The sequence below is a fragment of the Anas platyrhynchos genome, chromosome 23, assembly GCF_047663525.1.
Source record: "Anas platyrhynchos isolate ZD024472 breed Pekin duck chromosome 23, IASCAAS_PekinDuck_T2T, whole genome shotgun sequence".
In the NCBI taxonomy this organism is placed as follows: Eukaryota; Metazoa; Chordata; class Aves; order Anseriformes; family Anatidae; genus Anas; species Anas platyrhynchos.
In genome coordinates this window covers 7,591,635-7,660,216 of record NC_092609.1, presented here as the reverse complement: position 1 = coordinate 7,660,216, position 68,582 = coordinate 7,591,635, and the positions used below count along the sequence as shown (strand labels likewise).

Genomic DNA, 68,582 nt, shown 5'->3' with positions numbered 1-68,582 from the left:
CTTCACTTGTAAGAAAATCTAAATCTTAACCCTTTGTTTGAAAACACGGCTTTATGGAAATGCTTATGGGTGTGCTCCTTCACCTTGTGTGGAACCTGCTTCACCTCGCTTCAGCTATAGGACACCTATGCTCCAATTTATGCTTCCCATGATAAAGCGGTGTTCTTTCGGTGTTCTTTTCTGTGATGCTTGCAGGCGAGGTTGAAAAGAGTTGTCAGTAGGATTCTTCGTTTCCTTTGCAGTATCCAAAGCTCCGTATTACCGTGGATCTTCTCCTCTGATCTGGAAAGCTTCACAGGCCAAAAGAGAATTGAGATGAAGAAGGAAATAGAGAATGCTGACCAATATTGCCAAGTACCACCCGTAAGTTTTGTGAAAGAATCCGGTGCATTTCTGTAGTGGTAGAAAGTTCATAAAATCATCGTCGTGCACTTGAAGGCAAGCAATGCTGTAAAAATGAAGAATGCAAGGCCCTGCTTAAGGACAATCTTCAGGCTGCTTCTAGATCAACAGCTTATTTGCTTCTTCCACAACCTCATCTCCGCTTGCTTAGAAGTTGTGAAGGTCGGAAGCACACTCCGTCTTTTTCATCCCCTCTGTGTATCTTTTCCCTGACAGCAACTTCTGTCTTGGCTCTTCACATCCAGCCAGAGCAGTTGCTTTGCCTCCGCAACCTGCAGGCTGACCTCTCATGTGTACCTGTGCTGGACTGAGGGTAATGCTTGTAACGCACACAGATGCTGCATTCACTGTGACTTTTAGAAAAGAAAGCAAGAAGCTAACCTGCACAGCAGACTCTTAGGTTTCTGTATCTCTCTCTCTCTCTCTCTCTCTCTCTCTCTCTCTCTATCTGCATATATATTTCAGTACTTATTTACTTCTTTAAAGATACCTTAAATAGAATAGATACTTTAAGAAAGCTTACTTGTTCTTCCCCTTTCCTTGTTTTGAACGTTTGCTTTTCTAACCAATCCTTAATGTTACAACATTGGATTGATGCAGTACTCAGTCCTTAGAAGTTCTCAAAGCACATCAGTGATTTCTCTATTTCTCAACCTTTCCATCTTCATTGAGATCTCTCATCTGAATTTAGGTAGGAGGTGAAGAAGAACACTGCAAGCAGCTGAAGGCGTATCAGACACATGCTTCTGCTAGGAAGTCATTCCGAGTGATTCCACGGTGTACTTTAGACAGGTTTGCTCTGGTCCTCTGGACTCAGCATCCCCAAGGGATATTTCAAAGCTCTCGGAAGGACCCGTCATTATCTCTGACACTGCAGCCTCCAGTAGGAAGGGGTAGATATTCCTTGCCCTTGTGCAAAGGAACTACTCAGTTAGCTGTTTCTAACCCAAATCTCGTTGTTGTCTTCTATTGACAGACACCACCCGGCTAGCCAAGCTAAACCACTGAAAATGGAAGGAGTGGGACATCTTGCAAAGCCTGCTGCTGCTTCTAAGCAGAAGTGCGCTGTAGGTGGGGACACAGCAAGAGGAAACGTCCAGGCCACGGTGGAACTGCAAGGCACCTGTCTGAGCCACACAACGAAGTCAGCGATTCCCAGTTGGAGACTGTTGCTCGACCAGTGACACAGCAGCTGGAGCGCTTCTGGTTGCTGCTGATGGGTTCCCGTGAATCAGCCAGGGATAGGAGCTATGAGAACGACTGAAGCGATTTGAAGTTACCCGAAAGAAAGAAGAGAGGAGAGAAGAAGACAAGAGGGGAGGGAAGGGGAGGGAATAAAAGGAAGGGAGGGGAGGGGAGGGGAGGGGAGGGGAGGGGAGGGGAGGGGAGGGTAGGATAGGATAGGATAGGATAGGATAGGATAGGATAGGATAGGATAGGATAGGATAGGATAGGATAGGATAGGATAGGGTAGGATAGGATAGGATAGGGTAGGATAGGATAGGATAGGATAGGATAGGATAGGATAGGATAGGATAGGATAGGATAGGGTAGGGTAGGGTAGGGTAGGGTAGGGTAGGGTAGGGTAGGGTAGGGTAGGGTAGGGTAGGGTAGGGTAGCATAGCATAGCATAGCATAGCATAGCATAGCATAGCATAGCATAGCATAGCATAGCATAGTGTAGCATGTTAGAGGGGAGGGGAGCATAGGAGAGTATAGGGTAGTGTAGGGGATCGGAGTTTAGGGGAGTGTAGGGTAGGATATGGGAGGGGAGTGTAGGAGAGTGTAGGGGAGGGGGGCATAGGGTAATGTAGGGTAGTGTAGCGAACGGGAGTTTAGGGTAGGATAGGGGAGGGGAGTGTAGGAGTGTGTAGGGTAGTATAGGGGAGGGGAGTGTAGCAGAGTATAGGGACAGGGAGCATAGGAGAGGGGGTGTAGGGGAGGGGAGGAGACGGGAGGGGAGGGGAGGGGATGGGGGGGAGGGTAGGATAGGATAGGATAGGATAGGATAGGATAGGATAGGATAGGATAGGATAGGATAGGATAGGATAGGGTAGGGTAGGGTAGGGTAGGGTAGGGTAGGGTAGGGTAGGGTAGGGTAGGGTAGGGTAGGGTAGGGTAGGGTAGGGTAGGTTAGGGTAGGGTAGGGTAGGGTAGGGTAGGGTAGTGTAGCGTGTTAGAGGGGAGGGGAGCATAGGAGAGTATAGGGTAGTGTAGGGGATCGGAGTTTAGGGGAGTGTAGGGTAGGATACGGGAGGGGAGTGTAGGAGAGTGTAGGGGAGGGGGCCATAGGGTAATGTAGGGTAGTGTAGCGAACGGGAGTTTTCGGTAGGATAGGGGAGGGGAGTGTAGGAGTGTGTAGGGTAGTATAGGGGAGGGGAGTGTAGCAGAGTATAGGGACAGGGAGCATAGGGGAGGGGGTGTAGGGTAGGGGAGGAGACGGGAGGGGAGGGGAGGGGATGGGGGGGAGGGGAGGCAAAAGTGGGGAGAGGAGGCAAAAGAGGGGAGGGGAGGGGAGGGGAGGGGAGGGGAGGGGAGGGGAGGGGAGGGGAGGGGAGGGGAGGGGAGGGGAGGGGAGGGGAGGGGAGGGGAGGGGAGGGGAGGGGAGGGGAGGGGAGGGGAGGGGAGGGGAGGGGAGTGCTACCATAAATAAAATTGCTATATACATGTCATTTTGGATCTGGAGCCAAATCTTTGTGTACATGTCCTCTCCGTAGCCCCACGTGCTGACCACCCACCCGAATCTATCATACTGTTGGTCAGAAAGAACAGGGAGCATAGGGGAGGGCAGGGGAGTGGAGGGAAGGGAAAAGAGGGGATGGGAGGGGTGGGGAGCGCTACCATCAATAAAATTGCCAAATACGATGAAGGAGCAGCAGAGCCTGCAACCTCCAGTCCCCAACATCCTCCAACCACCCCCCACTGCTCCGTGGGAAATAGATAGAAGAATCAAGACTGAGGTTTAGCCTGGGATGGAGGTAGTGTGGCGAGGTGGTTTTCTGTTTGGTTGGTTGGTTGGTTGGTTGGTTTTAAAGTTTTTAAATTCTCACTGTCCTACTTTGTGATCAGTTGGCAATAAATTCAATTACTCTTCCCCAAGCCAAGTCTGTTTTGTCCATGAAGCCATCTTCCAGTCCTGAAATAAGAAAGGAAACAGACCTGCAAGCAACTGTTACACAAGTGCAGGAAGAGTGACAAAGGAGGGTTTTGAGGCATGAAGTTCCTGCAAGGATGCTCTGCTCTTTCCTCACTTCAGTATGAAAAGCACGGCACTAGTGGGTGGTCTGTGGTGGTAGTTGTTTTTTTGTTGTTTGTTTGTTTGTTTGTTGTTTTGTCAGCTCCACCCCACAGTATTTTGCTTGTTCTACTTGTTTTGGTGTGCCCCCATTCCCTCCCTCAAGGTAAAACATCCCTAGGGGCCATAACTTGCTGTTAGCAAACAAGATCTTGCAAAAGAGTGAAGTTAACATGGCACCACCTGCACTGGTGTATAAATAGTTCAAATATTTTCCCTCACTTTCCTGTAACTTTCCTGTAAATTGCTGGTCAGGAGATAACAAGTGGAGAAATTTAGGATAAGAGAGAGAAAGTTGTGTTTCCTATTGCCCTGGAGTTTCTGTTGGTCTGGCCACGGAAATGGAGTACTCAAAATCCTCAGGACACTCAGTTTATACCAGATTTATCCTAAAACTGCAGTATTTCTAGGCCCTTGGGATTCTTATCAATTAAAACATACTTTTTCACGCACAGAAGATGCAAAAAAGTGCGCCTACTGCAGTATGCAGACAGAGCCAGTCCTGTCTCTTGATTCCTTCTGCCTTCTGCCTGAAGAGCAGCAGACAATCGAGTTCTTGTCTTCAGTAGCTACGGCCTTAACCAACTGTGCAGTCTGTCCATTCATACACAGAGGAGGAAAAATAGCGTGGAATAACTCCTCTCCTTTGTGCTAACAGAGGAGGGTACAGCTTCCTCACTCCAACCCCACCGAGGCAAACCAGTCAGCAGTGCACGCCAGAGCCTCTGTCTCTTCCCCGTCTCATGATGTGCAGCTGGATCACTCTCCCTTCTATCCCCAGGATCGCTTTCAGCACAGTCACAGAAGGGTCAGACTCACAGCTTTAGGAGCCATCAGAAGAGGCTTTCCCTCTTCTGCCACCACACCCCCTATACACATGCAATTTCACACATGCAAAGAGACACCATGGATTGGGGAGTTGCACAGAGAGGAGACCACACCCGTTTGCCTGCCTGCAGTTTGACACCAGTAGGGAGGTAATTCCCGTCAGGAGTTTCCATAGAGATGACAGAATATGGCCCTAGGGTCCTGCTGCTTCTTTCAGCCCTAATTCTTCAAATCCATAGGAACGGAAGAAACCTTCCCAGCCAAGTGCTGCATATCTTGAAGGTTGGAGAACCCACAGCCTTCTGCTTCATTTCATTTTAAAGATCAATCCCAATGTCACTCCCATAGAAGTAGTGGAAGCCATCTGGCTGGCTTGGCTTTCTCTCCAAAGAAGACCAAATGAGAGTTGGTCCCGGGTGAGGATGAGCCCTGACAGTTCCTGCATTTTGGTTCTCCTGCAGCCCACAAAGCTCTCACTGCCTTGCCTGAATTTGAACCCCTTTGGAACCAAATCTACAGATTATCTCTGTAAATCCAAAACAGCACTTATTCACCATGTGAACAACAAATGCCTGGGATGGTTAACAGCACTTAGGTGCAAAAAAGAGCCCCCGCAGGAGCAGGCCCCGGGCCGCAGCTGCAGCCATGGAGAGGAGCCCACGGGGAGCAGGGGCAGAGAGGGACCTTGGAGGAGGGAACTCTATCCTCTTTTTTCATCGGTGCTGAGATTGAGGATCAGGATTTCGTGGTAGGAATTTGTTTAGATGAACCAATTTACCTCCATATGGGTTTTGTATGTTTGTTTCACCTTGTCTTGCAGGACCATCTTGGCTGGGTCTGCAGTGTTGTGCAAAAGTGAAGTTTTTCACAATAAAGAGCAGCTTTTTTTTCGGGGAAAAGGCTGAGGTGGCCTTCATCAGAGTCTTGTGACCTGAAAATGCAGAAAATGGGTGCATGGCTGGCTGGATGGGTGGGTGGGAGTTGGGAATTCAGCCTTGGGATCAGAACTGGGACGTTGTTGGGATAGGAAATGATCAGTGGGATGGGAAGTGATGATGGGGATAGGAACTCATTGGGATGGGAAAAATGGGTTTTATTTTTATTGCATTAAATCCACTTTATTGACTGTGTTGTACAGTATGGCGTTGTTTTATTACTATAAAATTATGATGATTATTATTTACTCTTATTAATTAAACAATTTTTATACGTTATTATATTATAAATTATAAATATTAATATTTATTATATTGTTTTTATTCCTTTTCTACCCTATTAAACTCTCTTTATCCCAGTGCACTGCTTTGGACTTTAGTTTTCCTTCCGAGTCGTTGTGGATTCACTCCGGATGGGGGGACATTAGTGAATGCCTGTGTGCTTCAGATCCAAGGTAACCTTTGCCCTCAACTCAAGATACATGTTTGCATCTATTGTCGTGAAACAATGTTAACAACATCAACAAAAAAGTTCCCTACTTGCTAGCAGCATCCCTACGTTTGCTGGGGTCTGCTCTGTGCATTTTGAAGACCGTTCCATGCTATTCAGCCCCTTCAGGAGGAAATGGATGGTTCTAGGAAAATGCGTCTTGACCTGATGCAAAGCTGTGACTCAGCACCCTGCAGCCCCCGCAACCCCTGGCATTTTAGCTGCAGCCCCTCCAACAACTCTGATGTTCCCTGCATCGACTTCAACCACTGCGCTGGGACCTGAGGCCCCTCAAACCCGTGTCACTCGCCCTGCAGCCCCTCCAGCCCCTGGCATGTTCCCTGCAGCACCTCGAGCCCCTGGCATGTTCCCTGCAGCCACTCCAAGCCTGGCACAGGCCCTACAGCTGGCTGCGGGGACTATCCAGAAATCTGCTCCAGAAATACAGTGATGGCAAGGAGCCCTCCACTTCATTCTTCCTTTTTTTTCTAGCTGGAAGCATTCAGAGTTGTCAACGGAATTGCTTTGGAGGAGTAGGAAAGACAGAATTGCTGGGTTTCTGCTTTCTCCCAGAAACTATCAGACCACAACATGACAGTTGTCTTTCTTTTACGTTCTTTTACACCTGGATCTTTCTCACTTTTATGAGTGTGGGGTATTCCTTCTTTCTCCCTTTACCTTCCTCCCTCCCTCCCTCCCTCCCTTTACCTTCCTTCCTTCCTCCCTCCCACCCTCCCTCCCTCCCTCCCTTCCTTCCTTCCTTCCTTCCTTCCTTCCTTCCTTCCTTCCTTCCTTCCTTCCTTCCTTCCTTCCTTCCTTCCTTCCTTCCTTCCTTCCTTCCTTCCTTCCTTCCTTCCTTCCTTCCTTCCTTCCCTCCTTTCGTTCTGTCTGTCTGTCTCTCTGTCTCTCTTTCTCTCTTTCTGTCCAGCACTGATTTTATGGCTACGTGTGCACATCCACAGTGTAGAGTTTTCTCCGTTCCGTTTCTTCCCTGAGTCTTGCCCCTCTTCCCTGCAACTGAACAGCATTGCCTTGATCAAGGAAGTGGCAACATGCGGCTTACACAGTAACCTGCTGAAATTACAGCTATAACCATGGAGCACAGCTGCCGATCAACACAAGACCACCAATCGCTCACATTTCTAAACTGCTCGTCACAATTCTTCCGTATGTAGGCTGTGATGCTGCTCATTTCTTAAGCACCCATCCGTTTCTTCTCTTCCCAGACCCTCAAGGTGTCCTGGTCAAACCACCTCCCTTCCTCTTGCCCCATCTGGCTCTCCCACCTTCCTTTTCCCTCAAGGCTCAACTTTTTTTTTTTTTTTTTCCAGCATAGGTGCTCCATAGAAGCTGCTGCTGCCCACCTCCGAGTTGACTAGGGCTGAACTACTGAAAAAGAAAAGAAAATCTATAAATAAAAGTGAGAGATGGTGAATACCCAACCATCTCTTAAAAGCAGGATTTTAAGAGAATAAGTAATTGATAAATGGAGTTAAGATCGGAGGGAAAAAAAATCCACTGTTGCAATCAATAGAGTTAAGAAGTTTTTCAAGTACATTAGGAACAAAAATTAGAGTAATGACACAGATCTGATACGGGATGGGTATTGCTTCAGTGAGAAATGATGGAAAAAAACACAACACAACACATGTGTATGTGTTGTTGGGTATTTGTAAAAAAAAAAAAAGAAACAAAAAACAGGTTAATGAAAACTGCATGCTCAATTAGATGATGTTTTTTTGTCATTGGTATGGAATTGTGGGCTTTACAACAAAATATGTGTTATATATATATATTATATATGTTTTATATATGTTTTATATATGTTTTAATAAAATAAGGAAATGATATTTTTTTTCTACGTTTGTGGTTTCCAAACTGTAGTTAATAAACATTAAACAAGATGCAATAGGATCTCGTTAACTCTTTTGTTTGAAAAAACAGTGGCCCTGATCGAGAGGTGCAAGTGAGAGGAGACAATATTCAGTATTTCTCTATGTTGTCATTTATTGGTGAAGATGAAAGTCTGCAGTTCATGTTCACTACACTAGCATGACAACATGACCACAAGGGGGACTGTCTGGTAGTGAAAAGGAACTTCAGCATGGATTAAAAATCTTTGCCTTTCTTTATTCTGAACTGTTTTTCTTATGGCTGCTAGAGAGAGATTCTCTGCCTTAGAAATAAAACTGCCCAGGCTGTTCTGATAAACCTGCAGGGTTAAGGCACTTCTACCAAAACAGATTTCAAAAGGCAAGAAGTCAAAAAGCAACAATTCAGTAATCTGTGTACGCTTCTATATTAAGTTTTAAGATCACCTGGTTTATATTTAGTTCACACAAATTAACCTAACATAGCAGCATACAACCTAAGAAAAGCTTAAGAAATTTATTAGATGCACAGATAAAGTGCTGTAACAGAGAAACTTGTGTAAATCTATTCTAAAATAAATAAGGTACAGTTAAACCACCTTTGACTCGTTTTAACTCGGAAAGAAATAACCTAAGTTTTAATCATTTGAATTTTAAGGTCAAGGTGAAATATACCATAACTATAACAGTGGTTGTGATCTGTATCAACTATTTGAGGCTCCTGTTCCTCTTGAGGTCTCCCAGAAACAGGAAGGCTATTGCAAAATGTGTCCATTAGACATAGTTCCTTTTACAGAAACATTTTTGTAATAAAGTCTGGTTGCTCAAATACATGTTAAAATATTTAACAAGGAAACAATTTTCTCCTGATCCAGTCGATCTTTTAAACAAGACAATGTATTTTTCCTATGACGCAGCCCACAGGAGGGAACAGAAGTAAACATCCTCCTGAACTGAAGACTGTTTTGCTTGAAGAACTAAACTATTGCATTATTATATGAGAGCAAGAAATATCCATTTGGGTTATCCCTTTCTCCAAACATGGTGCCCAGTGATACATGTATTTTTGCCTTAATCTCAAAGGCCCGTTTGTCTCCAGGTAAGGTACGTTAAAAAGAGATTCCCTTTAAGCATCTTATCACAAGATCTCTTACTGCCTTTCCATCCGGGGAAGCTTGTGTGTTAAACTGCCCTTGGAGTTTTGGATGCTACTAGATTTCTGTGCTCTGTTATCCATAATTTCAGGCACTTCGGGGCTAACATGGCTGTTTAAGTCAATGCAATAATATTACCAATATATTCAACACTCAGAAGAGTCACCACAGTTTCCTTCACACACTCAGGATTTCAAATTCTTCTTCCAATTCAAATAGCTTGTCAGTAGATTCAATGAGTTCTGTAAAAAAAGATAAAGAAAAAAATGCTTCTAAAGACATGCCTGATTTTGTTCACTTAAAGAAAAAAAAACTTTGAAAGACGCATTCCAGAAAAGTACTTTGTAAGAGTGAAAAAAAAAAATCTGTGCTAGCAATTGTATGGCTTGTTTGGATACATGCCTGCTATATATTGCTTGACACTCACAAAGGATAGTTATTCTACCTGTGATTATTCTTTTATTTGCTAACGAGGAACATAACATTGCACAATTAGGCTTTTAATCGGTGCCTTACCTGCTCCTGTGGTTGTCACTTCTGGTTTTGTTGGAGGTATGAAAGGAGGCCAGTGTGGCGGGTGCTTCTGGACCAGATCAAACATCCGTAGACTCTGCTGCTTTAGAATCTCCTGAGGACAGAATGCTTTCATTTTAAAAGCTGGCTCGGGGGACGCTTCAAACACAAAACGTGTCTGCTTAATTGAAAGTGTTTTTTAATTACGCATGTCCATCAGGAAAAAAAAGTCTTTATACAGACATACTGTGAAATCCAAGCACCATGGTCTCTGTAATACATCCCTAGTTAAAACACATCTGGAAGACAGATCTCTTGAACTGTACTACAAATTATCAGTCTTATCATCTTTTGATATCAGCTTTGATATCTGCAAACCTGTAATTTTGTTTACAGGTAGCAAGCACACTAGGAATGTACAATATTTTCTGCTTTTTAAAAGAAAGTTGCTTGCATAGAACTCTCCTCAAGTTTTCTGTTGATCAATAGCACAAAAGACAGATCTATCAGCTCCTCCAAAGGGGAAAAAAAAAAAAAAAACGCATCAGATTTTGAAGGACAGGTTTTGGTCAGGAAAAAAGGTGTTCCTGAAGCCAAACGCTATTCCTCTTCAAAGAGAAGTTACCTTCTGTCCTGTATTTCAGTTATTTACAAACTGTTTTCCTTAGATGATTTTTTTTTTTTTAAATAAATGCCCTTAGAGGTTGATGGTACTTTACATTCAGACGTCTGGTGCTTAGCTTAACAGCTGCATGCAGAAACATCCTCAAGTCTGTTTCCTGTGGCAGCCAGCACCTTCTGTTCTCCCTAGATCAGCAGGAGCTAGAGGCCTGCAGCACTTACAGAATCAGATCTTTAAGATAGCAGGGACTAACAGTCATAATTAGAACACGCAATCTATTATGTCAAACAATAAAAAAGGATCAGGAAGCAAATCATTGATACATCACTACAATATGGCAGTTAAACCTTAGTCATTTAGTGAGAATTAGAAGTTAAAAGCAAGTGTCACCCAGTAACACCTTCAAGTGTGGATGTTTACACCCATTTTCCAACTGGCAGGGTTTGTGGCTGGTAAAGTGCTGAACAATTTCCAATTAGCAATTCAGTAGTATTGCCTTACCCTGATGCTTTAATGCATTCTTCTCCATGGCTCATACAATTTGTATACAAAGGAAAATGCAAAGGAAAATTTTACAAAAAACAGACAATAAAAACCAGACTTTATAAAGAACAAATCAAGATGCTAAGTTCCCACTCTTACCTTTTGTACAAGACTACACCGGTTATCAAAATCACATTCTTCTTTGCAAAAGAAGCCCTTAGGGGAAAAAACAAACACACAGAGTTTTACCTTTGCAGATGGTAGGTATGTGGTACCAGCAGGTAAGGCGGTTTGACCTCTGATACAGTAATGCCCTGTACGATCAGTAGATATAAGACTCCAAATATGTGGCAGCTCTAGGGAGAGAACCCACGGGGAGAACAAGGCCCTGCAAACCCCTAACGAAATAGTCAAGCAAAAAATAGCAGCAGCTCCTGTGTGCTCCTCCATGGAGCGCCACCCAGTTCCTACAGTCCAGGTATCAGCAGAAGCTGAAAACTTGTAGATGATGGACCACCTAAGGAACATTTCCATTCTGGTATCTATACTGAAAATATTTGCTCTTCATTATGATTTTGTCTGTCTCGTTGCATCATGCCACATTTTGCACAGTTACGTAGTTAAGTATTAAAACAAAACAAAACAAAAAAACTTTCTAAAAAGCAGCAGTATTAAAAAACAGGTATGTGAATGAATGACAGATACCGGTATCTTTACAGATTGTTTAAAGCTTTAGAAACACATCCCACTGGTGACAACTGCCAATCACCCAATCACAGGATACTGGCATGGGATCAGATCCAATTTTTTCAAATACCACACTACCCCCATGACATTTTGGGTGAATTACAAATAATACATTTGTATTTGTAATTTGGGGTGAAATACAATAATTCCACTTAAACATTTTCAACTTATGATAGAAAGTAAGTTTAAGTAACTTGTCTAGAGGTGACCAAACATAAAGTAGTGATAGAATAAAACACGTAAACCTGTTTCAGTTCCTTGCTCTGACCATTATAATGCCTCTTGAAAGAAGTAAAAGCTGCTCAGTAAAGAAAACAAAGCGAGCTCCCTACAGTACAGACAGCTCCCCACTTGCCCTAAGATTCTCCATGTAGTTATGTACAAACTACTATGTGTTGATCACAGAAGACAGCTTTGTGATCTTGGTTCTGTTCAAGGAGATGCATTGCTGCCCTTACCAATGTAGAGAGACATTACTTTGAGATAAAGTACATGCATTCAAGATTTCCTGACACTTACTAAAGCTACTGAAGGGTCCAAATTCATGATCTTCATTCTATGTGGGGCTTCCTGGCAGTGGAAACTCTCATCGTCAACCGTGCCATTTTCTTCTGAATCTACAAAGCTTTGAGTGGTGTGAGGGTCCAGATAGATCAGCTCATTGCCTGGATGGGTAAAAGCCGTATGTTAAAAATAAGCAAGTGACATTAATAAGCACTTGGTCCAGAACTGTAAAATAGAAATTAGATTGCCATTGCAGTCAGTATAATCTAGACTTTCCAGCTAGGGATTCTTTAAGAGAATCGGAAGGTTTAGACACAGCGTTTCCCACAGGGTATTTAGTATAACTTCCTATTGTCACCTATTACTGTAATTTTTTGGGTGGTTATGTTCTATCTTTGTCACATACTTTTATTTTTCCATGTGAGATCCAGTACTTTTGTTTTTTTAAATCTCAAGTGTTGTAAACACTAACATTTGACAGATTAAAAGGTACAGGATGTTCACAGATGCAATCTGTAATCCCATTAGGCATTCATTCAGAAATTGGAACAAAAAAGCCTAACTAAAACAGGTTAGGTTTTACAAAAGGACAAAATAGGGTTGCAAAATTTTGGCCCAAAGTGGGGTGAAATCTGAAGGAATGCATTTTAAATTAATTAGAGCAATACTTAATAACAGAAGGTATGCAAAAGGTGAAAAAGATACTGCTATCAGAAACAGTTTTGAAATACAAGAAAATAAAAGTGACATTTGACCAATACACTTGTCAAATGCTATCAGCTATTCTCAGTATGTTGCTCTTGTTGATGTCATCACTTATTTTTACACCTAGCTTTGCTGTTAACTTTCTGCTCCTGTTAAGGATCATCTCATACTGTTTCTAAACTCTTTTAGATATGCTTCTTCATTTATTTTATTCTATTCTCATCTTTCTTTACTTCTAGAGGTTCACGCTTAGACCCCTTACTATTTCCCCTTCAAAAAATGTTCTCTTTTGATCATCTGCACATTTGGAATAAGTTTCTTTTTTCCTTACCTAAAAATCCTATGAAACAATAGGCATTATTTGGTTTCCCTCCTAATGCTCCCAAAGACTGTGGCATCTTAAAGCATTCCTAGGAGTTCAAAAGGAATAAAGGAAATTGTAATTCATTTCTTTACTGACATCACAGATACCCAAACTTATTTGACAGTAACAAGCAATGAAATGAAAGAAAACCTTACTTTAAATGCATCAATATATACGGGATTTATGTGATTTATCCCTAGTCGTAGAGGTATAATAAGCAAGAGGGCTTTCCAGCCTGTGCAGAGTCCTCCTGCCTTCTTGCTTCGGCCAAGAGCACTTCTGTGCAAATGTGCACTGCTGTGGGACGCGCTGCTGCTCTGAGGAGGGCACCAGCACATTTTTTCTGCGGGAATAAAACTAGAAATCAGTCAACGCACAGAGGAACACAAAGCAGATCTTCCTCTCAGTAGTGAATTAAGCTAGTTTGCCAGGGATCTTTATAGGGCACCCAAGACAAAACGAGCCGGGCATGGCAATTACAGCTATTTAGTAGAAGTAATTCTAGCAGACAGTATGTGCTGGCACGTCCAAGTGAGACGTTAGATCAATGATTGGGGGATGACAATTTAAGACTGCAGTGACATGTCCTATTAATGTTATTAATAGTGTCAAGCTTTGCCTATAAAACGCCAGAGAAATGAAATGGCAGCAATGATGACAGTAGAAATTCTTCAAGGAGCTCTTCACATCCAGTGATGTGAGCACGAAGTTGGCATCAGGGATCAAAAAACCACAACTGAGTTTGTATGTCCTTCTTCCCTCTTCTTACCCTTGCAAGACAAACCCATGGCCCCCCAAGTATTTGTTCATGTTTAGATACATGCTGGCAAATGGAGTCAAATCAGAAACTGTTACCAGAAAACTGATGAGGTGTCACTTCCTGATGTCTTCAATGACCACCGTATTGCCCATAGATACATAAACTGCTAATGAATTCCATTCATCAAATAAAGCAAGCTTCCTAGAAAACATTAAGGTACTAATTAATATAAACTAGTTGGATCAAAAGGGTAGCTTTACACTCAGAACCATTTATTTATTTTTTTTTCTTAAGAAAAAACATCCTTTCTGCATTTTTTAAAGTCTCCATGTAAGAAAAAGAAAACTTTAAACATTAAATGTTTAATATCTTTAGAAAAATAGGTACTGAGTGGTACCAGGAAAAACATATGCGCTGCACCATGTGCAAACTGTTTTGTCTTACTGCTAAGTGCAGTGACAGTAACAGTTCAACTACATCAAGTTTATTACTTTTTATTGCACTCGACAGTCTCTGCACTGGGTTCTTGCCCAATTGTGTCTTTTCTCATCTGGAAAAGAAAAAAATTCCTATGCCAGTTTTGCAGATTACTTTTTGCTTAAGAAATTCCACTGAATTCAGTGGAATTACTTCTGCCTGAGCCTGCGTGCACAGCAGAAATGGGGCGTTAAAAGCTAAATCAGCTAAGGGTTTGGGGCACCAAAACTTCAGTGGGAGACAGCAGCACACAGTTTTATGTCCACTTCTGCAAAATCCAAACCTTTGGGGAAGGGAGCTACACTCTTAAGCTGCACTGGCAGAATTAGCTGTTTCAAATAAGCCAGAAAGAAATGGGGGTGAGCGTTTCACCATGAAAAACTTGGCCATGAAAGATCTGGAGTCCAGGGCATGCTTCAGCTCCCCTCCCTCTTCAGATCATGTGCCTGTTCCAGGGTGTCAAAGACTTGCTGCTGAGCTCGCAGGACCTGTAGCCTAGCCCCTGCCTGAGGTAAGACACCTCCACGTACCCCTGGAGAACTGAGCAGCCTCAGTTCCTTTCAGTGTGGCTCCCAGACTATGAGGAGCTGCCCATCTTTATCCAGTAGCCTTGCTGGCAGAACTGCTGCTCAGAAAGGGAGGAATTGCAGCTCAGTTCCCTCCTCAGCCGAGATGGCTTCTCTCTGATGTTTCACACCACCACTCCGACCTACACGGTGGCACTCTCGACCTGCCAGAGCTGTGCCACTGTGCAGAAAGGAATATACATCTGTGGTGTGACTGGTGAGGGCATGCAGACGGCATAGCAGGAGACTTTCCTGCAGTTTCTTCTCCTCAGGCTCTTCCTTTATTAAAATTTAGAGGTCACCCATTCCCAACTCAGTACCTGCACACCGAGCTGTGGCATGACATTCCATGCTGCACTTGTAAATAGATGGCAAGTACATTCCTGACTGTGGGACAGGGGGAGATGCAGCCTTCAAAACTCTGCCTGGGCCTTCTCTTGGCTGCCCCAGGGGAGTACGTTCTGAATGAGACTGGTATGATCTCACTTACTTTAGTACTTGAGCAACTGTATTTGGTCCAAACCATTCTCCAATTGACTTCCCCTCTCCAACACCCACCTGTGCTGTTTTCATAGTGAAAAAAAGGCACACGTACACAAAATCAAAGAAAAATGAGACCATAAAGAATGTGGGAACAATATACAGTAAATACCGTGACTGTCAAACATTCTAGAGTAACTGCAATCTGTACTTAGCAATAACAATTATTTTCTCAATCTATGCTCTTTTCAAAACTTAGGGAGTGCCAGTTTCTTTAATAAACAAAAGGCTTCTAAACTATAACGAGAATTACAAGTTAACAAATGTTAGTGCCCTTTATTACAAATTACAGCAATAAGCTACAAGACTGTCTATTCTAACATTACTGACTCTGGTACCCAAGGCTTACAGAGTTTATCAAGAGCTACATTCTAGTACATGGCTTTATTTAGGTCTCAGGGAATGTTTCTGTACTACTAGTCTTTGCGCCCATCTGCATACCTTTTTATTTTTGTATAAGCATACACATTGTCTTCACATCCACTTTTTAAAATTATGAATTAACATACTGCAAATTAGTGATTCAACACAGTAGAAATTTCAGTGGAAAAAACCTGAAAGTTTATGTTTGTTCTTACCCATCTGGTGGATTGAATAACAGCAAGCCTTCCTGTCGAGAAAGCATCGTAGGATTCTGTGATATTCTTCTGGTTGTTTTTTGTGTTTTTCCCATTGCCAATCTGAAAGGAAAAATTGATAGAGAATAAAAAATGGTGACGTTTTCATTACACTGATCAAATGTCTAGACAGCAGAAAGCTTTATAATGAGATGTTAAAAGACATTTCAATTCATCTCGAATATTTACATTTTGTGTAGAGCTCCTAGAATTCCAAGCTTGTTATTTATCATCAAGCTGCCCTTTATCATCATAGGCTAGATTGTAAAAACAGGGAAAATAAAACAAAACAAAAACATCAACTGCAAACATATTCTGACGGATCATGCTGCGTGTTGATAGCCATTCCAGTATCTCTGAGCTTCCAAGATTATTTAAAAGTACAGGCTGTGTTTAGACCTTGTTGGATTTCTAAGCACCCATTAAATAACAACATAAGATCCATACAGAAAGTCCAAACACTCCACTGGCAGCATCCTGGGATGTGACATGCATGCTTAAGAGCTTGCACCAGGGGGGTTTGGACCTCGTGCTGCTGACAAGTGAGTAGTGAAGAGAAGGGTAAGAGCACTGTCCCACGGTGGCAGGTTTTCCCTTGGCCTCAACTTGGGTGTTACACTAAAAGGTTTATAAAATAATGGCGACAGGATTCCCCATTTGTTCTCCTTCTATGCCTATTTCTCTGCTTCAGGCTGGGATGATTTCACCCAGCTGAATATGAATTGATTCATTAGGAACTGTTACCAGGGCATCAAAGAAAGTCTCACTAATAAATTCAGGGTTTGTGCTTTTAATGGAGTACTTACGAAGAAGCGTCTGCAGACAATACCGAAGTTCCCTCAGGACCAGCACTCACCTCTCCCTAAGTGTCTGCAGATCAGTGCTTGGGCCAGCATCATCTGCCCGCATCACAGCATACATCCCCAGCCAGCGTCCGACGAAGGACCCGTGCCTCCTGTTAGGAAAGTTCATCACAATCAGTGCAGGCTTTCAACTGGGTGCAGCACCACAGAGGACATTTCAGAGTGCTAGAAAACAGATAGGGCTGCTGAAGCCTCCATGAACTGTCCTACAGATAAAAGGCACACAGCAAGACTTTGGTTCCATGCTGTTGGTCTAATTCTAATCTCTGCATTGCACAAATAAACAAAATTCATTTATTCCTTGTGGAGCTGACTTACTCTTTTCATTCTTCAAGCAGCATTCACAAACCATTTACTGCATGCTATACAACATGATCACCTGTTTACATACAGACATAAATAAACACTGATTTTAATAATCTTCATGTTTGCATAAACAGTTAAAATGATGCTCAAAATGCGCTGATACTCTAGAAATATTTTCCCAGCCTACGATGCCATCACTTATCTTGCTATTTAATTTAGAACAATGCAGCAAATCTGCAGTATACTCACCAATAGGCAAAAACTTTCTTCTATACGTAAACCACGTTAAACCACAGTAAACCACACGTGAACACACCTTGGCTTATTGTCTGACGTTGGCTTATGGTGCGTCTGTTGCTGTGTCCAGCACAGTGCAGCCCCTAAATTGCTACCAAAACTTTGCCACAAACCTCAATCCCCCTGTTAAAAGAGACCCTCTTGTTTGTTGCCCTTCTTTCGACACTCTCTAACAGGTTTATGTCTTTTTCTTATACTGTGGAGCCCAAAACTGCACTCAGTACTCAGTACATGGAATACCAACAGAGACTGCCTGGCATTTTCTCTTCTCTGCAGAAGCTCTGTTGCTAACACTGTCCAGAAATCACCACTGTCACAGACAGTAGTAGCATTCCCTCCTCCCACAGTTTGTTCTTCCCCCCAAGACTTAGACACCACCCAGAAAAAGAAGAAGAATAATACTAATAAAATAAAATAAAATAAAATAAAATAAAATAAAATAAAATAAAATAAAATAAAATAATAAAATAAAATAAAATAAAATAAAATAAAATAGTCAAAAGCCATCAGGAAGGCAGTGGTGCAGACTGTGGAGAGCCTGGGTTCAAATCCTTCTTCTGTGAGGCTCTGAACCTATATCCCACCACAATCTCTCTGCTAATGTATGGCAGGGAAAGGAGGAAGAAAGAACATATCTCCTGCACTTTCCATTTATTGTTGACTGACAATTCTGTAGAGTTATAAAGCCTCAATCACTGAGATACAGGGTTCTTCTCACACTGTCTCACTGTGCCCTAAGCGGAACAGCTCTCATTTAATAGATGCTTCACCACAAAATCATGAGTCATCTGCAGTTTTGAACTTTTCTGGGATCAAGTCCCTTCAGATGGTTGAGGAATCTGCTCCAGCACCTATGTAAACTGGTGCTCTACTAAGCTAGTGAGTGAACAAGAGAGAAATCCTCTGCTAGATGACTTGACAAATTGGGTCTGAAAATAGTGTTGAGGCAGAGTAGTCCACGATTTTTGCCTTGGGTGCACAGAGGGATTGGGTGTTGTAGACTTCTTTTATTCTTCATTAAGATAAACATTTTCAAAAATGTGCTTGTTCAACCTTGCTCCCACTGTGTGCATGGGAGGGAGATAACTGAAAGTGGGGAGCGTTGCTTGGATCCTGCAAGTGGCTGAGGTCCAGTGGGGTTGGAGGCTTTCTTCCTCCTTTTGGAAATGCAAAGCAACCCTGCACCTCCCCTGCACTTGCAGAAGGATCGTGACAGCCCAAAGCACAGCGGCTTTGTAATTGCTGCATACACTTCGATCGGATTTACGTGGCAAGGGTTTGGTAGCAGGGGCCTGCAGGGATGGCGTCTGTGAGAACAGTCCAGACAACAGCCAGCTCCAGATAGCTCCAAAAGGGCCCCGGCGCTTGCCAGAGCTGAGCCAATAAGCGATGTTGTTTGCACCTCTGGGAGAGCAGATGTAAGCAGGGGGAAATACTGCTGCACAACAGAAGCTGGAAGAGCAAGGAGTGAGAAGCAGCCCTGCAGCCCCCAAGGTGAGTGCAGCAGGAGGCAGGAGGTGCTCCAGGCTCACAGCAGCAGTTCCCCTGCGGGCTGTGCAGGGAGAGGCCCCTGGTGGAGCAGGCTGTCCCCCTGCACCCATGGGTCCCCCATGGAGCAGATCTCCACGCTGCTGCCCCCCTGTGGGTGGAGGAGCCCCCGGTGGAGCAGGTGGCTGTGGCCTGGAGGAGGCTGCGGCCTGTGGAGAGCCCCCGCAGGAGCAGGCCCCGGGCCGCAGCTGCAGCCATGGAGAGGAGCCCCCGCAGGAGCAGGGGGGCTGGGGGGAGCTGCCGCCCAGCCGTGGGGGACCCGTGCTGGAGCAGTTTGCTCCTGGGGGATGGATGGATGGATGGAGCCCGTGGGACGGAGCCGTGTGGGAGCAGTGCTTGAGGAGCTGCTGCCTGTGGGCAGCCCGTGTGGGATCAGCTGGGGAAGGGCGGCATCCCATGGGAGGGACCCCACGGGGAGCAGGGGCAGGGAGGGACCCTGAGGGTCACTCTGCTGAGTCTGCTTTGCCCGTCACGATACTTGTTGAGCCATCGCCCTGTCCTTATCTCAGCCCTGGAGCCCTTTGCATCGTATTTTCTCCCCCTTTCCCTTTGAGGAGGGGGAGTGAGAGAGCGGCCGTGGTGGAACTCGGCTGCCCACCCGCTTTGAACCACCGCAGTTGCAAAGTCCTGGGAAAGATTTCTTTCAAGAAATTAAACAAGGTGTTTAACAAAGAAATGCAGAGTTTCCTTTTGAAGGCTTCCTGGAGAATTGGGCTTCTTTCCTATTCCCAGCTCAGAGGAAGGGAATTGTTGATTTCACCTTCTTTTTTCTGACATGGAAATCAAAGGTGAACTGCTCTACAAGGACGGGCAACGTCTCAGAATCAAGCTCTTTTGCTCTGTAGTCCTTTCTCAAGGAAAAGATTGATCACCCACCTTCCACAGATGTAGGGGAGCAGAGAATAATTTGGGAACTACTCTAATTCAAGTCAGTTTGGGCATAGTGGTACTTCCCTAGCTGTTTCTGAGACAGACGCATTAGCAACAGAGAGTGTTGTGCCGTCACTGGGAGGCGCCTGCGGTGATGACTTCAGAAACAGAACTGAATTGTGTCACCACAGCACTTTGGCAACAGCTGCCTCTGTGCACGTTTAGCTGGGAGGCACAGAGAAGGGTGCTGGATGCGATGAAACCACGTGAGGATTTGTGGATCTCCCCTTGAGGTGCACAGAGAGGGACCATGCCCTTCTGTAAGTGTTTTGATGCTTGGCTGAGGAAAAAAATGTGGTTTTGTTGTGAATGCTTCATTGTAGTATTCTGTAGTTTGTGTCAAGTCCTTACAGAAGCCTCAAGGTTGGTACTTTGCTCAATGATGGAGCTGCACAGAGTGAGAACAGACCCAATGTACGGGTGAGGGCCTCTGCACGTTCTCTTCTTCCTACAGACGATCAACAAATAAGGGGAGACAGAGAAGAGTGTGCTGTGGTCCTCCCATAGACCGCAAGTACTAAAGCATAAACAAGAGGCTTAAGAGTCCCCCTGTCATGTTAAAATTCAGGCAGCAATGGACTTCCTCACACGGGCTGGCCTGTCGACTAGTGTCTCAGGCTGTGGCGTATGAAGATGCACTCCATCTGCTTTCAGGGTAGCAATGGCAGTGGGCAAGCTGCCTGAACTTAACATTTGTCATTTCATTTCTCACCTGAGTTTTGGATCAAAATAAAAGGATAAAAGGATTTCCTTTCCATTAATTACATGTTCTTACCTTTGTAACAGATTTGGTTATTGACTTAGAAGGCAAATATCTGGCCAGACTGCAAGACTTGTGCTCGCAGCGTGGGACAGCTCTCGTAAAGGTGATTCAGGGCAGTTTCTGGAAAACAAGACATCAGATCTCCCAAACAGCTTTCTTTGTGCTAATGTAGGAAGGGTGAGTAAGTGTAAAGGTAAGAGCCCAGATACCGTAAGAAGCAGAAAGTGTGAAGGAAACTTCCTTCTGGCTGATACAGCTCCATATCTAGTTGTCAAGTATGAAGAGAGCAGTGCTAAGTTTCTTGGGGAGAGGAAAACAAAGAGGCTGGGAGAGTGTACAAAGAAAAAAATGGGATTCCCTATTTCAGGAAATCCTAGGAACTGGAAATAGAGATTGGAAGAGTGCTTTAAGCCAAGACAGACATGTTTTAAAACTAAAACCTAGGAGTTGAATGAACCAAGAAATGAATCCCTTTTGATTATGCAGTTGTGTCCAGTGTTATCTTGGGAAATATGGTTTCCACATAAAACGTATCTGGGGCTTGAAGTTCTCCTAAGGCCCTTCTCTGTGTATTCCCTACTGTTTGGTAAGCGCTGAGGTCACACTGCAGACAGCAGCACGTCCTCTCCCCACTACTTAGCTGTCTGTTCTCACAACACGTCTAGGAACAGAATGGCTTGGACACAACTGCGCCTAGGACCGAGTTCATTCAAGCTGCTGGACGAGGTAAAAGCTCTGGACAAGCGAAGGGGAGGGAGGGATGGGTGGACATACAATATGATCACTTTAATCTCATTTCTCTAAGAATCCTGGCTGAGAAAACAAAACAAAACAGAATCAAAAAGAACAGAAGAGAACAGAACAGAACAAATGAAGCAAGCAGCTAGCTTGCTGGAGACATTGTCTGGGAAGCAGTGAAAACACTTGCAAACAAAAACACGTCAAAGGACTAACTCTTTGAGCTTAATTCTAATCCAACAGCATAACCTCAAAGTCCTGTTTCTGTTCGTAACAGGCTGGTCCAGTAACATGTCCCATTGGATGACTTTGCAGCATAGATGTCAGGAATGCAGCTTGGGATCCCCTCCTTCTACTCAGAGTTCACTTTGAAGGGATGAGCAAGTAATTCTTCCTGGGTTGACGGAAATCTAAAGTCTGTTTTCTAACACTCTTGCAGACGCTTCTCTGTCCATCGGCCTGTCCTGCCAACTCTGGTGTGAGTGTGAAGTTGTGGCAAGAGGGATTTCCCATTCCTATTTGACCTGATGGACACCAGCTTTCCTCGGAAATGGCTGATGTTGCTGAGGAGGCAGCAGTATCAAAGGCCTTGCTGATGAAGGTACAACCAGCTGGGGAGGCTTTGGCATTTCTGCACAACGCTGCTCCCTGACTGTCACTCCAGACTCAGATTCGGAAAGAAGCAAAGCAAGCTAGAGGAAAACTGGATGTCCTGGTAATTTTCTTTTTCTTTTATTTCTTCATTCTTCACTTGTAAGAAAATCTAAATCTTAACCCTTTGTTTGAAAACACGGCTTTATGGAAATGCTTATGGGTGTGCTCCTTCACCTTGTGTGGAACCTGCTTCACCTCGCTTCAGCTATAGGACACCTATGCTCCAATTTATGCTTCCCATGATAAAGCGGTGTTCTTTCGGTGTTCTTTTCTGTGATGCTTGCAGGCGAGGTTGAAAAGAGTTGTCAGTAGGATTCTTCGTTTCCTTTGCAGTATCCAAAGCTCCGTATTACCGTGGATCTTCTCCTCTGATCTGGAAAGCTTCACAGGCCAAAAGAGAATTGAGATGAAGAAGGAAATAGAGAATGCTGACCAATATTGCCAAGTACCACCCGTAAGTTTTGTGAAAGAATCCGGTGCATTTCTGTAGTGGTAGAAAGTTCATAAAATCATCGTCGTGCACTTGAAGGCAAGCAATGCTGTAAAAATGAAGAATGCAAGGCCCTGCTTAAGGACAATCTTCAGGCTGCTTCTAGATCAACAGCTTATTTGCTTCTTCCACAACCTCATCTCCGCTTGCTTAGAAGTTGTGAAGGTCGGAAGCACACTCCGTCTTTTTCATCCCCTCTGTGTATCTTTTCCCTGACAGCAACTTCTGTCTTGGCTCTTCACATCCAGCCAGAGCAGTTGCTTTGCCTCCGCAACCTGCAGGCTGACCTCTCGTGTGTACCTGTGCTGGACTGAGGGTAATGCTTGTAACGCACACAGATGCTGCATTCACTGTGACTTTTAGAAAAGAGAGCAAGAAGCTAACCTGCACAGCAGACTCTTAGGTTTCTGTATCTCTCTCTCTCTCTCTCTCTCTCTCTCTCTATCTGCATATATATTTCAGTACTTATTTACTTCTTTAAAGATACCTTAAATAGAATAGATACTTTAAGAAAGCTTACTTGTTCTTCCCCTTTCCTTGTTTTGAACGTTTGCTTTTCTAACCAATCCTTAATGTTACAACATGGGATTGATGCAGTACTCAGTCCTTAGAAGTTCTCAAAGCACATCAGTGATTTCTCTATTTCTCAACCTTTCCATCTTCATTGAGATCTCTCATCTGAATTTAGGTAGGAGGTGAAGAAGAACACTGCAAGCAGCTGAAGGCGTATCAGACACATGCTTCTGCTAGGAAGTCATTCCGAGTGATTCCACGGTGTACTTTAGACAGGTTTGCTCTGGTCCTCTGGACTCAGCATCCCCAAGGGATATTTCAAAGCTCTCGGAAGGACCCGTCATTATCTCTGACACTGCAGCCTCCAGTAGGAAGGGGTAGATATTCCTTGCCCTTGTGCAAAGGAACTACTCAGTTAGCTGTTTCTAACCCAAATCTCGTTGTTGTCTTCTATTGACAGACACCACCCGGCTAGCCAAGCTAAACCACTGAAAATGGAAGGAGTGGGACATCTTGCAAAGCCTGCTGCTGCTTCTAAGCAGAAGTGCGCTGTAGGTGGGGACACAGCAAGAGGAAACGTCCAGGCCACGGTGGAACTGCAAGGCACCTGTCTGAGCCACACAACGAAGTCAGCGATTCCCAGTTGGAGACTGTTGCTCGACCAGTGACACAGCAGCTGGAGCGCTTCTGGTTGCTGCTGATGGGTTCCCGTGAATCAGCCAGGGATAGGAGCTATGAGAACGACTGAAGCGATTTGAAGTTACCCGAAAGAAAGAAGAGAGGAGAGAAGAAGACAAGAGGGGAGGGAAGGGGAGGGAATAAAAGGAAGGGAGGGGAGGGGAGGGGAGGGCAGGGGGAGGGTAGGATAGGATAGGATAGGATAGGATAGGATAGGATAGGATAGGATAGGATAGGATAGGATAGGGTAGGATAGGATAGGATAGGGTAGGATAGGATAGGATAGGATAGGATAGGGTGGGGTAGGGTAGGGTAGGGTAGGGTAGGGTAGGGTAGGGTAGGGTAGGGTAGGGTAGGGTAGGGTAGGGTAGGGTAGGGTAGGGTAGGGTAGGGTAGGGTAGGGTAGGGTAGGGTAGTGTAGCGTGTTAGAGGGGAGGGGAGCATAGGAGAGTATAGGGTAGTGTAGGGGATCGGAGTTTAGGGGAGTGTAGGGTAGGATACGGGAGGGGAGTGTAGGAGAGTGTAGGGGAGGGGGGCATAGGGTAATGTAGGGTAGTGTAGCGAACGGGAGTTTAGGGTAGGATAGGGGAGGGGAGTGTAGGAGTGTGTAGGGTAGTATAGGGGAGGGGAGTGTAGCAGAGTATAGGGACAGGGAGAATAGGGGAGGGGGTGTAGGGGAGGGGAGGAGACGGGAGGGGAGGGGAGGGGATGGGGGGGAGTGGAGGGGAGGCAAAATTGGGGAGAGGATCAAAAGAGGGTAGGGGAGGGGAGGAGAGGGGAGGGGAGGGGAGGGGAGGGGAGGGGAGTGCAACCATAATTAAAATTGCCAAATACATGACACCTCCGTGTTGACTAGGGCTGAACTACTGAAAAAGAAAAGAAAATCTATAAATAAGAGTGAGAGATGGTGAATACCTAACCATCTCTTAAAAGCAGAATTTTAAGAGAATAAGTAATTGATAAATGGAGTTAAGATCGGAGGGAAAAAAGTCCACTGTTGCAATCAATAGAGTTAAGAAGTTTTTCAAGTACATTAGGAACAAAAATTAGAGTAATGACACAGATCTGATACGGGATGGATATTGCTTCAGTGAGAAATGATGGAAAAAAACACAACACAACACATGTGTATGTGTTGTTGGGTATTTGTAAAAAAAAAAAGAAAAAAAAAACAGGTTAATGAAAACTGCATGCTCAATTAGATGATGTTTTTGTTGTCATTGGTAGGGAATTGTGTGCTTTACAACACAATATGTGTTATATATATATATTATATATGTTTTATATATGTTTTAATAAAATAAGGAAATGATATTTTTTTTCTACGTTTGTGGTTTCCAAACTGTAGTTAATAAACATTAAACAAGATGCAATAGGATCTCGTTAACTCTTTTGTTTGAAAAAACAGTGGCCCTGATCGAGAGGTGCAAGTGAGAGGAGACAATATTCAGTATTTCTCTATGTTGTCATTTATTGGTGAAGATGAAAGTCTGCAATTCATGTTCATTACACTAGCATGACAACATGACCACAAGGGGGACTGTCTGGTAGTGAAAAGGAACTTCAGCATGGATTAAAAATCTTTGCCTTTCTTTATTCTGAACTGTTTTTCTTATGGCTGCTAGAGAGAGATTCTCTGCCTTAGAAATAAAACTGCCCAGGCTGTTCTGATAAACCTGCAGGGTTAAGGCACTTCTACCAAAACAGATTTCAAAAGGCAAGAAGTCAAAAAGCAACAATTCAGTAATCTGTGTACGCTTCTATATTAAGTTTTAAGATCACCTGGTTTATATTTAGTTCACACAAATTAACCAAACATAGCAGCATACAACCTAAGAAAAGCTTAAGAAATTTATTAGATGCACAGATAAAGTGCTGTAACAGAGAAACTTGTGTAAATCTATTCTAAAATAAATAAGGTACAGTTAAACCACCTTTGACTCGTTTTAACTCGGAAAGAAATAACCTAAGTTTTAATCATTTGAATTTTAAGGTCAAGGTGAAATATACCATAACTATAACAGTGGTTGTGATCTGTATCAACTATTTGAGGCTCCTGTTCCTCTTGAGGTCTCCCAGGAACAGGAAGGCTATTGCAAAATGTGTCCATTAGACATAGTTCCTTTTAAAGAAACATTTTTGTAATAAAGTCTGGTTGCTCAAATACATGTTAAAATATTTAACAAGGAAACAATTTTCTCCTGATCCAGTCAATCTTTTAAACAAGACAATGTATTTTTCCTATGACGCAGCCCACAGGAGGGAACAGAAGTAAACATCCTCCTGAACTGAAGACTGTTTTGCTTGAAGAACTAAACTATTGCATTATTATATGAGAGCAAGAAATATCCATTTGGGTTATCCCTTTCTCCAAACATGGTGCCCAGTGATACATGTATTTTTGCCTTAATCTCAAAGGCCCATTTGTCTCCAGGTAAGGTACGTTAAAAAGAGATTCCCTTTAAGCATCTTATCACAAGATCTCTTACTGCCTTTCCACCCGGGGAAGCTTGTGTGTTAGACTGCCCTTGGAGTTTTGGATGCTACTAGATTTCTGTGCTCTGTTATCCATAATTTCAGGCACTTCGGGGCTAACATGGCTGTTTAAGTCAATGCAATAATATTACCAATATATTCAACACTCAGAAGAGTCACCACAGTTTCCTTCACACACTCAGGATTTCAAATTCTTCTTCCAATTCAAATAGCTTGTCAGTAGATTCAATGAGTTCTGTAAAAAAAGATAAAGAAAAAAATGCTTCTAAAGACATGCCTGATTTTGTTCTCTAAAAAAAAAACTTTGAAAGACGCATTCCAGAAAAGTACTTTGTAAGAGTGAAAAAAAAAAATCTGTGCTAGCAATTGTATGGCTTGTTTGGATACATGCCTGCTATATATTGCTTGACACTCACAAAGGATAGTTATTCTACCTGTGATTATTCTTTTATTTGCTAACGAGGAACATAACATTGCACAATTAGGCTTTTAATCAGTGCCTTACCTGCTCCTGTGGTTGTCACTTCTGGTTTTGTTGGAGGTATGAAAGGAGGCCAGTGTGGCGGGTGCTTCTGGACCAGCTCAAACATCCGTAGACTCTGCTGCTTTAGAATCTCCTGAGGACAGAATGCTTTCATTTTAAAAGCTGGCTCGGGGGACGCTTCAAACACAAAACGTGTCTGCTTAATTGAAAGTGTTTTTTAATTACGCATGTCCATCAGGAAAAAAAAGTCTTTATACAGACATACTGTGAAATCCAAGCACCATGGTCTCTGTAATACATCCCTAGTTAAAACACATCTGGAAGACAGATCTCTTGAACTGTACTACAAATTATCAGTCTTATCATCTTTTGATATCAGCTTTGATATCTGCAAACCTGTAATTTTGTTTACACGTAGCAAGCACACTAGGAATGTACAATATTTTCTGCTTTTTAAAAGAAAGTTGCTTGCATAGAACTCTCCTCAAGTTTTCTGTTGATCAATAGCACAAAAGACAGATCTATCAGCTCCTCCAAAGGGGAAAAAAAAAAAAAAAACGCATCAGATTTTGAAGGACAGGTTTTGGTCAGGAAAAAAGGTGTTCCTGAAGCCAAACGCTATTCCTCTTCAAAGAGAAGTTACCTTCTGTCCTGTATTTCAGTTATTTACAAACTGTTTTCCTTAGATGATTTTTTTTTTTTTAAATAAATGCCCTTAGAGGTTGATGGTACTTTACATTCAGACGTCTGGTGCTTAGCTTAACAGCTGCATGCAGAAACATCCTCAAGTCTGTTTCCTGTGGCAGCCAGCACCTTCTGTTCTCCCTAGATCAGCAGGAGCTAGAGGCCTGCAGCACTTACAGAATCAGATCTTTAAGATAGCAGGGACTAACAGTCATAATTAGAACACGCAATCTATTATGTCAAACAATAAAAAAGGATCAGGAAGCAAATCATTGATACATCACTACAATATGGCAGTTAAACCTTAGTCATTTAGTGAGAATTAGAAGTTAAAAGCAAGTGTCACCCAGTAACACCTTCAAGTGTGGATGTTTACACCCATTTTCCAACTGGCAGGGTTTGTGGCTGGTAAAGTGCTGAACAATTTCCAATTAGCAATTCAGTAGTATTGCCTTACCCTGATGCTTTAATGCATTCTTCTCTATGGCTCATACAATTTGTATACAAAGGAAAATGCAAAGGAAAATTTTACAAAAAACAGACAATAAAAACCAGACTTTATAAAGAACAAATCAAGATGCTAAGTTCCCACTCTTACCTTTTGTACAAGACTACACCGGTTATCAAAATCACATTCTTCTTTGCAAAAGAAGCCCTTAGGGGAAAAAACAAACACACAGAGTTTTACCTTTGCAGATGGTAGGTATGTGGTACCAGCAGGTAAGGCGGTTTGACCTCTGATACAGTAATGCCCTGTACGATCAGTAGATATAAGACTCCAAATATGTGGCAGCTCTAGGGAGAGAACCCACGGGGAGAACAAGGCCCTGCAAACCCCTAACGAAATAGTCAAGCAAAAAATAGCAGCAGCTCCTGTGTGCTCCTCCATGGAGCGCCACCCAGTTCCTACAGTCCAGGTATCAGCAGAAGCTGAAAACTTGTAGATGATGGACCACCTAAGGAACATTTCCATTCTGGTATCTATACTGAAAATATTTGCTCTTCATTATGATTTTGTCTGTCTCGTTGCATCATGCCACATTTTGCACAGTTACGTAGTTAAGTATTAAAACAAAACAAAACAAAAAAACTTTCTAAAAAGCAGCAGTATTAAAAAACAGGTATGTGAATGAATGACAGATACCGGTATCTTTACAGATTGTTTAAAGCTTTAGAAACACATCCCACTGGTGACAACTGCCAATCACCCAATCACAGGATACTGGCATGGGATCAGATCCAATTTTTTCAAATACCACACTACCCCCATGACATTTTGGGTGAATTACAAATAATACATTTGTATTTGTAATTTGGGGTGAAATACAATAATTCCACTTAAACATTTTCAACTTATGATAGAAAGTAAGTTTAAGTAACTTGTCTAGAGGTGACCAAACATAAAGTAGTGATAGAATAAAACACGTAAACCTGTTTCAGTTCCTTGCTCTGACCATTATAATGCCTCTTGAAAGAAGTAAAAGCTGCTCAGTAAAGAAAACAAAGCGAGCTCCCTACAGTACAGACAGCTCCCCACTTGCCCTAAGATTCTCCATGTAGTTATGTACAAACTACTATGTGTTGATCACAGAAGACAGCTTTGTGATCTTGGTTCTGTTCAAGGAGATGCATTGCTGCCCTTACCAATGTAGAGAGACATTACTTTGAGATAAAGTACATGCATTCAAGATTTCCTGACACTTACTAAAGCTACTGAAGGGTCCAAATTCATGATCTTCATTCTATGTGGGGCTTCCTGGCAGTGGAAACTCTCATCGTCAACCGTGCCATTTTCTTCTGAATCTACAAAGCTTTGAGTGGTGTGAGGGTCCAGATAGATCAGCTCATTGCCTGGATGGGTAAAAGCCGTATGTTAAAAATAAGCAAGTGACATTAATAAGCACTTGGTCCAGAACTGTAAAATAGAAATTAGATTGCCATTGCAGTCAGTATAATCTAGACTTTCCAGCTAGGGATTCTTTAAGAGAATCGGAAGGTTTAGACACAGCGTTTCCCACAGGGTATTTAGTATAACTTCCTATTGTCACCTATTACTGTAATTTTTTGGGTGGTTATGTTCTATCTTTGTCACATACTTTTATTTTTCCATGTGAGATCCAGTACTTTTTTTTTCTTAAATCTCAAGTGTTGTAAACACTAACATTTGACAGATTAAAAGGTACAGGATGTTCACAGATGCAATCTGTAATCCCATTAGGCATTCATTCAGAAATTGGAACAAAAAAGCCTAACTAAAACAGGTTAGGTTTTACAAAAGGACAAAATAGGGTTGCAAAATTTTGGCCCAAAGTGGGGTGAAATCTGAAGGAATGCATTTTAAATTAATTAGAGCAATACTTAATAACAGAAGGTATGCAAAAGGTGAAAAAGATACTGCTATCAGAAACAGTTTTGAAATACAAGAAAATAAAAGTGACATTTGACCAATACACTTGTCAAATGCTATCAGCTATTCTCAGTATGTTGCTCTTGTTGATGTCATCACTTATTTTTACACCTAGCTTTGCTGTTAACTTTCTGCTCCTGTTAAGGATCATCTCATACTGTTTCTAAACTCTTTTAGATATGCTTCTTCATTTATTTTATTCTATTCTCATCTTTCTTTACTTCTAGAGGTTCACGCTTAGACCCCTTACTATTTCCCCTTCAAAAAATGTTCTCTTTTGATCATCTGCACATTTGGAATAAGTTTCTTTTTTCCTTACCTAAAAATCCTATGAAATAATAGGCATTATTTGGTTTCCCTCCTAATGCTCCCAAAGACTGTGGCATCTTAAAGCATTCCTAGGAGTTCAAAAGGAATAAAGGAAATTGTAATTCATTTCTTTACTGACATCACACATACCCAAACTTATTTGACAGTAACGAGCAATGAATTGAAAGAAAACCTTACTTTAAATGCATCAATATATACGGGATTTATGTGATTTATCCCTAGTCGTAGAGGTATAATAAGCAAGAGGGCTTTCCAGCCTGTGCAGAGTCCTCCTGCCTTCTTGCTTCGGCCAAGAGCACTTCTGTGCAAATGTGCACTGCTGTGGGACGCGCTGCTGCTCTGAGGAGGGCACCAGCACATTTTTTCTGCGGGAATAAAACTAGAAATCAGTCAACGCACAGAGGAACACAAAGCAGATCTTCCTCTCAGTAGTGAATTAAGCTAGTTTGCCAGGGATCTTTATAGGGCACCCAAGACAAAACGAGCCGGGCATGGCAATTACAGCTATTTAGTAGAAGTAATTCTAGCAGACAGTATGTGCTGGCACGTCCAAGTGAGACGTTAGATCAATGATTGGGGGATGACAATTTAAGACTGCAGTGACATGTCCTATTAATGTTATTAATAGTGTCAAGCTTTGCCTATAAAACGCCAGAGAAATGAAATGGCAGCAATGATGACAGTAGAAATTCTTCAAGGAGCTCTTCACATCCAGTGATGTGAGCACGAAGTTGGCATCAGGGATCAAAAAACCACAACTGAGTTTGTATGTCCTTCTTCCCTCTTCTTACCCTTGCAAGACAAACCCATGGCCCCCCAAGTATTTGTTCATGTTTAGATACATGCTGGCAAATGGAGTCAAATCAGAAACTGTTACCAGAAAACTGATGAGGTGTCACTTCCTGATGTCTTCAATGACCACCGTATTGCCCATAGATACATAAACTGCTAATGAATTCCATTCATCAAATAAAGCAAGCTTCCTAGAAAACATTAAGGTACTAATTAATATAAACTAGTTGGATCAAAAGGGTAGCTTTACACTCAGAACCATTTGATTTATTTATTTTTTTTTCTTAAGAAAAAACATCCTTTCTGCATTTTTTAAAGTCTCCATGTAAGAAAAAGAAAACTTTAAACATTAAATGTTTAATATCTTTAGAAAAATAGGTACTGAGTGGTACCAGGAAAAACATATGCGCTGCACCATGTGCAAACTGTTTTGTCTTACTGCTAAGTGCAGTGACAGTAACAGTTCAACTACATCAAGTTTATTACTTTTTATTGCACTCGACAGTCTCTGCACTGGGTTCTTGCCCAATTGTGTCTTTTCTCATCTGGAAAAGAAAAAAATTCCTATGCCAGTTTTGCAGATTACTTTTTGCTTAAGAAATTCCACTGAATTCAGTGGAATTACTTCTGCCTGAGCCTGCGTGCACAGCAGAAATGGGGCGTTAAAAGCTAAATCAGCTAAGGGTTTGGGGCACCAAAACTTCAGTGGGAGACAGCAGCACACAGTTTTATGTCCACTTCTGCAAAATCCAAACCTTTGGGGAAGGGAGCTACACTCTTAAGCTGCACTGGCAGAATTAGCTGTTTCAAATAAGCCAGAAAGAAATGGGGGTGAGCGTTTCACCATGAAAAACTTGGCCATGAAAGATCTGGAGTCCAGGGCATGCTTCAGCTCCCCTCCCTCTTCAGATCATGTGCCTGTTCCAGGGTGTCAAAGACTTGCTGCTGAGCTCGCAGGACCTGTAGCCTAGCCCCTGCCTGAGGTAAGACACCTCCACGTACCCCTGGAGAACTGAGCAGCCTCAGTTCCTTTCAGTGTGGCTCCCAGACTATGAGGAGCTGCCCATCTTTATCCAGTAGCCTTGCTGGCAGAACTGCTGCTCAGAAAGGGAGGAATTGCAGCTCAGTTCCCTCCTCAGCCGAGATGGCTTCTCTCTGATGTTTCACACCACCACTCCGACCTACACGGTGGCACTCTCGACCTGCCAGAGCTGTGCCACTGTGCAGAAAGGAATATACATCTGTGGTGTGACTGGTGAGGGCATGCAGACGGCATAGCAGGAGACTTTCCTGCAGTTTCTTCTCCTCAGGCTCTTCCTTTATTAAAATTTGGAGGTCACCCATTCCCAACTCAGTACCTGCACACCGAGCTGTGGCATGACATTCCATGCTGCACTTGTAAATAGATGGCAAGTACATTCCTGACTGTGGGACAGGGGGAGATGCAGCCTTCAAAACTCTGCCTGGGCCTTCTCTTGGCTGCCCCAGGGGAGTACGTTCTGAATGAGACTGGTATGATCTCACTTACTTTAGTACTTGAGCAACTGTATTTGGTCCAAACCATTCTCCAATTGACTTCCCCTCTCCAACACCCACCTGTGCTGTTTTCATAGTGAAAAAAAGGCACACGTACACAAAATCAAAGAAAAATGAGACCATAAAGAATGTGGGAACAATATACAGTAAATACCGTGACTGTCAAACATTCTAGAGTAACTGCAATCTGTACTTAGCAATAACAATTATTTTCTCAATCTATGCTCTTTTCAAAACTTAGGGAGTGCCAGTTTCTTTAATAAACAAAAGGCTTCTAAACTATAACGAGAATTACAAGTTAACAAATGTTAGTGCCCTTTATTACAAATTACAGCAATAAGCTACAAGACTGTCTATTCTAACATTACTGACTCTGGTACCCAAGGCTTACAGAGTTTATCAAGAGCTACATTCTAGTACATGGCTTTATTTAGGTCTCAGGGAATGTTTCTGTACTACTAGTCTTTGCGCCCATCTGCATACCTTTTTATTTTTATATAAGCATACACATTGTCTTCACATCCACTTTTTAAAATTATGAATTAACATACTGCAAATTAGTGATTCAACACAGTAGAAATTTCAGTGGAAAAAACCTGAAAGTTTATGTTTGTTCTTACCCATCTGGTGGATTGAATAAGAGCAAGCCTTCCTGTCGAGAAAGCATCGTAGGATTCTGTGATATTCTTCTGGTTGTTTTTTGTGTTTTTCCCATTGCCAATCTGAAAGGAAAAATTGATAGAGAATAAAAAATGGTGACGTTTTCATTACACTGATCAAATGTCTAGACAGCAGAAAGCTTTATAATGAGATGTTAAAAGACATTTCAATTCATCTCGAATATTTACATTTTGTGTAGAGCTCCTAGAATTCCAAGCTTGTTATTTATCATCAAGCTGCCCTTTATCATCATAGGCTAGATTGTAAAAACAGGGAAAATAAAACAAAACAAAAACATCAACTGCAAACATATTCTGACGGATCATGCTGCGTGTTGATAGCCATTCCAGTATCTCTGAGCTTCCAAGATTATTTAAAAGTACAGGCTGTGTTTAGACCTTGTTGGATTTCTAAGCACCCATTAAATAACAACATAAGATCCATACAGAAAGTCCAAACACTCCACTGGCAGCATCCTGGGATGTGACATGCACGCTTAAGAGCTTGCACCAGGGGGGTTTGGACCTCGTGCTGCTGACAAGTGAGTAGTGAAGAGAAGGGTAAGAGCACTGTCCCACGGTGGCAGGTTTTCCCTTGGCCTCAACTTGGGTGTTACACTAAAAGGTTTATAAAATAATGGCGACAGGATTCCCCATTTGTTCTCCTTCTATGCCTATTTCTCTGCTTCAGGCTGGGATGATTTCACCCAGCTGAATATGAATTGATTCATTAGGAACTGTTACCAGGGCATCAAAGAAAGTCTCACTAATAAATTCAGGGTTTGTGCTTTTAATGGAGTACTTACGAAGAAGCGTCTGCAGACAATACCGAAGTTCCCTCAGGACCAGCACTCACCTCTCCCTAAGTGTCTGCAGATCAGTGCTTGGGCCAGCATCATCTGCCCGCATCGCAGCATACATCCCCAGCCAGCGTCCGACGAAGGACCCGTGCCTCCTGTTAGGAAAGTTCAGCACAATCAGTGCAGGCTTTCAACTGGGTGCAGCACCACAGAGGACATTTCAGACTGCTAGAAAACAGATAGGGCTGCTGAAGCCTCCATGAACTGTCCTACAGATAAAAGGCACACAGCAAGACTTTGGTTCCATGCTGTTGGTCTAATTCTAATCTCTGCATTGCACAAATAAACAAAATTCATTTATTCCTTGTGGAGCTGACTTACTCTTTTCATTCTTCAAGCAGCATTCACAAACCATTTACTGCATGCTATACAACATGATCACCTGTTTACATACAGACATAAATAAACACTGATTTTAATAATCTTCATGTTTGCATAAACAGTTAAAATGATGCTCAAAATGCGCTGATACTCTAGAAATATTTTCCCAGCCTACGATGCCATCACTTATCTTGCTATTTAATTTAGAACAATGCAGCAAATCTGCAGTATACTCACCACTAGGCGAAAACTTTCTTCTATACGTAAACCACGTTAAACCACAGTAAACCACACGTAAACACACCTTGGCTTATTGTCTGACTTTGGCTTATGGTGCGTCTGTTGCTGTGTCCAGCACAGTGCAGCCCCTAAATTGCTACCAAAACTTTGCCACAAACCTCAATCCCCCTGTTAAAAGAGACCCTCTTGTTTGTTGCCCTTCTTTCGACACTCTCTAACAGGTTTATGTCTTTTTCTTATACTGTGGAGCCCAAAACTGCACTCAGTACTCAGTACATGGAATACCAACAGAGACTGCCTGGCATTTTCTCTTCTCTGCAGAAGCTCTGTTGCTAACACTGTCCAGAAATCACCACTGTCACAGACAGTAGTAGCATTCCCTCCTCCCACAGTTTGTTCTTCCCCCCAAGACTTAGACACCACCCAGAAAAAGAAGAAGAATAATACTAATAAAATAAAATAAAATAAAATAAAATAAAATAAAATAAAATAAAATAAAATAAAATAAAATAAAATAAAATAAAATAAAATAAAATAAAATAGTCAAAAGCCATCAGGAAGGCAGTGGTGCAGACTGTGGAGAGCCTGGGTTCAAATCCTTCTTCTGTGAGGCTCTGAACCTATATCCCACCACAATCTCTCTGCTAATGTATGGCAGGGAAAGGAGGAAGAAAGAACATATCTCCTGCACTTTCCATTTATTGTTGACTGACAATTCTGTAGAGTTATAAAGCCTCAATCAGTGAGATACAGGGTTCTTCTCACATTGTCTCACTGTGCCCTAAGCGGAACAGCTCTAATCTAATAGATGCTTCTCCACAAAATCATGAGTCATCTGCAGTTTTGAACTTTTCTGGGATCAAGTCCCTTCAGATGGTTGAGGAATCTGCTCCAGCACCTATGTAAACTGGTGCTCTACTAAGCTAGTGAGTGAACAAGAGAGAAATCCTCTGCTAGATGACTTGACAAATTGGGTCTGAAAATAGTGTTGAGGCAGAATAGTCCACGATTTTTGCCTTGGGTGCACAGAGGGATTGGGTGTTGTAGACTTCTTTTATTCTTCATTAAGATAAACATTTTCAAAAATGTGCTTGTTCAACCTTGCTCCCACTGTGTGCATGGGAGGGAGATAACTGAAAGTGGGGAGCGTTGCTTGGATCCTGCAAGTGGCTGAGGTCCAGTGGGGTTGGAGGCTTTCTTCCTCCTTTTGGAAATGCAAAGCAACCCTGCACCTCCCCTGCACTTGCAGAAGGATCATGACAGCCCAAAGCACAGCGGCTTTGTAATTGCTGCATACACTTCGATCGGATTTACGTGGCAAGGGTTTGGTAGCAGGGGCCTGCAGGGATGGCGTCTGTGAGAACAGTCCAGACAACAGCCAGCTCCAGATAGCTCCAAAAGGGCCCCGGCGCTTGCCAGAGCTGAGCCAATAAGCGATGTTGTTTGCACCTCTGGGAGAGCAGATGTAAGCAGGGGGAAATACTGCTGCACAACAGAAGCTGGAAGAGCAAGGAGTGAGAAGCAGCCCTGCAGCCCCCAAGGTGAGTGCAGCAGGAGGCAGGAGGTGCTCCAGGCTCACAGCAGCACTTCCCCTGCGGGCTGTGCAGGGAGAGGCCCCTGGTGGAGCAGGCTGTCCCCCTGCACCCATGGGTCCCCCATGGAGCAGATCTCCACGCTGCTGCCCCCCTGTGGGTGGAGGAGCCCCCGGTGGAGCAGGTGGCTGTGGCCTGGAGGAGGCTGCGGCCTGTGGAGAGCCCCCGCAGGAGCAGGCCCCGGGCCGCAGCTGCAGCCATGGAGAGGAGCCCCCGCAGGAGCAGGGGGGCTGGGGGGAGCTGCCGCCCAGCCGTGGGGGACCCGTGCTGGAGCAGTTTGCTCCTGGGGGATGGATGGATGGATGGAGCCCGTGGGACGGAGCCGTGTGGGAGCAGTGCTTGAGGAGCTGCTGCCTGTGGGCAGCCCGTGTGGGATCAGCTGGGGAAGGGCGGCATCCCATGGGAGGGACCCCACGGGGAGCAGGGGCAGGGAGGGACCCTGAGGGTCACTCTGCTGAGTCTGCTTTGCCCGTCACGATACTTGTTGAGCCATCGCCCTGTCCTTATCTCAGCCCTGGAGCCCTTTGCATCGTATTTTCTCCCCCTTTCCCTTTGAGGAGGGGGAGTGAGAGAGCGGCCGTGGTGGAACTCGGCTGCCCACCCGCTTCGAACCACCGCAGTTGCAAAGTCCTGGGAAAGATTTCTTTCAAGAAATTAAACAAGGTGTTTAACAAAGAAATGCAGAGTTTCCTTTTGAAGGCTTCCTGGAGAATTGGGCTTCTTTCCTATTCCCAGCTCAGAGGAAGGGAATTGTTGATTTCACCTTCTTTTTTCTGACATGGAAATCAAAGGTGAACTGCTCTACAAGGACGGGCAACGTCTCAGAATCAAGCTCTTTTGCTCTGTAGTCCTTTCTCAAGGAAAAGATTGATCACCCACCTTCCACAGATGTAGGGGAGCAGAGAATAATTTGGGAACTACTCTAATTCAAGTCAGTTTGGGCATAGTGGTACTTCCCTAGCTGTTTCTGAGACAGACGCATTAGCAACAGAGAGTGTTGTGCCGTCACTGGGAGGCGCCTGCGGTGATGACTTCAGAAACAGAACTGAATTGTGTCAGCACAGCACTTTGGCAACAGCTGCCTCTGTGCACGTTTAGCTGGGAGGCACAGAGAAGGGTGCTGGATGCGATGAAACCACGTGAGGATTTGTGGATCTCCCCTTGAGGTGCACAGAGAGGGACCATGCCCTTCTGTAAGTGTTTTGATGCTTGGCTGAGGAAAAAAATGTGGTTTTGTTGTGAATGCTTCATTGTAGTATTCTGTAGTTTGTGTCAAGTCCTTACAGAAGCCTCAAGGTTGGTACTTTGCTCAATGATGGAGCTGCACAGAGTGAGAACAGACCCAATGTACCCAATGTACGGGTGAGGGCCTCTGCACGTTCTCTTCTTCCTACAGACGATCAACAAATAAGGGGAGACAGAGAAGAGTGTGCTGTGGTCCTCCCATAGACCGCAAGTGTGGTGTAAATGCCTGAAGTAACTAGGAAAATAAAACTAACATTCACGTTTTTAAGGAAAAGGTACAGCTTTGAAGAGGCTTTCAGGGTAGGGCATAACTGCATTATCTGAGCGTTCCCTCGGCTCCCAACCTTAGATGCTATCGCGCTGGGGAAACTTGGTGTGCTAGCTCTAAGGAACACCACGGAGCGTGGAGTGGAGTGGAGACACCACGGCTAGGCTCTGTGATCAGGTGGGACCTCGATTGTTCTTGTGCACAAAGCTGCACTTTTTGCCACCCTAAGCCAAAGACCTGTCATGTTTTGACAAATGCTGTACCCTAGTGTTCTTTTTGCTCATTATAATATCATTATAATACCAAAACACATTTCCATCCCAAAAGCTACCCGCCTCCAAGGTGCGACCACCCCTCACTGAGCATGCGCTCTGAATTTCTCGGAGCCTATTACTTTAAACGGAGACGGGAAAACTTTACACCAATCATAACTAAGATATGCTTGACTAGAGCCACTCAAGCTCCACCTAAAAGATAGAAAATAATATAAATTGGCCCAAGAGAGAGGGGATGTTAGGGAAGATACCATCATCAGGGGAGATACCATCCCGAGGACATACAGCATCCTTAGGACCTCCTGACTCCTGGGATCAGTCGACGGGCTGAGCCTCTCTTCCCCCCCCATTGGGACGCCTTTGGGTGAGATCTGAATATTTGCTTATAAATCTCTATATAGAGTCTTTGATCCTTTCAACGCGTTTATTTCTAGGCTGTGCACCCATAACATCTATAACACCTATAACATCTGTAACACCTATAGCATCTATAACATCTGTAACACCTATAACACCCGTGTATTTCATACATACTAACTTGCTTTTGCAGACAGTCACTATCGCCGGCAATTCAAAAGAACCTGATTATCTGTTGCTGTAATAAACCATACTTGATTGCATTGTGATAGCTCTCATTAATGCAACTAGGGTGAGGGTGGTTATCCGTGATAGTTCAGTGTTCTGAATCTAACCAGACCCCCAGACGGTTAATGCATTGTTGGTGAATGTCTGAACGGACCCCCAGGTGGTTAATACGTTTTTGGTGAATGTCTGAGCGGACCCCCAGGCGGTTATTACGTTTTTGGTGAATGTCCAAACGGACCCCCAGTTTTGGTGAATGTCCGACTGGTTCAGTACTCTGAATCCAACCGGGCCCGTAACGGTTAATCAGCTACACCCCTTTAACGCGACAGTAAAATTGGCGTAGTCGGCAGGATTGCTATGGATAAACTACTGCAAAAATATAAATGTGCCCCTTCCCAGGCGGTGAAGGAGTTTTCCCAAAAGTTTTGGAAAGATGAGGAGAAAGTGGTAGAGCACATTGAACAGTGTCAGGCTTCACGAAAGATTGGTCAAAGAAAGGGTAAAGGTGCGGTTTGTGCTGTGTTAGGAGCTTGTTTGTCTTGTGCTCGGCAAAAAGCTAAGGAAACTCCTGCTCCCAAACTGATCTCTGATGCGGAACATACAGCTTTGAAATCAGAGGTTGATGTGTTGAAGTCATCATTGGCCTTTGAAAGGGAGACGGGAAAAACATTAGGAATCAGAGTGGATAAACTTTTGGATGAAAATAATAAACTTTCCATTGAGAATGACAAACTTGTGACTGAAAATGATAAACTTGTGAGTGAGAATAATCATCTTAAACAAATGCTGGAGAGGGTTAGTCATCTGTTAAATAAAGTACAGCCTTGTGCTCCAGTCAAGCAGATTCGTGGAGTGCTGCATAGTGCAGAACCTGAAAGCTGGGACAGTGATTTCTGGTCTGACAGTGATGACGGTGTTGAAGAGATTTCTGATTCTGAACCCCAATCCATTTCCTTGAGACCTTTGGTTAAGACTGAGACTACTGTTGATGATAATGATGAAATTCGCACTACTGTGCGAACGATTCCGTTGCCACCAGCAGAGTTGGTTAAAATACAGGAGAAGTTCTCAAGGCGGTCAGGGGAATCAGAAGTTGAGTATGTGTGTCGAGTTTCTCTTAAAGGAGGAGATCGAATGATGTTGAGTGAGGAAGAGGTAGGAGGCTTTTGGAGACCTGGAGTATTTTTAACCACCACACCAGGAGCTGACCTGGCTGTAGCAGTACAGAAAGCAGCCTGCATTCAGGCGATATATGAAAGAGATGAATTTAGGAAATCCCCGATGTTAGCTCCTATTGATCCAATTCGGTTAACCCCTCTCATCCGTGGACTCCCTGATTGTCTTAAGATGTTTGTAGCAAACACCCAAGATCACATACTAGCTGCTTGTAGGGATGATGATAGTGGTTGTAGGCAAAATCCTAACTCCCCTATTCCCACCTGGAGTGAATTGGTACAAGACATAGATAAGTACGGACACCGAATGGGCTGGATTAATTCATCCAGTATTAAATCCCAAGACCACTCTCGGCGAGTCCGCCAAATCCACACTAAAAATCCCAGATATCCCAAATTCAAAGAGAGATTGAAACCTAATAGGGAACGAGGCGAGTTGTGGTGTCAGCAAAAAAACTCTTATCCCCGGGGAGGGCAATGAGCCACCCTGCTCGGCAGGTATTAACAATTCAATGGCTCTCTAATGAACACTCTGACCCTATCATTGCCATTCCTTTTGAACCCCCAAAAATATTGGTAAATTTTCTTATTGACACTGGGACCCAAATGTCAGTAATTACACATGAGACAGCACAAACCCTGAGCATAACACTTGGTCAACGCAGGGTTAAATTCACGGTAATCAATGGTGTGGAAAAACAATGCCCCACTGCAAAAATTTCACTCTGGTTGCCAGAGGAACAAAAATTAACCAGGGTAGAAGTATTAGTTGGTGCTGCATATACTAATATTCTAGGATTTGACATACTGCATGGTTGTATGTGGAAACTCCCTGATGGAACTGCGTGGAGTTTCGCGACACATCAAAGGGATTCAGGCACCGTGAGACTGAGCCTGTTACAAACATCCATATCCTTATCCCCTGCTAAAATCATTAATGATTGGCAATATCTGTTGTCAGCAGCAGCACTTATGGGGATTGACGGGGTGGTAACAGAATTGGAAAAAAGAGACATTATTAAAAGGACCAATTCACCTTACAATTCACCAGTGTGGCCGGTAAAGAAACCAACCAGGCAATGGCATTTTACAGTGGATTACAGACAGCTGAACGCTAACACTACACCTTTGACTGCCGCAGTTCCAAACATGGCAGAGATAGTGAAAGCCCTCTGTGTTTCTAACAGTAGCAATAGTGATAACTACTCCCAAATATTTCTACGCATGGGAAATCAAAGATTGCTATTTCACCCTCTTTCTAACCCTGCCGGTTGAATACAACCGAGCATATTTTATTTTCTTTTGTGTTCACAGGAACCCTGAGCGAACTGTATATGGACAGCTGGAAGATGACGAATCAACAGTTTGGATTAATGATGCTATGCTTTACCCTGACCTTGATGCAATTACAGACCTTAAAGGAAACTTAGCTACTGTGGCTGTGCATGGAGCTGAGGTGTTTCACCATGGCATTTAACCATGTATTGTCACAATATAGCACAGTCACTGGAACATCTCAAAACAGAAAGGACCTAAATCTCTCTACTTTAGTTCTACATGGAAAACAAAATATTTTCAAAAGATGAATGGAGTTGGAATGATTCTCTAAGAATGGCTGAACTTCAAGCCATGTCTGGACAGACAATACAAATTGGTTGCCAAATAACTAAAATAACTGAACCAAATTTTGATTGCTGGTACAATTTTACTTTCACCAAACCTGTAATTGTGTACTGTCTCTGAGGCTACAGAGGCACAGAATTACTATTTGAATTCATGGTCAAAGGATATGAAGCCTCTGCCCCTGCAGATATTTGAAAACGAACCGACCCAGCCTCCCATTGGTCTAACTCCTTCCATCTTCAACACAGGTCCTTACATAATTAAAATTGTGGGACAACAACAAATTCTCTTTAACCCTAGTTGGTCCCTAAAAAAGGGCCACAGGATGCAACTAGGTTATTGGGAACAGGATTAGGTATATTAAAAAACATTGATGCTGAGGTCTTAATGAGTAGAATAACTGCTACTACAGATGACCTAAGGAAATTGGAACAACCAATAAAATTATCCTTATTGGCTTTAGGAGCAAATCAATGGCTTCTATCAGATGTTTTGCCCCATTGGGAACAAATTGAGGAAAATGATCATCAATTAATTGTAAATGCCCTTGGAAAAACCCAAGGCAATACCTCCCTTGCCTTGAGCTGTATCCAAGCACAGTTATGGATACAATCTGTAGCAGCAGCTATTATTAGAGAGGGAGAAGGAAAAACTTTGCCCACTGAAATTCGAAAACTGATTTGGGATAATGCTTCAGAATTTGAAAAAGAATTTCAAGCTTGGTGGCAATTAGTCAACTTTACCCATTATGCAGAAAATGATAAAATTGTTGCCTTTATACTTACTATAAGTAATGCCACCGTATACAATGTATCAATCGTAATGGAACTATACTTTATCCTAAAGAGCATAAAGTATGGGCCCATCAAGAGGGAGGAAAGTGGCAAACAATTGATGTAAATGCATGCATTGTGCGTGAACAAAAAGGTTTCATCTGTGAAAGTAACACGCTGGAATCTCAAGACATTTGTCTTGACACTGAGCAAAACATTTGCCACTTTGAGATACATCCTAATGAAACCCTTAAAACTGTACTTATATATATTGGGAAAGGTTGTGTTTGTATGAGAACTCATTCTGATTCTATAGTTGTAGATGATACAGTGGTAGATACCAGTAATCACTCTAATGTTTGTGTTTGCAATTTTACCAAAATTCTAGGATGTGATTTTAAACACTCAGTTCCTGTCACTTCTTATCAACTTATTGCATCTAATTATATTCTGCTTCATGAACTGCTGCCTACTCCTATTGGAATGAACCTCACCTTGGTGAAGAAATTCCTGGTACATGAGGACCTGAAGCAGCTGATGACACAAGTCCGAGAAAATGGACAAAAGACTCTGATTACTGTCCATCATGATGCACAAGAAATACATCAAGTGATGGAAAGAGTGAAGAGAGATGAGAGACACCGTTGGTAGGACACTTTGTTTGGATGGTCGCCAGCTGCCAAGGGAATCTTCAACAAGATGCTTCACCCTGTTATTGTTCTGCTAATACTCACTGTGTTATGTTTTATACTGACAATTAGTTTGTATGTTAAACTCTGGTTTATGATGAAACGTTTAGCATCCCTACACAATGTACATACACTCGATAAACCTCAATCCGAGAATGTATGTGACATCCCCGACATATTTCAACTGTCGTGAAGCTTGAGTGACTATAGTCACGGGGTGGATTATGTGGTGTAAATGCCTGAAGTAACTAGGAAAATAAAACTAACATTCACGTTTTTAAGGAAAAGGTACAGCTTTGAAGAGGCTTTCAGGGTAGGGCATAACTGCATTATCTGAGCGTTCCCTCGGCTCCCAACCTTAGATGCTATCGCGCTGGGGAAACTTGGTGCGCTAGCTCTAAGGAACACCACGGAGCGTGGAGTGGAGTGGAGACACCACGGCTAGGCTCTGTGATCAGGTGGGACCTCGATTGTTCTTGTGCACAAAGCTGCACTTTTTGCCACCCTAAGCCAAAGACCTGTCATGTTTTGACAAATGCTGTACCCTAGTGTTCTTTTTGCTCATTATAATATCATTATAATACCAAAACACACCTCCATCCCAAAAGCTACCCGCCTCCAAGGTGCGACCACCCCTCACTGAGCATGCGCTCTGAATTTCTCGGAGCCTATTACTTTAAACGGAGACGGGAAAACTTTACACCAATCATAACTAAGATATGCTTGACTAGAGCCACTCAAGCTCCACCTAAAAGATAGAAAATAATATAAATTGGCCCAAGAGAGAGGGGATGTTAGGGAAGATACCATCATCAGGGGAGATACCATCCCGAGGACATACAGCATCCTTAGGACCTCCTGACTCCTGGGATCAGTCGACGGGCTGAGCCTCTCTTCCCCCCCCATTGGGACGCCTTTGGGTGAGATCTGAATATTTGCTTATAAATCTCTATATAGAGTCTTTGATCCTTTCAACGCGTTTATTTCTAGGCTGTGCACCCATAACATCTATAACACCTATAACATCTGTAACACCTATAGCATCTATAACATCTGTAACACCTATAACACCCGTGTATTTCATACATACTAACTTGCTTTTGCAGACAGTCACTATCGCCGGCAATTCAAAAGAACCTGATTATCTGTTGCTGTAATAAACCATACTTGATTGCATTGTGATAGCTCTCATTAATGCAACTAGGGTGAGGGTGGTTATCCGTGATAGTTCAGTGTTCTGAATCTAACCAGACCCCCAGACGGTTAATGCATTGTTGGTGAATGTCTGAACGGACCCCCAGGTGGTTAATACGTTTTTGGTGAATGTCTGAGCGGACCCCCAGGCGGTTATTACGTTTTTGGTGAATGTCCAAACGGACCCCCAGTTTTGGTGAATGTCCGACTGGTTCAGTACTCTGAATCCAACCGGGCCCGTAACGGTTAATCAGCTACACCCCTTTAACGCGACAGCAAGTACTAAAGCATAAACAAGAGGCTTAAGAGTCCCCCTGTCATGTTAAAATTCAGGACAGCAATGGACTTCCTCACACGGGCTGGCCTGTCGACTAGTGTCTCAGGCTGTGGCGTATGAAGATGCACTCCATCTGCTTTCAGGGTAGCAATGGCAGTGGGCAAGCTGCCTGACCTTAACATTTGTCATTTCATTTCTCACCTGAGTTTTGGTGGTTCTCCACGGTTCATTCTTGGACTAGAAAAAAAAAAAAAAAAAGTGAATTTGGATCAAAATAAAAGGATAAAAGGATTTCCTTTCCATTAATTACATGTTCTTACCTTTGTAACAGATTTGGTTATTGACTTAGAAGGCAAATATCTGGCCAGACTGCAAGACTTGTGCTCGCAGCGTGGGACAGCTCTCGTAAAGGTGATTCAGAGCAGTTTCTGGAAAACAAGACATCAGATCTCCCAAACAGCTTTCTTTGTGCTAATGTAGGAAGGGTAAGTAAGTGTAAAGGTAAGAGCCCAGATACCGTAAGAAGCAGAAAGTGTGAAGGAAACTTCCTTCTGGCTGATACAGCTCCATATCTAGTTGTCAAGTATGAAGAGAGCAGTGCTAAGTTTCTTGGGGAGAGGTAAAAAAGAAGAGACTGGGAGATTGTAAAAGGAAAAAGTGGGATTCCCTATTTCAGGAAATCCTAGGAACTGGAAATAGAGATTGGAAGAGTGCTTTAAGCCAAGACAGACATGTTTTAAAACTAAAACCTAGGAGTTGAATGAACCAAGAAATGAATCCCTTTTGATTATGCAGTTGCGTCCAGTGTTATCTTGGGAAATATGGTTTCCACATAAAACGTATCTGGGGCTTGAAGTTCTCCTAAGGCCCTTCTCTGTGTATTCCCTACTGTTTGGTAAGCGCTGAGGTCACACTGCAGACAGCAGCACGTCCTCTCCCCACTACTTAGCTGTCTGTTCTCACAACACGTCTAGGAACAGAATGGCTTGGACACAACTGCGCCTAGGACCGAGTTCATTCAAGCTGCTGGACGAGGTAAAAGCTCTGGACAAGCGAAGGGGAGGGAGGGATGGGTGGACATACAATATGATCACTTTAATCTCATTTCTCTAAGAATCCTGGCTGAGAAAACAAAACAAAACAGAATCAAAAAGAACAGAACAGAACAAATGAAGCAAGCAGCTAGCTTGCTGGAGACATTGTCTGGGAAGCAGTGAAAACACTTGCAAACAAAAACACGTCAAAGGACTAACTCTTTGAGCTTAATTCTAATCCAACAGCATAACCTCAAAGTCCTGTTTCTGTTCGTAACAGGCTGGTCCAGTAACATGTCCCATTGGATGACTTTGCAGCATAGATGTCAGGAATGCAGCTTGGGATCCCCTCCTTCTACTCAGAGTTCACTTTGAAGGGATGAGCAAGTAATTCTTCCTGGGTTGACGGAAATCTAAAGTCTGTTTTCTAACACTCTTGCAGACGCTTCTCTGTCCATCGGCCTGTCCTGCCAACTCTGGTGTGAGTGTGAAGTTGTGGCAAGAGGGATTTCCCATTCCTATTTGACCTGATGGACACCAGCTTTCCTCGGAAATGGCTGATGTTGCTGAGGAGGCAGCAGTATCAAAGGCCTTGCTGATGAAGGTACAACCAGCTGGGGAGGCTTTGGCATTTCTGCACAACGCTGCTCCCTGACTGTCACTCCAGACTCAGATTCGGAAAGAAGCAAAGCAAGCTAGAGGAAAACTGGATGTCCTGGTAATTTTCTTTTTCTTTTATTTCTTCATTCTTCACTTGTAAGAAAATCTAAATCTTAACCCTTTGTTTGAAAACACGGCTTTATGGAAATGCTTATGGGTGTGCTCCTTCACCTTGTGTGGAACCTGCTTCACCTCGCTTCAGCTATAGGACACCTATGCTCCAATTTATGCTTCCCATGATAAAGCGGTGTTCTTTCGGTGTTCTTTTCTGTGATGCTTGCAGGCGAGGTTGAAAAGAGTTGTCAGTAGGATTCTTCGTTTCCTTTGCAGTATCCAAAGCTCCGTATTACCGTGGATCTTCTCCTCTGATCTGGAAAGCTTCACAGGCCAAAAGAGAATTGAGATGAAGAAGGAAATAGAGAATGCTGACCAATATTGCCAAGTACCACCCGTAAGTTTTGTGAAAGAATCCGGTGCATTTCTGTAGTGGTAGAAAGTTCATAAAATCATCGTCGTGCACTTGAAGGCAAGCAATGCTGTAAAAATGAAGAATGCAAGGCCCTGCTTAAGGACAATCTTCAGGCTGCTTCTAGATCAACAGCTTATTTGCTTCTTCCACAACCTCATCTCCGCTTGCTTAGAAGTTGTGAAGGTCGGAAGCACACTCCGTCTTTTTCATCCCCTCTGTGTATCTTTTCCCTGACAGCAACTTCTGTCTTGGCTCTTCACATCCAGCCAGAGCAGTTGCTTTGCCTCCGCAACCTGCAGGCTGACCTCTCGTGTGTACCTGTGCTGGACTGAGGGTAATGCTTGTAACGCACACAGATGCTGCATTCACTGTGACTTTTAGAAAAGAGAGCAAGAAGCTAACCTGCACAGCAGACTCTTAGGTTTCTGTATCTCTCTCTCTCTCTCTCTCTCTCTCTCTCTATCTGCATATATATTTCAGTACTTATTTACTTCTTTAAAGATACCTTAAATAGAATAGATACTTTAAGAAAGCTTACTTGTTCTTCCCCTTTCCTTGTTTTTAACGTTTGCTTTTCTAACCAATCCTTAATGTTACAACATGGGATTGATGCAGTACTCAGTCCTTAGAAGTTCTCAAAGCACATCAGTGATTTCTCTATTTCTCAACCTTTCCATCTTCATTGAGATCTCTCATCTGAATTTAGGTAGGAGGTGAAGAAGAACACTGCAAGCAGCTGAAGGCGTATCAGACACATGCTTCTGCTAGGAAGTCATTCCGAGTGATTCCACGGTGTACTTTAGACAGGTTTGCTCTGGTCCTCTGGACTCAGCATCCCCAAGGGATATTTCAAAGCTCTCGGAAGGACCCGTCATTATCTCTGACACTGCAGCCTCCAGTAGGAAGGGGTAGATATTCCTTGCCCTTGTGCAAAGGAACTACTCAGTTAGCTGTTTCTAACCCAAATCTCGTTGTTGTCTTCTATTGACAGACACCACCCGGCTAGCCAAGCTAAACCACTGAAAATGGAAGGAGTGGGACATCTTGCAAAGCCTGCTGCTGCTTCTAAGCAGAAGTGCGCTGTAGGTGGGGACACAGCAAGAGGAAACGTCCAGGCCACGGTGGAACTGCAAGGCACCTGTCTGAGCCACACAACGAAGTCAGCGATTCCCAGTTGGAGACTGTTGCTCGACCAGTGACACAGCAGCTGGAGCGCTTCTGGTTGCTGCTGATGGGTTCCCGTGAATCAGCCAGGGATAGGAGCTATGAGAACGACTGAAGCGATTTGAAGTTACCCGAAAGAAAGAAGAGAGGAGAGAAGAAGACAAGAGGGGAGGGAAGGGGAGGGAATAAAAGGAAGGGAGGGGAGGGGAGGGGAGGGCAGGGGGAGGGTAGGATAGGATAGGATAGGATAGGATAGGATAGGATAGGATAGGATAGGATAGGATAGGATAGGATAGGATAGGATAGGATAGGATAGGATAGGATAGGGTAGGATAGGATAGGGTAGGATAGGATAGGGTGGGGTAGGGTAGGGTAGGGTAGGGTAGGGTAGGGTAGGGTAGGGTAGGGTAGGGTAGGGTAGGGTAGGGTAGGGTAGTGTAGCGTGTTAGAGGGGAGGGGAGCATAGGAGAGTATAGGGTAGTGTAGGGGATCGGAGTTTAGGGGAGTGTAGGGTAGGATACGGGAGGGGAGTGTAGGAGAGTGTAGGGGAGGGGGGAATAGGGTAATGTAGGGTAGTGTAGCGAACGGGAGTTTAGGGTATGATAGGGGAGGGGAGTGTAGGAGTGTGTAGGGTAGTATAGGGGAGGGGAGTGTAGCAGAGTATAGGGACAGGGAGAATAGGGGAGGGGGTGTAGGGGAGGGGAGGAGACGGGAGGGGAGGGGAGGGGATGGGGGGGAGTGGAGGGGAGGCAAAATTGGGGAGAGGATCAAAAGAGGGGAGGGGAGGGGAGGGGAGGGGAGGGGAGGGGAGGGGAGGGGAGGGGAGGGGAGGGGAGGGGAGGGGAGGGGAGTGCTACCATAAATAAAATTGCCAAATACATGACACCTCCGTGTTGACTAGGGCTGAACTACTGAAAAAGAAAAGAAAATCTATAATAAGAGTGAGAGATGGTGAATACCTAACCATCTCTTAAAAGCAGAATTTTAAGAGAATAAGTAATTGATAAATGGAGTTAAGATCGGAGGGAAAAAAGTCCACTGTTGCAATCAATAGAGTTAAGAAGTTTTTCAAGTACATTAGGAACAAAAATTAGAGTAATGACACAGATCTGATACGGGATGGATATTGCTTCAGTGAGAAATGATGGAAAAAAACACAACACAACACATGTGTATGTGTTGTTGAGTATTTGTAAAAAAAAAAAGAAAAAAAAAACAGGTTAATGAAAACTGCATGCTCAATTAGATGATGTTTTTGTTGTCATTGGTAGGGAATTGTGTGCTTTACAACACAATATGTGTTATATATATATATTATATATGTTTTATATATGTTTTAATAAAATAAGGAAATGATATTTTTTTTCTACGTTTGTGGTTTCCAAACTGTAGTTAATAAACATTAAACAAGATGCAATAGGATCTCGTTAACTCTTTTGTTTGAAAAAACAGTGGCCCTGATCGAGAGGTGCAAGTGAGAGGAGACAATATTCAGTATTTCTCTATGTTGTCATTTATTGGTGAAGATGAAAGTCTGCAATTCATGTTCATTACACTAGCATGACAACATGACCACAAGGGGGACTGTCTGGTAGTGAAAAGGAACTTCAGCATGGATTAAAAATCTTTGCCTTTCTTTATTCTGAACTGTTTTTCTTATGGCTGCTAGAGAGAGATTCTCTGCCTTAGAAATAAAACTGCCCAGGCTGTTCTGATAAACCTGTAGGGTTAAGGCACTTCTACCAAAACAGATTTCAAAAGGCAAGAAGTCAAAAAGCAACAATTCAGTAATCTGTGTACGCTTCTATATTAAGTTTTAAGATCACCTGGTTTATATTTAGTTCACACAAATTAACCAAACATAGCAGCATACAACCTAAGAAAAGCTTAAGAAATTTATTAGATGCACAGATAAAGTGCTGTAACAGAGAAACTTGTGTAAATCTATTCTAAAATAAATAAGGTACAGTTAAACCACCTTTGACTCGTTTTAACTCGGAAAGAAATAACCTAAGTTTTAATCATTTGAATTTTAAGGTCAAGGTGAAATATACCATAACTATAACAGTGGTTGTGATCTGTATCAACTATTTGAGGCTCCTGTTCCTCTTGAGGTCTCCCAGGAACAGGAAGGCTATTGCAAAATGTGTCCATTAGACATAGTTCCTTTTAAAGAAACATTTTTGTAATAAAGTCTGGTTGCTCAAATACATGTTAAAATATTTAACAAGGAAACAATTTTCTCCTGATCCAGTCAATCTTTTAAACAAGACAATGTATTTTTCCTATGACGCAGCCCACAGGAGGGAACAGAAGTAAACATCCTCCTGAACTGAAGACTGTTTTGCTTGAAGAACTAAACTATTGCATTATTATATGAGAGCAAGAAATATCCATTTGGGTTATCCCTTTCTCCAAACATGGTGCCCAGTGATACATGTATTTTTGCCTTAATCTCAAAGGCCCGTTTGTCTCCACGTAAGGTACGTTAAAAAGAGATTCCCTTTAAGCATCTTATCACAAGATCTCTTACTGCCTTTCCACCCGGGGAAGCTTGTGTGTTAGACTGCCCTTGGAGTTTTGGATGCTACTAGATTTCTGTGCTCTGTTATCCATAATTTCAGGCACTTCGGGGCTAACATGGCTGTTTAAGTCAATGCAATAATATTACCAATATATTCAACACTCAGAAGAGTCACCACAGTTTCCTTCACACACTCAGGATTTCAAATTCTTCTTCCAATTCAAATAGCTTGTCAGTAGATTCAATGAGTTCTGTAAAAAAAGATAAAGAAAAAAATGCTTCTAAAGACATGCCTGATTTTGTTCTCTAAAAAAAAAAACTTTGAAAGACGCATTCCAGAAAAGTACTTTGTAAGAGTGAAAAAAAAAAATCTGTGCTAGCAATTGTATGGCTTGTTTGGATACATGCCTGCTATATATTGCTTGACACTCACAAAGGATAGTTATTCTACCTGTGATTATTCTTTTATTTGCTAACGAGGAACATAACATTGCACAATTAGGCTTTTAATCGGTGCCTTACCTGTTCCTGTGGTTGTCACTTCTGGTTTTGTTGGAGGTATGAAAGGAGGCCAGTGTGGCGGGTGCTTCTGGACCAGCTCAAACATCCGTAGACTCTGCTGCTTTAGAATCTCCTGAGGACAGAATGCTTTCATTTTAAAAGCTGGCTCGGGGGACGCTTCAAACACAAAACGTGTCTGCTTAATTGAAAGTGTTTTTTAATTACGCATGTCCATCAGGAAAAAAAAGTCTTTATACAGACATACTGTGAAATCCAAGCACCATGGTCTCTGTAATACATCCCTAGTTAAAACACATCTGGAAGACAGATCTCTTGAACTGTACTACAAATTATCAGTCTTATCATCTTTTGATATCAGCTTTGATATCTGCAAACCTGTAATTTTGTTTACACGTAGCAAGCACACTAGGAATGTACAATATTTTCTGCTTTTTAAAACAAAGTTGCTTGCATAGAACTCTCCTCAAGTTTTCTGTTGATCAATAGCACAAAAGACAGATCTATCAGCTCCTCCAAAGGGGAAAAAAAAAAAAACGCATCAGATTTTGAAGGACAGGTTTTGGTCAGGAAAAAAGGTGTTCCTGAAGCCAAACGCTACTCCTCTTCAAAGAGAAGTTACCTTCTGTCCTGTATTTCAGTTATTTACAAACTGTTTTCCTTAGATGATTTTTTTTTTTTTTAAATAAATGCCCTTAGAGGTTGATGGTACTTTACATTCAGACGTCTGGTGCTTAGCTTAACAGCTGCATGCAGAAACATCCTCAAGTCTGTTTCCTGTGGCAGCCAGCACCTTCTGTTCTCCCTAGATCAGCAGGAGCTAGAGGCCTGCAGCACTTACAGAATCAGATCTTTAAGATAGCAGGGACTAACAGTCATAATTAGAACACGCAATCTATTATGTCAAACAATAAAAAAGGATCAGGAAGCAAATCATTGATACATCACTACAATATGGCAGTTAAACCTTAGTCATTTAGTGAGAATTAGAAGTTAAAAGCAAGTGTCACCCAGTAACACCTTCAAGTGTGGATGTTTACACCCATTTTCCAACTGGCAGGGTTTGTGGCTGGTAAAGTGCTGAACAATTTCCAATTAGCAATTCAGTAGTATTGCCTTACCCTGATGCTTTAATGCATTCTTCTCCATGGCTCATACAATTTGTATACAAAGGAAAATGCAAAGGAAAATTTTACAAAAAACAGACAATAAAAACCAGACTTTATAAAGAACAAATCGAGATGCTAAGTTCCCACTCTTACCTTTTGTACAAGACTACACCGGTTATCAAAATCACATTCTTCTTTGCAAAAGAAGCCCTTAGGGGAAAAAACAAACACACAGAGTTTTACCTTTGCAGATGGTAGGTATGTGGTACCAGCAGGTAAGGCGGTTTGACCTCTGATACAGTAATGCCCTGTACGATCAGTAGATATAAGACTCCAAATATGTGGCAGCTCTAGGGAGAGAACCCACGGGGAGAACAAGGCCCTGCAAACCCCTAACGAAATAGTCAAGCAAAAAATAGCAGCAGCTCCTGTGTGCTCCTCCATGGAGCGCCACCCAGTTCCTACAGTCCAGGTATCAGCAGAAGCTGAAAACTTGTAGATGATGGACCACCTAAGGAACATTTCCATTCTGGTATCTATACTGAAAATATTTGCTCTTCATTATGATTTTGTCTGTCTCGTTGCATCATGCCACATTTTGCACAGTTACGTAGTTAAGTATTAAAACAAAACAAAACAAAACAAAAAAACTTTCTAAAAAGCAGCAGTATTAAAAAACAGGTATGTGAATGAATGACAGATACCGGTATCTTTACAGATTGTTTAAAGCTTTAGAAACACATCCCACTGGTGACAACTGCCAATCACCCAATCACAGGATACTGGCATGGGATCAGATCCAATTTTTTCAAATACCACACTACCCCCATGACATTTTGGGTGAATTACAAATAATACATTTGTATTTGTAATTTGGGGTGAAATACAATAATTCCACTTAAACATTTTCAACTTATGATAGAAAGTAAGTTTAAGTAACTTGTCTAGAGGTGACCAAACATAAAGTAGTGATAGAATAAAACACGTAAACCTGTTTCAGTTCCTTGCTCTGACCATTATAATGCCTCTTGAAAGAAGTAAAAGCTGCTCAGTAAAGAAAACAAAGCGAGCTCCCTACAGTACAGACAGCTCCCCACTTGCCCTAAGATTCTCCATGTAGTTATGTACAAACTACTATGTGTTGATCACAGAAGACAGCTTTGTGATCTTGGTTCTGTTCAAGGAGATGCATTGCTGCCCTTACCAATGTAGAGAGACATTACTTTGAGATAAAGTACATGCATTCCAGATTTCCTGACACTTACTAAAGCTACTGAAGGGTCCAAATTCATGATCTTCATTCTATGTGGGGCTTCCTGGCAGTGGAAACTCTCATCGTCAACCGTGCCATTTTCTTCTGAATCTACAAAGCTTTGAGTGGTGTGAGGGTCCAGATAGATCAGCTCATTGCCTGGATGGGTAAAAGCCGTATGTTAAAAATAAGCAAGTGACATTAATAAGCACTTGGTCCAGAACTGTAAAATAGAAATTAGATTGCCATTGCAGTCAGTATAATCTAGACTTTCCAGCTAGGGATTCTTTAAGAGAATCGGAAGGTTTAGACACAGCGTTTCCCACAGGGTATTTAGTATAACTTCCTATTGTCACCTATTACTGTAATTTTTTGGGTGGTTATGTTCTATCTTTGTCACATACTTTTATTTTTCCATGTGAGATCCAGTACTTTTGTTTTTTTAAATCTCAAGTGTTGTAAACACTAACATTTGACAGATTAAAAGGTACAGGATGTTCACAGATGCAATCTGTAATCCCATTAGGCATTCATTCAGAAATTGGAACAAAAAAGCCTAACTAAAACAGGTTAGGTTTTACAAAAGGACAAAATAGGGTTGCAAAATTTTGGCCCAAAGTGGGGTGAAATCTGAAGGAATGCATTTTAAATTAATTAGAGCAATACTTAATAACAGAAGGTATGCAAAAGGTGAAAAAGATACTGCTATCAGAAACAGTTTTGAAATACAAGAAAATAAAAGTGACATTTGACCAATACACTTGTCAAATGCTATCAGCTATTCTCAGTATGTTGCTCTTGTTGATGTCATCACTTATTTTTACACCTAGCTTTGCTGTTAACTTTCTGCTCCTGTTAAGGATCATCTCATACTGTTTCTAAACTCTTTTAGATATGCTTCTTCATTTATTTTATTCTATTCTCATCTTTCTTTACTTCTAGAGGTTCACGCTTAGACCCCTTACTATTTCCCCTTCAAAAAATGTTCTCTTTTGATCATCTGCACATTTGGAATAAGTTTCTTTTTTCCTTACCTAAAAATCCTATGAAATAATAGGCATTATTTGGTTTCCCTCCTAATGCTCCCAAAGACTGTGGCATCTTAAAGCATTCCTAGGAGTTCAAAAGGAATAAAGGAAATTGTAATTCATTTCTTTACTGACATCACAGATACCCAAACTTATTTGACAGTAACGAGCAATGAATTGAAAGAAAACCTTACTTTAAATGCATCAATATATACGGGATTTATGTGATTTATCCCTAGTCGTAGAGGTATAATAAGCAAGAGGGCTTTCCAGCCTGTGCAGAGTCCTCCTGCCTTCTTGCTTCGGCCAAGAGCACTTCTGTGCAAATGTGCACTGCTGTGGGACGCGCTGCTGCTCTGAGGAGGGCACCAGCACATTTTTTCTGCGGGAATAAAACTAGAAATCAGTCAACGCACAGAGGAACACAAAGCAGATCTTCCTCTCAGTAGTGAATTAAGCTAGTTTGCCAGGGATCTTTATAGGGCACCCAAGACAAAACGAGCCGGGCATGGCAATTACAGCTATTTAGTAGAAGTAATTCTAGCAGACAGTATGTGCTGGCACGTCCAAGTGAGACGTTAGATCAATGATTGGGGGATGACAATTTAAGACTGCAGTGACATGTCCTATTAATGTTATTAATAGTGTCAAGCTTTGCCTATAAAACGCAAGGGAAATGAAATGGCAGCAATGATGACAGTAGAAATTCTTCAAGGAGCTCTTCACATCCAGTGATGTGAGCACGAAGTTGGCATCAGGGATCAAAAAAACACAACTGAGTTTGTATGTCCTTCTTCCCTCTTCTTACCCTTGCAAGACAAACCCATGGCCCCCCAAGTATTTGTTCATGTTTAGATACATGCTGGCAAATGGAGTCAAATCAGAAACTGTTACCAGAAAACTGATGAGGTGTCACTTCCTGATGTCTTCAATGACCACCGTATTGCCCATAGATACATAAACTGCTAATGAATTCCATTCATCAAATAAAGCAAGCTTCCTAGAAAACATTAAGGTACTAATTAATATAAACTAGTTGGATCAAAAGGGTAGCTTTACACTCAGAACCATTTGATTTATTTATTTTTTTTTCTTAAGAAAAAACATCCTTTCTGCATTTTTTAAAGTCTCCATGTAAGAAAAAGAAAACTTTAAACATTAAATGTTTAATATCTTTAGAAAAATAGGTACTGAGTGGTACCAGGAAAAACATATGCGCTGCACCATGTGCAAACTGTTTTGTCTTACTGCTAAGTGCAGTGACAGTAACAGTTCAACTACATCAAGTTTATTACTTTTTATTGCACTCGACAGTCTCTGCACTGGGTTCTTGCCCAATTGTGTCTTTTCTCATCTGGAAAAGAAAAAAATTCCTATGCCAGTTTTGCAGATTACTTTTTGCTTAAGAAATTCCACTGAATTCAGTGGAATTACTTCTGCCTGAGCCTGCGTGCACAGCAGAAATGGGGCGTTAAAAGCTAAATCAGCTAAGGGTTTGGGGCACCAAAACTTCAGTGGGAGACAGCAGCACACAGTTTTATGTCCACTTCTGCAAAATCCAAACCTTTGGGGAAGGGAGCTACACTCTTAAGCTGCACTGGCAGAATTAGCTGTTTCAAATAAGCCAGAAAGAAATGGGGGTGAGCGTTTCACCATGAAAAACTTGGCCATGAAAGATCTGGAGTCCAGGGCATGCTTCAGCTCCCCTCCCTCTTCAGATCATGTGCCTGTTCCAGGGTGTCAAAGACTTGCTGCTGAGCTCGCAGGACCTGTAGCCTAGCCCCTGCCTGAGGTAAGACACCTCCACGTACCCCTGGAGAACTGAGCAGCCTCAGTTCCTTTCAGTGTGGCTCCCAGACTATGAGGAGCTGCCCATCTTTATCCAGTAGCCTTGCTGGCAGAACTGCTGCTCAGAAAGGGAGGAATTGCAGCTCAGTTCCCTCCTCAGCCGAGATGGCTTCTCTCTGATGTTTCACACCACCACTCCGACCTACACGGTGGCACTCTCGACCTGCCAGAGCTGTGCCACTGTGCAGAAAGGAATATACATCTGTGGTGTGACTGGTGAGGGCATGCAGACGGCATAGCAGGAGACTTTCCTGCAGTTTCTTCTCCTCAGGCTCTTCCTTTATTAAAATTTAGAGGTCACCCATTCCCAACTCAGTACCTGCACACCGAGCTGTGGCATGACATTCCATGCTGCACTTGTAAATAGATGGCAAGTACATTCCTGACTGTGGGACAGGGGGAGATGCAGCCTTCAAAACTCTGCCTGGGCCTTCTCTTGGCTGCCCCAGGGGAGTACGTTCTGAATGAGACTGGTATGATCTCACTTACTTTAGTACTTGAGCAACTGTATTTGGTCCAAACCATTCTCCAATTGACTTCCCCTCTCCAACACCCACCTGTGCTGTTTTCATAGTGAAAAAAAGGCACACGTACACAAAATCAAAGAAAAATGAGACCATAAAGAATGTGGGAACAATATACAGTAAATACCGTGACTGTCAAACATTCTAGAGTAACTGCAATCTGTACTTAGCAATAACAATTATTTTCTCAATCTATGCTCTTTTCAAAACTTAGGGAGTGCCAGTTTCTTTAATAAACAAAAGGCTTCTAAACTATAACGAGAATTACAAGTTAACAAATGTTAGTGCCCTTTATTACAAATTACAGCAATAAGCTACAAGACTGTCTATTCTAACATTACTGACTCTGGTACCCAAGGCTTACAGAGTTTATCAAGAGCTAGATTCTAGTACATGGCTTTATTTAGGTCTCAGGGAATGTTTCTGTACTACTAGTCTTTGCGCCCATCTGCATACCTTTTTATTTTTATATAAGCATACACATTGTCTTCACATCCACTTTTTAAAATTATGAATTAACATACTGCAAATTAGTGATTCAACACAGTAGAAATTTCAGTGGAAAAAACCTGAAAGTTTATGTTTGTTCTTACCCATCTGGTGGATTGAATAACAGCAAGCCTTCCTGTCGAGAAAGCATCGTAGGATTCTGTGATATTCTTCTGGTTGTTTTTTGTGTTTTTCCCATTGCCAATCTGAAAGGAAAAATTGATAGAGAATAAAAAATGGTGACGTTTTCATTACACTGATCAAATGTCTAGACAGCAGAAAGCTTTATAATGAGATGTTAAAAGACATTTCAATTCATCTCGAATATTTACATTTTGTGTAGAGCTCCTAGAATTCCAAGCTTGTTATTTATCATCAAGCTGCCCTTTATCATCATAGGCTAGATTGTAAAAACAGGGAAAATAAAACAAAACAAAAACATCAACTGCAAACATATTCTGACGGATCATGCTGCGTGTTGATAGCCATTCCAGTATCTCTGAGCTTCCAAGATTATTTAAAAGTACAGGCTGTGTTTAGACCTTGTTGGATTTCTAAGCACCCATTAAATAACAACATAAGATCCATACAGAAAGTCCAAACACTCCACTGGCAGCATCCTGGGATGTGACATGCACGCTTAAGAGCTTGCACCAGGGGGGTTTGGACCTCGTGCTGCTGACAAGTGAGTAGTGAAGAGAAGGGTAAGAGCACTGTCCCACGGTGGCAGGTTTTCCCTTGGCCTCAACTTGGGTGTTACACTAAAAGGTTTATAAAATAATGGCGACAGGATTCCCCATTTGTTCTCCTTCTATGCCTATTTCTCTGCTTCAGGCTGGGATGATTTCACCCAGCTGAATATGAATTGATTCATTAGGAACTGTTACCAGGGCATCAAAGAAAGTCTCACTAATAAATTCAGGGTTTGTGCTTTTAATGGAGTACTTACGAAGAAGCGTCTGCAGACAATACCGAAGTTCCCTCAGGACCAGCACTCACCTCTCCCTAAGTGTCTGCAGATCAGTGCTTGGGCCAGCATCATCTGCCCGCATCGCAGCATACATCCCCAGCCAGCGTCCGACGAAGGACCCGTGCCTCCTGTTAGGAAAGTTCAGCACAATCAGTGCAGGCTTTCAACTGGGTGCAGCACCACAGAGGACATTTCAGAGTGCTAGAAAACAGATAGGGCTGCTGAAGCCTCCATGAACTGTCCTACAGATAAAAGGCACACAGCAAGACTTTGGTTCCATGCTGTTGGTCTAATTCTAATCTCTGCATTGCACAAATAAACAAAATTCATTTATTCCTTGTGGAGCTGACTTACTCTTTTCATTCTTCAAGCAGCATTCACAAACCATTTACTGCATGCTATACAACATGATCACCTGTTTACATACAGACATAAATAAACACTGATTTTAATAATCTTCATGTTTGCATAAACAGTTAAAATGATGCTCAAAATGCGCTGATACTCTAGAAATATTTTCCCAGCCTACGATGCCATCACTTATCTTGCTATTTAATTTAGAACAATGCAGCAAATCTGCAGTATACTCACCACTAGGCGAAAACTTTCTTCTATACGTAAACCACGTTAAACCACAGTAAACCACACGTAAACACACCTTGGCTTATTGTCTGACTTTGGCTTATGGTGCGTCTGTTGCTGTGTCCAGCACAGTGCAGCCCCTAAATTGCTACCAAAACTTTGCCACAAACCTCAATCCCCCTGTTAAAAGAGACCCTCTTGTTTGTTGCCCTTCTTTCGACACTCTCTAACAGGTTTATGTCTTTTTCTTATACTGTGGAGCCCAAAACTGCACTCAGTACTCAGTACATGGAATACCAACAGAGACTGCCTGGCATTTTCTCTTCTCTGCAGAAGCTCTGTTGCTAACACTGTCCAGAAATCACCACTGTCACAGACAGTAGTAGCATTCCCTCCTCCCACAGTTTGTTCTTCCCCCCAAGACTTAGACACCACCCAGAAAAAGAAGAATACTAATACTAATAAAATAAAATAAAATAAAATAAAATAAAATAAAATAAAATAAAATAAAATAAAATAAAATAAAATAAAATAAAATAAAATAAAATAAAATAAAATAAAATAAAATAAAATAGTCAAAAGCCGTCAGGAAGGCAGTGGTGCAGACTGTGGAGAGCCTGGGTTCAAATCCTTCTTCTGTGAGGCTCTGAACCTATATCCCACCACAATCTCTCTGCTAATGTATGGCAGGGAAAGGAGGAAGAAAGAACATATCTCCTGCACTTTCCATTTATTGTTGACTGACAATTCTGTAGAGTTATAAAGCCTCAATCAGTGAGATACAGGGTTCTTCTCACATTGTCTCACTGTGCCCTAAGCGGAACAGCTCTCATTTAATAGATGCTTCACCACAAAATCATGAGTCATCTGCAGTTTTGAACTTTTCTGGGATCAAGTCCCTTCAGATGGTTGAGGAATCTGCTCCAGCACCTATGTAAACTGGTGCTCTACTAAGCTAGTGAGTGAACAAGAGAGAAATCCTCTGCTAGATGACTTGACAAATTGGGTCTGAAAATAGTGTTGAGGCAGAATAGTCCACGATTTTTGCCTTGGGTGCACAGAGGGATTGGGTGTTGTAGACTTCTTTTATTCTTCATTAAGATAAACATTTTCAAAAATGTGCTTGTTCAACCTTGCTCCCACTGTGTGCATGGGAGGGAGATAACTGAAAGTGGGGAGCGTTGCTTGGATCCTGCAAGTGGCTGAGGTCCAGTGGGGTTGGAGGCTTTCTTCCTCCTTTTGGAAATGCAAAGCAACCCTGCACCTCCCCTGCACTTGCAGAAGGATCATGACAGCCCAAAGCACAGCGGCTTTGTAATTGCTGCATACACTTCGATCGGATTTACGTGGCAAGGGTTTGGTAGCAGGGGCCTGCAGGGATGGCGTCTGTGAGAACAGTCCAGACAACAGCCAGCTCCAGATAGCTCCAAAAGGGCCCCGGCGCTTGCCAGAGCTGAGCCAATAAGCGATGTTGTTTGCACCTCTGGGAGAGCAGATGTAAGCAGGGGGAAATACTGCTGCACAACAGAAGCTGGAAGAGCAAGGAGTGAGAAGCAGCCCTGCAGCCCCCAAGGTGAGTGCAGCAGGAGGCAGGAGGTGCTCCAGGCTCACAGCAGCACTTCCCCTGCGGGCTGTGCAGGGAGAGGCCCCTGGTGGAGCAGGCTGTCCCCCTGCACCCATGGGTCCCCCATGGAGCAGATCTCCACGCTGCTGCCCCCCTGTGGGTGGAGGAGCCCCCGGTGGAGCAGGTGGCTGTGGCCTGGAGGAGGCTGCGGCCTGTGGAGAGCCCCCGCAGGAGCAGGCCCCGGGCCGCAGCTGCAGCCATGGAGAGGAGCCCCCGCAGGAGCAGGGGGGCTGGGGGGAGCTGCCGCCCAGCCGTGGGGGACCCGTGCTGGAGCAGTTTGCTCCTGGGGGATGGATGGATGGATGGAGCCCGTGGGACGGAGCCGTGTGGGAGCAGTGCTTGAGGAGCTGCTGCCTGTGGGCAGCCCGTGTGGGATCAGCTGGGGAAGGGCGGCATCCCATGGGAGGGACCCCACGGGGAGCAGGGGCAGGGAGGGACCCTGAGGGTCACTCTGCTGAGTCTGCTTTGCCCGTCACGATACTTGTTGAGCCATCGCCCTGTCCTTATCTCAGCCCTGGAGCCCTTTGCATCGTATTTTCTCCCCCTTTCCCTTTGAGGAGGGGGAGTGAGAGAGCGGCCGTGGTGGAACTCGGCTGCCCACCCGCTTTGAACCACCGCAGTTGCAAAGTCCTGGGAAAGATTTCTTTCAAGAAATTAAACAAGGTGTTTAACAAAGAAATGCAGAGTTTCCTTTTGAAGGCTTCCTGGAGAATTGGGCTTCTTTCCTATTCCCAGCTCAGAGGAAGGGAATTGTTGATTTCACCTTCTTTTTTCTGACATGGAAATCAAAGGTGAACTGCTCTACAAGGACGGGCAACGTCTCAGAATCAAGCTCTTTTGCTCTGTAGTCCTTTCTCAAGGAAAAGATTGATCACACACCTTCCACAGATGTAGGGGAGCAGAGAATAATTTGGGAACTACTCTAATTCAAGTCAGTTTGGGCATAGTGGTACTTCCCTAGCTGTTTCTGAGACAGACGCATTAGCAACAGAGAGTGTTGTGCCGTCACTGGGAGGCGCCTGCGGTGATGACTTCAGAAACAGAACTGAATTGTGTCACCACAGCACTTTGGCAACAGCTGCCTCTGTGCACGTTTAGCTGGGAGGCACAGAGAAGGGTGCTGGATGCGATGAAACCACGTGAGGATTTGTGGATCTCCCCTTGAGGTGCACAGAGAGGGACCATGCCCTTCTGTAAGTGTTTTGATGCTTGGCTGAGGAAAAAAATGTGGTTTTGTTGTGAATGCTTCATTGTAGTATTCTGTAGTTTGTGTCAAGTCCTTACAGAAGCCTCAAGGTTGGTACTTTGCTCAATGATGGAGCTGCACAGAGTGAGAACAGACCCAATGTACGGGTGAGGGCCTCTGCACGTTCTCTTCTTCCTACAGATGATCAACAAATAAGGGGAGACAGAGAAGAGTGTGCTGTGGTCCTCCCATAGACCGCAAGTACTGAAGCATAAACAAGAGGCTTAAGAGTCCCCCTGTCATGTTAAAATTCAGGACAGCAATGGACTTCCTCACACGGGCTGGCCTGTCGACTAGTGTCTCAGGCTGTGGCGTATGAAGATGCACTCCATCTGCTTTCAGGGTAGCAATGGCAGTGGGCAAGCTGCCTGACCTTAACATTTGTCATTTCATTTCTCACCTGAGTTTTGGTGGTTCTCCACGGTTCATTCTTGGTCTAGAAAAAAAAAAAAAAAAGTGAATTTGGATCAAAATAAAAGGATAAAAGGATTTCCTTTCCATTAATTACATGTTCTTACCTTTGTAACAGATTTGGTTATTGACTTAGAAGGCAAATATCTGGCCAGACTGCAAGACTTGTGCTCGCAGCGTGGGACAGCTCTTGTAAAGGTGATTCAGGGCAGTTTCTGGAAAACAAGACATCAGATCTCCCAAACAGCTTTCTTTGTGCTAATGTAGGAAGGGTGAGTAAGTGTAAAGGTAAGAGCCCAGATACCGTAAGAAGCAGAAAGTGTGAAGGAAACTTCCTTCTGGCTGATACAGCTCCATATCTAGTTGTCAAGTATGAAGAGAGCAGTGCTAAGTTTCTTGGGGAGAGGAAAACAAAGAGGCTGGGAGAGTGTACAAAGAAAAAAATGGGATGAGCTATTTCAGGAAATCCTAGGAACTGGAAATAGAGATTGGAAGAGTGCTTTAAGCCAAGACAGACATGTTTTAAAACTAAAACCTAGGAGTTGAATGAACCAAGAAATGAATCCCTTTTGATTATGCAGTTGCGTCCAGTGTTATCTTGGGAAATATGGTTTCCACATAAAACGTATCTGGGGCTTGAAGTTCTCCTAAGGCCCTTCTCTGTGTATTCCCTACTGTTTGGTAAGCGCTGAGGTCACACTGCAGACAGCAGCACGTCCTCTCCCCACTACTTAGCTGTCTGTTCTCACAACACGTCTAGGAACAGAATGGCTTGGACACAACTGCGCCTAGGACCGAGTTCATTCAAGCTGCTGGACGAGGTAAAAGCTCTGGACAAGCGAAGGGGAGGGAGGGATGGGTGGACATACAATATGATCACTTTAATCTCATTTCTCTAAGAATCCTGGCTGAGAAAACAAAACAAAACAGAATCAAAAAGAACAGAAGAGAACAGAACAGAACAAATGAAGCAAGCAGCTAGCTTGCTGGAGACATTGTCTGGGAAGCAGTGAAAACACTTGCAAACAAAAACACGTCAAAGGACTAACTCTTTGAGCTTAATTCTAATCCAACAGCATAACCTCAAAGTCCTGTTTCTGTTCGTAACAGGCTGGTCCAGTAACATGTCCCATTGGATGACTTTGCAGCATAGATGTCAGGAATGCAGCTTGGGATCCCCTCCTTCTACTCAGAGTTCACTCTGAAGGGATGAGCAAGTAATTCTTCCTGGGTTGACGGAAATCTAAAGTCTGTTTTCTAACACTCTTGCAGACGCTTCTCTGTCCATCGGCCTGTCCTGCCAACTCTGGTGTGAGTGTGAAGTTGTGGCAAGAGGGATTTCCCATTCCTATTTGACCTGATGGACACCAGCTTTCCTCGGAAATGGCTGATGTTGCTGAGGAGGCAGCAGTATCAAAGGCCTTGCTGATGAAGGTACAACCAGCTGGGGAGGCTTTGGCATTTCTGCACAACGCTGCTCCCTGACTGTCACTCCAGACTCAGATTCGGAAAGAAGCAAAGCAAGCTAGAGGAAAACTGGATGTCCTGGTAATTTTCTTTTTCTTTTATTTCTTCATTCTTCACTTGTAAGAAAATCTAAATCTTAACCCTTTGTTTGAAAACACGGCTTTATGGAAATGCTTATGGGTGTGCTCCTTCACCTTGTGTGGAACCTGCTTCACCTCGCTTCAGCTATAGGACACCTATGCTCCAATTTATGCTTCCCATGATAAAGCGGTGTTCTTTCGGTGTTCTTTTCTGTGATGCTTGCAGGCGAGGTTGAAAAGAGTTGTCAGTAGGATTCTTCGTTTCCTTTGCAGTATCCAAAGCTCCGTATTACCGTGGATCTTCTCCTCTGATCTGGAAAGCTTCACAGGCCAAAAGAGAATTGAGATGAAGAAGGAAATAGAGAATGCTGACCAATATTGCCAAGAACCACCCGTAGGTTTTGTGAAAGAATCCGGTGCATTTCTGTAGTGGTAGAAAGTTCATAAAATCATCGTCGTGCACTTGAAGGCAAGCAATGCTGTAAAAATGAAGAATGCAAGGCCCTGCTTAAGGACAATCTTCAGGCTGCTTCTAGATCAACAGCTTATTTGCTTCTTCCACAACCTCATCTCCGCTTGCTTAGAAGTTGTGAAGGTCGGAAGCACACTCCGTCTTTTTCATCCCCTCTGTGTATCTTTTCCCTGACAGCAACTTCTGTCTTGGCTCTTCACATCCAGCCAGAGCAGTTGCTTTGCCTCCGCAACCTGCAGGCTGACCTCTCGTGTGTACCTGTGCTGGACTGAGGGTAATGCTTGTAACGCACACAGATGCTGCATTCACTGTGACTTTTAGAAAAGAGAGCAAGAAGCTAACCTGCACAGCAGACTCTTAGGTTTCTGTATCTCTCTCTCTCTCTCTCTCTCTCTCTCTCTATCTGCATATATATTTCAGTACTTATTTACTTCTTTAAAGATACCTTAAATAGAATAGATACTTTAAGAAAGCTTACTTGTTCTTCCCCTTTCCTTGTTTTGAACGTTTGCTTTTCTAACCAATCCTTAATGTTACAACATGGGATTGATGCAGTACTCAGTCCTTAGAAGTTCTCAAAGCACATCAGTGATTTCTCTATTTCTCAACCTTTCCATCTTCATTGAGATCTCTCATCTGAATTTAGGTAGGAGGTGAAGAAGAACACTGCAAGCAGCTGAAGCCATATCAGACACATGCTTCTGCTAGGAAGTCATTCCGAGTGATTCCACGGTGTACTTTAGACAGGTTTGCTCTGGTCCTCTGGACTCAGCATCCCCAAGGGATATTTCAAAGCTCTCGGAAGGACCCGTCATTATCTCTGACACTGCAGCCTCCAGTAGGAAGGGGTAAATATTCCTTGCCCTTGTGCAAAGGAACTACTCAGTTAGCTGTTTCTAACCCAAATCTCGTTGTTGTCTTCTATTGACAGACACCACCCGGCTAGCCAAGCTAAACCACTGAAAATGGAAGGAGTGGGACATCTTCCAAAGCCTGCTGCTGCTTCTAAGCAGAAGTGCGCTGTAGGTGGGGACACAGCAAGAGGAAACGTCCAGGCCACGGTGGAACTGCAAGGCACCTGTCTGAGCCACACAACGAAGTCAGCGATTCCCAGTTGGAGACTGTTGCTCGACCAGTGACACAGCAGCTGGAGCGCTTCTGGTTGCTGCTGATGGGTTCCCGTGAATCAGCCAGGGATAGGAGCTATGAGAACGACTGAAGCGATTTGAAGTTACCCGAAAGAAAGAAGAGAGGAGAGAAGAAGACAAGAGGGGAGGGAAGGGGAGGGAATAAAAGGAAGGGAGGGGAGGGGAGGGGAGGGCAGGGGGAGGGTAGGATAGGATAGGATAGGATAGGATAGGATTGGATAGGATAGGATAGGATAGGATAGGATAGGATAGGATAGGATAGGATAGGATAGGATAGGATAGGATAGGGTGGGGTAGGGTAGGGTAGGGTAGGGTAGGGTAGGGTAGGGTAGGGTAGGGTAGGGTAGGGTAGGGTAGGGTAGGGTAGGGTAGGGTAGGGTAGGGTAGGGTAGGGTAGGGTAGGGTAGGGTAGGGTAGCATAGCGTAGTGTAGCGTGTTAGAGGGGAGGGGAGCATAGGAGAGTATAGGGTAGTGTAGGGGATCGGAGTTTAGGGGAGTGTAGGGTAGGATACGGGAGGGGAGTGTAGGAGAGTGTAGGGGAGGGGGGCATAGGGTAATGTAGGGCAGTGTAGCGAACGGGAGTTTAGGGTAGGATTGGGGAGGGGAGTGTAGGAGTGTGTAGGGTAGTATAGGGGAGGGGAGTGTAGCAGAGCATAGGGACAGGGAGCATAGGGGAGGGGGTGTAGGGGAGGGGAGGAGACGGGAGGGGAGGGGAGGGGATGGGGGGGAGGGGAGGCAAAAGTGGGGAGAGGAGGCAAAAGAGGGTAGGGGAGGGGAGGGGAGGGGAGGGGAGGGGAGGGGAGGGGAGGGGAGGGGAGGGGAGGGGAGGGGAGGGGAGGCAAAAGAGGGGAGGGGAGGCAAAAGAGGGGAGGGGAGGGGAGTGCTACCATAAATAAAATTGCCAGATACATGACATTTTGGATCTGGAGCCAAATCTTTGTGTACATGTCCTCTCCCCGTAGCCCCACGTGCTGACCACCCACCCGAATCTATCATACTGTTGGTCAGAAAGAACAGGGAGCATAGGGGAGGGCAGGGGAGTGGAGGGAAGGGAAAAGAGGGGATGGGAGGGGTGGGGAGCGCTACCATCAATAAAATTGCCAAATACGATGAAGGAGCAGTAGAGCCTGCAACCTCCAGTCCCCAACATCCTCCAACCACCCCCCACTGCTCCGTGGGAAATAGATAGAAGAATCAAGACTGAGGTTTAGCCTGGGATGGAGGTAGTGTGGCGAGGTGGTTTTCTGTTTGGTTGGTTGGTTGGTTGGTTGGTTGGTTTTAAAGTTTTTAAATTCTCACTGTCCTACTTTGTGATCAGTTGGCAATAAATTCAATTACTCTTCCCCAAGCCAAGTCTGTTTTGTCCATGAAGCCATCTTCCAGTCCTGAAATAAGAAAGGAAACAGACCTGCAAGCAACTGTTACACAAGTGCAGGAAGAGTGACAAAGGAGGGTTTTGAGGCATGAAGTTCCTGCAAGGATGCTCTGCTCTTTCCTCACTTCAGTATGAAAAGCACGGCACTAGTGGGTGGTCTGTGGTGGTAGTTGTTTTTTTGTTGTTTGTTTGTTTGTTTGTTGTTTTGTCAGCTCCACCCCACAGTATTTGGCTTGTTCTACTTGTTTTGGTGTGCCCCCATTCCCTCCCTCAAGGTAAAACATCCCTAGGGGCCATAACTTGCTGTTAGCAAACAAGATCTTGCAAAAGAGTGAAGTTAACATGGCACCACCTGCACTGGTGTATAAATAGTTCAAATATTTTCCCTCACTTTCCTGTAACTTTCCTGTAAATTGCTGGTCAGGAGATAACAAGTGGAGAAATTTAGGATAAGAGAGAGAAAGTTGTGTTTCCTATTGCCCTGGAGTTTCTGTTGGTCTGGCCACGGAAATGGAGTACTCAAAATCCTCAGGACACTCAGTTTATACCAGATTTATCCTAAAACTGCAGTATTTCTAGGCCCTTGGGATTCTTATCAATTAAAACATACTTTTTCACGCACAGAAGATGCAAAAAAGTGCGCCTACTGCAGTATGCAGACAGAGCCAGTCCTGTCTCTTGATTCCTTCTGCCTTCTGCCTGAAGAGCAGCAGACAATCGAGTTCTTGTCTTCAGTAGCTACGGCCTTAACCAACTGTGCAGTCTGTCCATTCATACACAGAGGAGGAAAAATAGCGTGGAATAACTCCTCTCCTTTGTGCTAACAGAGGAGGGTACAGCTTCCTCACTCCAACCCCACCGAGGCAAACCAGTCAGCAGTGCACGCCAGAGCCTCTGTCTCTTCCCCGTCTCATGATGTGCAGCTGGATCACTCTCCCTTCTATCCCCAGGATCGCTTTCAGCACAGTCACAGAAGGGTCAGACTCACAGCTTTAGGAGCCATCAGAAGAGGCTTTCCCTCTTCTGCCACCACACCCCCTATACACATGCAATTTCACACATGCAAAGAGACACCATGGATTGGGGAGTTGCACAGAGAGGAGACCACACCCGTTTGCCTGCCTGCAGTTTGACACCAGTAGGGAGGTAATTCCCGTCAGGAGTTTCCATAGAGATGACAGAATATGGCCCTAGGGTCCTGCTGCTTCTTTCAGCCCTAATTCTTCAAATCCATAGGAACGGAAGAAACCTTCCCAGCCAAGTGCTGCATATCTTGAAGGTTGGAGAACCCACAGCCTTCTGCTTCATTTCATTTTAAAGATCAATCCCAATGTCACTCCCATAGAAGTAGTGGAAGCCATCTGGCTGGCTTGGCTTTCTCTCCAAAGAAGACCAAATGAGAGTTGGTCCCGGGTGAGGATGAGCCCTGACAGTTCCTGCATTTTGGTTCTCCTGCAGCCCACAAAGCTCTCACTGCCTTGCCTGAATTTGAACCCCTTTGGAACCAAATCTACGGATTATCTCTGTAAATCCAAAACAGCACTTATTCACCATGTGAACAACAAATGCCTGGGATGGTTAACAGCACTTAGGTGCAAAAAAGAGCCCCCGCAGGAGCAGGCCCCGGGCCGCAGCTGCAGCCATGGAGAGGAGCCCACGGGGAGCAGGGGCAGAGAGGGACCTTGGAGGAGGGAACTGTATCCTCTTTTTTCATCGGTGCTGAGATTGAGGATCAGGATTTCGTGGTAGGAATTTGTTTAGATGAACCAATTTACCTCCATATGGGTTTTGTATGTTTGTTTCACCTTGTCTTGCAGGACCATCTTGGCTGGGTCTGCAGTGTTGTGCAAAAGTGAAGTTTTTCACAATAAAGAGCAGCTTTTTTTTCGGGGAAAAGGCTGAGGTGGCCTTCATCAGAGTCTTGTGACCTGAAAATGCAGAAAATGGGTGCATGGCTGGCTGGATGGGTGGGTGGGAGTTGGGAATTCAGCCTTGGGATCAGAACTGGGACGTTGTTGGGATAGGAAATGATCAGTGGGATGGGAAGTGATGATGGGGATAGGAACTCATTGGGATGGGATAAATGGGTTTTATTTTTATTGCATTAAATCCACTTTATTGACTGTGTTGTACCGTATGGCGTTGTTTTATTACTCTAAAATTATGATGATTATTATTTACTCTTATTAATTAAACAATTTTTATACGTTATTATATTATAAATTATAAATATTAATATTTATTATATTGTTTTTATTCCTTTTCTACCCTATTAAACTCTCTTTATCCCAGTGCACTGGTTTGGACTTTAGTTTTCCTTCCGAGTCGTTGTGGATTCACTCCGGATGGGGGGACATTAGTGAACGCCTGTGTGCTTCAGATCCAAGGTCACCTTTGCCCTCAACTCAAGATACATGTTTGCATCTATT

The 68,582-nt window shown here is 43.4% G+C and overlaps 1 protein-coding gene, 2 long non-coding RNA genes and 1 pseudogene across 4 annotated transcripts; all 4 read right to left on the bottom strand.

Moving 5' to 3' along the window:
* Window positions 1-8,485: 8,485 nt before the first annotated feature.
* Window positions 8,486-12,034, bottom strand: LOC139999376 (cysteine protease ATG4A-like). The gene is made up of 4 exons (XM_072027281.1): window positions 11,860-12,034; window positions 10,753-10,809; window positions 9,492-9,603; window positions 8,486-9,217 (listed from the first exon to the last, which is right to left on the bottom strand). Exons 1-4 carry the CDS (start codon window positions 11,893-11,895, stop codon window positions 9,153-9,155), a joined length of 270 nt encoding a protein of 89 aa, XP_071883382.1. The 5' UTR covers window positions 11,896-12,034; the 3' UTR covers window positions 8,486-9,152.
* Window positions 12,035-15,023: 2,989 nt separating this feature from the next.
* On the bottom strand, window positions 15,024-17,714 carry LOC139999374 (uncharacterized). 2 transcript variants are annotated; one of them, XR_011804764.1, is made up of 4 exons: window positions 17,292-17,714; window positions 16,730-16,828; window positions 15,835-15,936; window positions 15,024-15,279 (listed from the first exon to the last, which is right to left on the bottom strand). It is a non-coding gene; the product is annotated as an uncharacterized lncRNA (long non-coding RNA). The 2 variants fall into 2 exon arrangements; XR_011804763.1 differs by lacking the exon at window positions 17,292-17,714 and having other exon boundaries at window positions 16,730-17,280.
* Window positions 17,715-32,159: 14,445 nt separating this feature from the next.
* LOC139999361 (uncharacterized) lies at window positions 32,160-34,802 on the bottom strand. Its single transcript, XR_011804750.1, has 3 exons — window positions 33,898-34,802; window positions 33,003-33,104; window positions 32,160-32,447 (listed from the first exon to the last, which is right to left on the bottom strand). It is a non-coding gene; the product is annotated as an uncharacterized lncRNA (long non-coding RNA).
* Window positions 34,803-50,195: 15,393 nt separating this feature from the next.
* On the bottom strand, window positions 50,196-63,580 carry LOC139999318 (cysteine protease ATG4A-like; annotated as a pseudogene).
* Window positions 63,581-68,582: the final 5,002 nt, after the last annotated feature.

Coding starts and splice junctions, on each gene's coding strand:
- LOC139999376 (XM_072027281.1), bottom strand. CDS start 11,895: ATGAAGATCATGAATTTGGACCCTTCAGTAGCTTTA. Junction 9,604..10,752: donor GGTGTAGTCTTGTACAAAAG/GTAAGAGTGGGA, acceptor TTCTGTCCTCAG/GAGATTCTAAAGCAGCAGAG. Junction 9,218..9,491: donor AGTGACAACCACAGGAGCAG/GTAAGGCACCGA, acceptor CTTTTTTTACAG/AACTCATTGAATCTACTGAC.